Source organism: Camellia sinensis, unplaced genomic scaffold (assembly GCF_055761805.1).
Source record: "Camellia sinensis isolate YWXY unplaced genomic scaffold, ASM5576180v1 Unanchor10, whole genome shotgun sequence".
Taxonomy (NCBI): domain Eukaryota; kingdom Viridiplantae; phylum Streptophyta; class Magnoliopsida; order Ericales; family Theaceae; genus Camellia; species Camellia sinensis.
In genome coordinates this window covers 8,468,542-8,540,630 of record NW_028128988.1, presented here as the reverse complement: position 1 = coordinate 8,540,630, position 72,089 = coordinate 8,468,542, and the positions used below count along the sequence as shown (strand labels likewise).

General features: G+C 36.9%; 2 protein-coding genes across 3 annotated transcripts; both read left to right on the top strand.

Annotated features, from left to right (window-relative positions):
• Positions 1 to 24,683: 24,683 nt before the first annotated feature.
• Positions 24,684 to 29,615, top strand: LOC114285124 (kinesin-like protein KIN-4C). The gene is made up of 4 exons (XM_082911218.1): positions 24,684 to 24,980; positions 25,344 to 25,639; positions 29,248 to 29,268; positions 29,367 to 29,615. Exons 1-4 carry the CDS (start codon positions 24,684 to 24,686, stop codon positions 29,377 to 29,379), a joined length of 627 nt encoding a protein of 208 aa, XP_082767344.1. The 3' UTR covers positions 29,380 to 29,615.
• An 11,680-nt stretch (positions 29,616 to 41,295) lies between these two features.
• On the top strand, positions 41,296 to 56,452 carry LOC145814424 (receptor kinase-like protein Xa21). Of its 2 annotated transcripts, XM_082911234.1 has the most exons (3): positions 41,296 to 41,633; positions 55,688 to 55,902; positions 55,981 to 56,452. In XM_082911234.1, exons 2-3 carry the CDS (start codon positions 55,698 to 55,700, stop codon positions 56,334 to 56,336), a joined length of 561 nt encoding a protein of 186 aa, XP_082767360.1. In that variant the 5' UTR covers positions 41,296 to 41,633; positions 55,688 to 55,697; the 3' UTR covers positions 56,337 to 56,452. The 2 variants fall into 2 exon arrangements, with proteins under 2 accessions (XP_082767360.1, XP_082767359.1); XM_082911233.1 differs by lacking the exon at positions 41,296 to 41,633 and having other exon boundaries at positions 55,467 to 55,902.
• The last annotated feature ends 15,637 nt before the right edge of the window (positions 56,453 to 72,089 follow it).

Here is a 72,089-nt window from a genome sequence, read left to right as displayed (position 1 = left end):
TGGGGATTAATCTGCATACAGCCCATAACACAGCATTCGATTCATTCTGCACACAGCAAATTCTAAACAAACGGCCTAATCTGCTAAGACGGGCCTCAAAGATGGAACCGGTTGGAGTCGAAACACGTTCAAATGTAGAGAATGGCACAGCATTCCGAGTGTAAATGATTTTTGAAATCAAATGAGGGTTTTTCAAACCGGGATATCGAGCCTACAACTGAACACAGCGGAGAGGACTCAAATAAAAAGGTACACGACCTAACACAACGAGACGCGCTCGGAAAAGACCTAAAACAAAGGTTGAGGTAAACAAAACCAAAGACACGACATACAGACGCGTTAGCGAAGATGGGGGACCTCGGACCACGAGGAGCCAGTTCATCCTGGGTATTGTTTCCCGTCCTCTTCTCATTTGTGATTCTCACATCACTCGGCTCTCGAGCTCGGATTTTTCTCTCAAAACCCTTTTCCTCACTTTTCTCTCAACTTGTACCTCTCTATTCTTTATTCTCTCATTTTTCGTCCCTCCCCAAGGTGATTTGACGAATGAATAGGAAATTGCGGGTTCATGCCCAACGCCGTTAGCTCACAGCTGTTTCTTCTGGTGGGTAGAGTGCCCTCCTGGCAAGTATGTCAATGACGGGGGAAAGACAGAACGTCTGGCTCAACTGTGCCCCTAGTTCATCATTTTAACCATTTTTTATTTTTGCTTTCTACTAAAACAGTTTTGATCAAAATGAGAGTTGGATTAACGTAATTGTTCGATTTTTGATTTGAAAAGCATGCAAGTCAGGCTGCAAGCACTAAAAATTTTCCTTTTTGGGTCCAAGACAATGGTCCAGTTTTGGAAAACGGGATAGTTTTCGAGAAAATAGTCAACCTCAGTAAAAATTTTCAAAAACTATTTTTCAAACAGTCAATGCTCGACGGGCATGGAACTTACTCTTTGAGATGCGCAACCTCAGATCGGAGGCAATGGAAAATTGCCCCTGGTTTGAAGAGGGGGGAAGGCAACGGAAAGTTGCCCCTAGTTTGAGTGGGGGCTCACGGCGGCTCGCGGCAACGGAAAGTTGCCCCTTGTTTGGATGGTGCCGCAGCAGTCTGCAAACAGTCTTCATTGGCGGTGGTTGAACTTTCGGACACAGAGATGACGAAGACGGTCACAACACATATATGGACACAATCACCTTGAAAGGTGTTGGCAACTGGACTTTGGGATGAAATTGAAACCATTGCATGGACTGAGACGCTATGAAAGCGTTGGGGGCTGGACTTCATGGTGAAGTTGCCTACGTATCCCAAACATGGGAATCAAGCCTCACGTAGTTCCGGCTAAGGTACACTCGGGTATTTTAACCTTCACTTTGTTTGGCTCTCACTTTTGCCAAGGCGCCCAATGCGGGTTTTCGACCTTGCGAGCTTCTTTTTCATTTTCTATTTCTTTTTCTCTTTCCTTTTTTTTCTCTTCTTTTTCTTTTTTCATCCTTTCTTTTTTTCATTTTTTTCTTTTCTTTTCTTTTTTGCATTTTTTTTGCTTTTTTTTTTTTTGTATTTTTCTCTTGCTCTAACTTTTGCCTGGGTCGCCATTCCGGGTTTTCGGCCCAGCGAGCCTCTCAAAGGGTAAAAGTGTAGCAAGTCCATGCCAAATGGTTTTTTGAATTGAAGCCCCTTCTGTGTCTAGGAGAGCGGCTGTTGCAACGATTTATAGGAGAATCCATCCCGGTTACTCCACGAGCTTCTTCCGGCGAGATCTACTCCTTCTGATTCGGCTTTGGTGCCTCTTGCTCGAGGGCTGCTTCGAAACTGGCCATACAGACCTTTCATGGCGTTTGTCCGTTGAACTTTCTGAACATTCTGAACGGGTTCAAAGTCGGAAAACGAACGGGTTGGATCTTGAGGCTGAGAGCGATCCTAGGCTGCGCAATCTCAAGAGCGATTCCACACAGGTCTTTGCAGGGCCGCGTAAAACATTTGTTTTTGAAAGTTTTTAAGAAAGCGACAAATCGCTCGCGCCGAAGATAGTGTGGAACCAATCTGGATCAGGCCAGGATCCTTCTCAGTACTCACGCCGACAAGCATGATTTCATTCATAAAAAGGCTTAGCACGCCTCTCTTTCTCTCAAAATGATCAAAATTTTGCAAAACCCGAGGAATTCCTTCCTCTTCGTTTTCATCACCGCGGTGTTCAAAAAGTTTTTGAAAAACTTAGGTCAATGCAATGAGTTTGGTGCGCAGGAGAGCAGGCGAGATGTACTGTCAGCCCAATCAAATTCTCTGGCACTTATGCTGAAAGCAAGCATGAAGTTGAGATAGCAACAGCTGTTTCACTCGGATTTGTTGGTGCAACTGGCCCCTCGGCAAAAACAGATTCAAAACAAAAACAGATAATTACAAGACAAAACGGTGTTTGGGACAACAACCCCAGAATCACCTGGTATTATATACAAAGGGGACTGACTCGACACAACAAGACAGACCCTTAAGCAAAAGACTGACTCAAGACAAAGAGACTGACTCAAAACAAAAGACTAACTCGATATCCAAGCCAGAATTTACAAAACTCGGTTTCACCGATGCTCAAAAATGCGTGCCAGACGCTACATCCAAAATATACCAAATGTCGCCCACAGGCGGTTCATTTCACATACTCGCAGTATCTGAGACCTCGAAATCCAACAACTGGGTGGTGACGGACTTGCCTGAGGTGGGTGGAAGGATAACCTTGTTGTCGATCAAATCCTGCACTTCATGACGAAGGCGGGAACAACCATCGGTACTGTGACCGGACTGTTGGTGGTACGCGCAGTACAAGGTAGCATCATATGTGGCGGGGAGATTCTTCGGGAATGGCCGAGGCTCCAAAGGCTTAAGATGCCCATTCTTCGCCAATATTAGCAATGCCCTAGACAAAGGCATGTGGAGGTCGTGAAAGACCCTGCGCCCTCGGGGCAGGTACTTTGAAGTTTGAGGACTCTTGCTAGACGCGCTAGCGAAAGGGTCGGCTGGCGCTGCCTTGGCTTTTTGACCCTTTGCCGGTGCAGGGTTGGGAACTACAGGAATTGTCTGGGCATGACGGGGCCCATCCCGATTTTCTGCCTGGCTTGAACTGCCTTTGATCGGAGCGGGGAAAGCATAATCTAGAGCTTTGATCACGATCGTAGATGTTTGTTGCTTGTTCATCCCTCTGACTTTCAGAGCCTCGACTGCCCACAGCAGTTGTTCAATAGGGTCGGCGTCTACCTTTGCCTTGTCTTTTCCTCTAGCCTCAGCTTGATCAAGGGTCTGGGTCGGTGCTGGCATGTCGCGACTGTAGCTGGAAGCTACCTCTGGCTGGCTGAGTTCTATCACAATCCGCCCCAGTAGCGGGGGCTCTTGTGGTACGAAATTCCCGGCATACGGCGCCGCTGGCGGTGAAGCCGACATTCCATAGGCTAGATCGGCCACGGACCTCTGGAGGTCACCTATCATTCCCATCAATTCAAAGGTGGTGGGCTCACGAGCCTGATATAACTGGGGAGCCCAGACCGGGTGCACAACGGGCGACCTGGGTGGGTGTGACATACTGATGCTGGCCTCACTCTGCGGAGCGGTCCCCTGCTCCAATGCGGCCGTCATAACCACAATTTCTTCTGAATTTTGTGCTGTCATAAATCCTGCCTCAGCAAGAGGAGACACTGGCTATTCTGTATCAACTCTGCAACTCTCTGGACTGAAAGGGAAAAACAGACAGCATTTCAGCCCAAACTGATCAAACACGGGTGTAGCCAAACAACTGTACCCTACTGCCGATCACTGTTCCCAGATTTCTATTCCCAAAATACTGAATCTGATACCCGCGGATAACTGATTCCTGATAACTGATTCTCAACAATACTGATTCTGGTGCCCTTGGGCCCGATACTCAAACTCGCAAACTGGTATATGCGTTCCTGTAGAGATACACTCTAAAAGCACATAGCAAGTAAGAGAGAGCCAAAACACCCCTATATTGGGGTAGGGTTTCACTATGCACACAGCGGTTTTCAAACAACCTAACATCGGGTAAGCAACCTGTCCTAACTTGGAGTGGTCACTATGGATCCGAACATGTACTAGGTCGAATGGTCAAAAAGGGTGCCTCGGTAAAAACCGGGGTTTGTGTTCCCATGCTGTCAGAGCCCATAGCCAGTCAGCCTTATGGTCATGTCTTGACAAGACAAGCCTCCCGCAAACCGTTCAGGAATGGCAGATGGCAAACACTGTGTTCCTAGGCGCACCAATGCACATGCAATGCAAAGAGACACATAAATGAAATGAAAATAGGATATCACGAGTTCGAGTCAAGCTTTCTAAAATCCCCAGCAGAGTCGCCAGAAACTGTAGACGCGCCCACGTAGGGCCCTCGCCACAGTTCGGACTCGATTTGTGTCGCGGTTCTTAATCTTGAACCAAAGAGTCCAAATCTGGCAAATCGTTTTGAGAAACAGATTTTTGAAAAAGTAGTACCAAACATGGACTGCTTTGCCAGATACAGAGTCGCCACCTAAATATTTTAAAATGGGGGAATTTAGGAAACCCTGACTCGGTGCCGAAGGCCACATGTCCGTCATCACCGGAGTTGTCTCGGCTCGGGAGCTTGGGTACGATCAGGGAAGGTCAGCTATGAGCACCCCCTTTCGCCCGGTCCGAAGACCGGCCTCTACTAGCCATGATATCCGATTTTGAAAACGTTTATGTGTTCTTAATCCATTTATTAGCCTAGAATTACTATATTATGCGCGCAGCAAACAAGTATAGACTAGATTGCCTAATTTGGAAAGAAACATTGCATATTCGTTTGTTTTGAAAACGCTTTGAAATTTGCTACTCGCAAGTAGGCTAAAACACGGATTTCAATGAGTTTTTCCAACTCAAACATTCCAACCTTCACCCACAGGCATTCAAACAGTTTAACACATAAGCATTTAGCCGCATGGCAAGCATACTGTCGTGTTAACATTCACACACATGCGAGATGCTAAAGCATAAATACTTACATCGTACTCCGTGCCAAAACAGTAAACTAGTTAGCAAACATGCGTGTCCTAGTTCATGTTAAAAATGGCTAATGTATCACATGCAAAAATGCAATCTAGGCAGGCTCGGCTAACCCTAAACATGGCATGTGAAATGCGGTCAACTACCACATATTCAATTTGTGAATTAAAGTACAAATGCAGTTAGCGTGATGTACCGAGCCTAATGCATGCAATACAAATGCATGGATGCACACATGCATAGCATAAGGTATGCTAAATTAAACATGCCCTAATCTACCATCATAAGCAGGTAAATAAAAGGGAAGAAAGACGTGAGGTTGGAAGACATACACACACTCACACACACTTATTACAGATTTGCCCTCACTCGGAGGATCAAAATAAATATTACAGTCCCAAATAATAAACAAATAAAATTATTACAAAATTTCTAATTAATTAAAAGAAAGGATGCAAAAGAAAGAAGAGGGTGGCCACAGCCTCTGCCTCGGGGTGTGCAGATGATGCATGCTCGGAACTTGACTCGCCCGGAAAACCCGCACCGTACCCCTACCACCTCTGTTTGCACTGCCTTGTCTCTCTGAAAATTGCCAAAATCCAGGGGCAGGTTCCTTACACTCTGCAGAGCACCACCGGCCAGACAGAATTCCCACCGGCACTCTACAATTTCCACCGGCTGTTCTTGGGCTCATCGGCACTTCAATGGTTGCCGGTCGGCACTGAATTCTGCCGGTCGGCAGAAACTTCCTGCAGAAGACAGTTTGACAGCAAACAGAGAACAGACAGTGCATGGCATGGGGTTTTCAGGCATATGTAAGCATTGTCATATTTCCTATCATACTTTGAACTCAAGGAAACATGTCCCTCGATCCCCGAACCATCAATGGTGCATGGTGGCTCAAAGAATCAAATTTGCCATTTGATATAAAGATGCATGCAACAAACAAAATAAAGACCAAGGCATTATCATTTTGAAGTCAAAGGCCCCGGTGACCGAGGATTAAGGCACATTACATCACTTGAAGTATGAATGTCCCTTGACTCTCATATTTGGCTTGACACCCCAGGCCAAATGGTGCAATGCATGTTATGCTCACAAGGCTCAAAATGCGACACGATGCTAATTATGCAAGACATGCCAAATGTCATGCAACAAATATGACAAGTATGTAATGCTAGAATGTAAGATGCAAGTGTGATACAAAACATGGACCAATTTGACAATGGGATTAATATACTACAAAGCTTAATGGAGCAACCATACAATGAACATGAAGCAAGCATGCAATGGGACCTTGAAGTGATGAAGGTGCAGGCCTTGATTCACCTCAAAACAGCACCAAAAGTGCTCAAAATGATGGACAAATTCTCATGTCAACATGCAAGCCAATAGACCCAAAGCTAAGGCACCAAAAGGGCCACTTCATTTCCAAAAACAAGACCAAATCATGGCATGGTTTAGACAAGTAAAAACAGAGTTTTTACATGCAAAATGGGACTCCAAAACCTCCTAGTATGGCAGCTAAAAAGGACTCCAAAGGAGTGTATGCACCAAGGCTCAAATGTAGGCATAAAAGGGCACACCCTTAAGACACAAAAGAGATCATAAATGCAAGCATGCAAACATGATTTAGGGACTGAAATAGCATGGAAAACAACTTCAACTCATTAAAGTGGACCAACTAAGGCATGCTTGTGACTCATATACTTGAGGGCTCACAAGCCAAAATGCATAGCAACCATATCAAACATGTCAAACATGACCAAATGGATAACCAACAGACTTTAAGCATGGAAAAATAGTGCTAACATCTTCATGGAACTAAGCCAACACATGCAAAAATCATGGTCTAAACACAAGGGACATTTCTAGGCCAAATGGAGCAATACAAAGCAAGTGCTACAAGCATACAAGGAGGCACAAATCCAGCCAAAAACAGAGATCCCACATGACCTAAAAACACCCAAAAAGTTCTGAAATGAAGCAAAAAGCAAACAAGCATGCATGCCACCCTTTTGGGCCACAACTCAAGGAAACAAAACAATAAAGGGAGAGGGGTGTCCCTCCCCTATGCAAGACTTCAAACCGACATTTTCAACACTAAAAATACACTGATTTTCAGTGGTGAAGAGATCAAAATACAAAGATGACCAAAGCTTAACCAAAGAGGCAACAAAAGTGGCCAAACAAAGCCTAATAGAGTGAGTTTGCACTCAAAACACCAAACAACCTTAATGAAAGTTCTAAAGCATGAAAATATAAGCCTTTTTCATGTTATATACAAAAGCTAAATCAAAAAGCAAAATAGGTAAAAGATGATTGCAAGTTTGGGGAATATAAGGCAAGATGCTCACCCTTGAAGAACCTTTGAAGAACAAATGGTCTAGCCCTCTTCTTTTGATCAAAATCAGTCCAAAAACTCAAGAAACAACCCCCCAAGTCCCTCAATCTCGGAGCAAGGTGTAATAGTGTGTGTAATGGTGCAAAAGTAAGGTAAAAACACACTTTTGAGCTAAGAAACACACACAAAGGAGGAGAGAGAGGGAGATATAGAGATAATATGTATCTATATCTCTAAGCTCTGGTTTTTGGTCCCAACTTTCTAACCTAAATCAAAGAGGAAAGCCTTCCTCTTATAAGACTCCCTCTTGCAAAGCTTATACAACAAGCTTGCTTAGAGGGAGATCCCTCCATACACGTGTATAGAGGGAGGCAGAGTTGGTGCCAGCTATCACAGCTGGCACAAAATATCTCCATAAAGTGGATGAACAGTGGTCGGCTGCCCAAAAAAGTTGTTTCGACAAAAAAAGGTGCCGACCGGCAAAAAACTATGCCGACCGGCAATAAAATGTGCCGACCGGCAACAAATGGTGCCGATGGAAGCAAAAGACCAGCCGGTGGCCTCTAGCCACTGCCGGTGGTGTGTGGGGATGCCTCACAAGGCACTCCCTACCCTTCCAAGGCAAAACACAAGTGTTTGGTGTAAAACCAGACATTAAACAGTCAAGTTCGGAGATCCTGAGGCAAGGCGCGCGAGCCGAGACCTCCGGGAACTCCAATCGAACACAAACATGGATAATCACCGAGTGTTCAATCGGTGACGTCCAAGTCTTGAGGACGGCCAAAAATGGGGTGTCTACAAATACCCCAATTGAAATGAGCACCCAAGAGCTTGAAACAACCCAGTAGAATCCTGAAGAACCTTTTATGAAATTTGTTGCAAGGGGGAGAGCAAAGGCAGCACAAATGACAATCGACCTTCTGAGAGGGACCAAGTGCGAATAGTGGTGCAGAACCTCGAGCTTGATATGTTACAAAAGTTAATAGTCGCTCCGCTATTCACTTTCAAAAACTTGCATGAATTAGGGATTCAGATTAAGAGTGCATTCAACAAAGGGATTATTCCAGAATAAGCGAACCAACAAGGAAGGTTTTTTCCTGGAGTACCAATGCTAGTAGTAGCACTATTCCCATACCCATTGAAATCAATACCATTGCCACTGCCGACCCTTTTGCCAATACAAACCCACAAACAGCCAGCCCAACCTAAGCTCAAGGCAGAACTTTCACCCCACTCCATATAAGCCTAACTAGCGCACTAAAAGTCTTGGTGGAAAGAGGGTATCTCAAATCCCTTTATCCCCAACCTCTTCCAGACCCACTCCCTGCTAGACATAACCCCACCAAATATTGTGCGTACCATCAGCAGCGCGGTCATGGCACTGATCGTTGTTACCACCTTAGTCATGAGGTTTAGAATCTCATCGACAACCAGATAATAGCTCCTCCACAAGAACCCAATGTTTCCACCAACCTACTTCCCATCCATGACTAAGTGCCTTATCCTCACCTTAACCTTATCCATACACTACCCCTTACCTTCAACCCTAGTATATATATCGCTTTATCCCATCTACCTAAGCCAGGGGTGTTCATTGTTGAAAGTACCGATTTATGCATGATGGATACACCTACTTCGGTTCAAACATCCCAAGAGCGCCAAATGGACGAACCCACTACTGCTGAGATATTGAGAATGATTGAAGACCTTCAAGAAACGGTGGCAAATTTAACATTTGGGGTTTCAATCCCAGCAAAAAGCTCCCCAATCGTGGGGCCAGCTGCAGTTGGAAATGGCCAACCCGAAGTTCTCTCAAGTCCAGGTGATGACATATCAATAACAAGTGGGCCTCATTTCGATATAGCCACCCAATCCCTTGGCCAAGCTGAAGCAAGTGGCAAGAATAAAGCCGGGGTAAGTATTGATCCCTATGAACATCTTCGGTGGGCTATTAAGACTTTGAAAGTTAAAGGGTTGAACAAGCAGCAAGTGTTCGCAGTCGTTGCAAAGACTGTGGATGACACTTTTATCGCTCAGGTTGGGAGTATTTCGAATCAAGGGGCAAGCAATGAAAATGGATGCTTTACCAGAAACACCCCTCCTGATTCTAGTCCCAAGCCCATAAATACCCAGCCAACACCCGCCAACCCATTTGCCAATGTTTCTAAACCTGATGCTTCCTCCTCTAAAAAATGAACCTTCACCCATCTCCATATGAGCCCAACCCTTGCCTTGAAGGTATTGATGGAGAAAGGACATCTCAAACTGCTCAATCCTCGACCTCTCCCTAACCCTCTCCCACCTAGATATGACCCTACCCAACATTGCACATTCTATCAGCAGTACAGTCATCATACTGACTGTTGCTTTCGCCTTTGCCATGAAATTGAAGACTTGATTGACAATAAGGTCATCACCCCACCAAAACCCAAATTTGTTAATAAACCTTTCCCTAACTGCAATAGATTGCCACCCCAAAGCATAAATCCCATCCATGGCTTGCCAACAACCAACATTGACCCCAGCCAGCACGACTAAGGAGATATGTGGGGAAAACTAGAATAATTGTGAGGCTCAATTTGTGAGACTCAGTTTCAAAGTCTAAAATCAATCTTGCTAGGTGTGGATGTTAGTATTACTGAATGGAAGGTTGGTTTGAACCCTCTCGTGGGCTACTCAAAGTTGTTTTTGAATTCTATAGATGGACTTGTAGAGTGAAAACCTATTTTGTCTCAAGGGTGCTGATTTTGCTTTGAGTTGTTTCCTTGTAAATAGTTGAGTTGTGAGTTTTATTTTCTTTGTCTTTTCTTGCGTTGTTGTATCAGTTGAGTCTCTTCCTTTGAGTCACTCTCATGTACCCTTGGGTCTTTGTTTTGTTGTTTTAATAATACGAAAGCGGGAGTCAAGTTTCTGATCATTTTATTGTGCCTACAGTAATGCATGTGTGACCTTTTAAAAATAGAAAAAACTTTGAATTTTTGTTTTTGAATGAGATTTCGTTAATAAGCGCGAGTGTTAAGAAGGATCCCCTAAATGGTTTGAGTGAATTCTGACTTATTGGCGCAAAGTCCTTCATGATCTTAAAAGTTCAAGCTGCTTTTTTAGCTGTTTCTTCTACTAAACTTGCAAAGATATATTCAGAATTGTGTGCGGTATTTTACATTGTCCTGGGGATTCTCTTCGCCGTTAGGCGATCATTTTGGCAAGTACAAGGTGACTTTCAGACTTGTAAGTACAAGACGGCTTTCAAACCTCACAATCATAGAATTTCTCCCCTGGTGTTTTCATTATTTCAGAAAGAAATGGATAAGCGAAGCCAAAAAAGAAGAAAAAGAAAGAGAAGAAAAAGAAAAAAGAAAAAAGAAAAAAATAAGAAAAAAGAAAGGGAAAGAAAGAAGAAGAGAAAAGAAAAAAAAAAAGAAAGGGAAAAGAAGTCAACCATCAAGCCAGGGGTATTCATTAGAATGAAGTCCAATCAATTGTGAGAAAGGGAACTATTATCTGAATCCGGGGATGCTAATGCGAGGAAGTACCACATTACAAGAAGAATCAACTCTGAAAATGGAGCAAAAGAAAGGAAGAGAACATGCATAAGGGAATGGAGAACCAATCTCAAATCAAGGCGAAGCCAGTTCCCATGTCAGGGCAGGGATGACAATTGATCAAATTCATCGCAAGTATTGTAACGCTGTCCCTGAGAGGCTCGCTAGGCCGAAAACCCGAAAGGGCGATCTAGGCAAAAGTTAGAGCATGAAAAATGAGAAATCAAAAATATATAGCTCACAAGGTTGAAAACCCCGAAGGGGCGACTATGGCAAAAGTTAGAGCATAAAAGGAGAATGTCAACACCCGAGTAAACCTCAGCCATGAACTACGTTGACCTGATTTCCATTCTTAGGATACGTAGGCAACTTTATCCCAAAGTTCGGTCTCAACCATATCCATCTTGTTCGTTTCAACTTAATCATCTTGCCAGATTCACGTCGTCAGCTTCACATCAATCTATGAGCTACACCGACTATTATGCATATCACATACTTGCACTGGGTAAGAAAGAACTAGCTTGAATCAACAAGTGGAGAAATTTTCAATACTTGAACTTATCAGTAGAATCCCTATCTTGAGTAAAAAAAAAAAAAGGGAATCAAAATTAAGTTTTAAAAGGACCATAAGTAAAACTAAGGGCACTATGAATGATTAGTTACCTTGAGTCTTTTTTTGCTTTTGGGCCAATTGTGAGTTCTGTTGTGTCATGCCTGGTGTTTGTCTCAATCTATGCTCTTCATCGAGTCACTATAACGTGTCTATCACTCAAAAGTGCTCTTCATCGAGTCATCATAGCGTGTTTGTCGCTCAAAGTTCAACAAAGTGGCATCACCAAAATTCTATACACGAATGTTCACTCCAAACTCGAAAACAAGTCCATGTGTGGAATTCATAAACAAATTGAGAGTGCCCATACAAGGGGCATCGCATTCATGATCACTACAAAGTGTATATGAGGAATCCATCACTACTTTGGAGGGGACTGGAGTAAGTTCTCAACATGTCAGGAAAGACAGGAAAAAAGATGAGCATGAGTCTGATTGGTTGGCAATTGTTCCAGGATCTTATGATCCCTATTACACGTGCCTGCATAATGTTGAAAATGGCGGCCAATGACTGGACACTAAGGGAAAAATTCAGTACATCTGATCGGGTCATCAATTGAACAAGGGGCATCAACCCAACTGGTGGCCAATGACTGGACACTAGGGGCAATTATCTGTGCATTTGATTGGGTCATCAATTGAACAAGGGGCATGAACCCAACTAGTGGCCAATGACTGGACACTAGGGGCAATTTTCTGTGCATCTGATCGGGTCATCAATTGAACAAAGGGCATGAACCTAACATTTCTCTCAATCTGCTCAGAGCCATTTATCGAGCACTTTCCCCTAGATTAGGGTGACCCCATGATGATTCTGATATGATACAGCTTTCGAAAATTGTCTCCGACCATTTCAAAACTCTCTCGGGGTTGCCATCTTCCCTCTGATTAATATATGGGTTTTGGATTATGCATGCATGCTCATATACTCTGGTTGATTTGAACTGCTTGATTGGTTGCTCTTGTTCTTGACTTTGTTCTGCACAACGGAGTTTAGTTGAGTTGCCTCCCTTTGTGTTACATTTCAATGAGTTGTGGCAAGTTGCCTTCCACTCATTTCAGGTACATGATGCATTACTTTGGGTACTGTTCATTTCCTTCTACCTACCATACATCTTTGTCCTGTATCGGACTGTCGGGTGCACGAGCATCGCACTATTTTGTGCATTCTACCTACATTTACATAACACTATTTTATTCACCTTGTTCGCACTATTTTGTGCACCATGTATCGCACTGTTTTGTGCACCTTAAGTTCGCACTGTCTTGTGCATCTTGTATCACACTGTTTTGTGCACTTTGAGTTCGCACTGTTTTGTGCATTTATCTTGTATCACACCATTTTATGCACCTTGCATCGCATTGTTTTGTGCATTCATACATCTTCAACTTGCATCGCACTGTCTTGTGCATCTGTATCGCACTGTTTTGTGCACCTCCCTCCCACTGTCTTGTGTACTCATTGGGTCTAGGAGACCTTAAATCCTCTAAAGGTGCAATTCCTTTGGTGTTTGTCATGCCTGAACAGCTTCAAGCGGTCTGGTATAGCCACCTGGCTGTGTATAGTGAGTTCCTGGGAGACCAACTAGACGGTGGAAACTAGAGTTCGAATGGCGAGGCCTAGAACGCAAAGGTTTCGAATTTTCATGACTAAAGTCTGGTTTAAATACCCAGGGGTGTATTCTCGACTTGAAATCTGTATAGCAGCCCCATAGGTTGAGGTAGCTTGTATACACCTCAATTATAGATACTGAACCAACCTAGTCTGTCACCCTGTTGGAGAATAGGGAAAATTGCAAACATGGCCAGGAAAAAAAGTAGTACCCATGGTCTGGAAGTGCAAGATGAAGGAATAAGAAGAAGAAGAAGATCCCCAGCAACATAAGGCCAATCCTCGCCAATTACCCCTGTAAGGTACTTTCACTTCCCAGCTGCTACATCATATTTATTATTTATTACTTCCATCGCATTGCATATAACATCTATCACATGGATTTACCCCATTATCCATTACATCCATGACATCATACCATTTTATTGCCTGCATCTTTTCAATGTTAAGCTTAGTTTGGCATATGCTCATACCTTTCCCTCATTGAAACATGGTTTTGTCATGTGTAAGTACCCATGTTGCGTTGAGGCTACTATTGAGGGTGTCGACACCTTTTCTGTGTTAGACGTGGTTTGTTTTGTGTCCATGCCTTTTCTAGGTAAGATGTGGTTCGGCCTGCGCCCCTTATTCACTTCATCCATTGCATCCATTGCATCGTACTTTGTCTTGTTGCATTCAGCATTTAGGATCATTATATTTCCCCAGCAGATCATTCCTCACTTATACCATGCCACCCAATTACTTGTACTATTTCTCTTTCTACGAAAAACATAGTTTTGCAGGTGCTCGCACGCCTTTTATGTTAAAACATGGTTCTATTATGTGTAAGCATCCATGCTGCGCTGAGGACAATATTGAGGATGCAGGCACTTAGCCTGTGTTAGGCATCGTTTGGCTCGTGCCCACACTTCTTTTCTATATAAAACATAGTTTGATGTGCATCCCCATTCCTTTATGATATTTGTGTGTTTTGTACTGCTTGTGGTTTGATGATTTCGTTATATTCATACATTGTATATCATTTGTATTGTTTCGTTACATTATGTATCATTTTGTATCCTACCCCTGAACTACACTAGTTTGATTCCTTATAAAGGGATACGTAGGCAACCCTCGGGTTCAACCAATTGCATTTGCATTTTGTTTGTTTGCCTAAGTCTTACGGCCTTGTCAAAATGGGTCGTCTTTAGGCTTTGACATTCACTCATGTCATTTCATGACTTTAAGCTCTGTCAAAGAGGGGCAACTGTAGACACCCCATTTTTGACCACCTTTAAGACTTGGGTGCTTTATTCCAAATACCCGATGATGAAAGTTATACTGTGCAATCTTTTGAATTCTCAGCAAAAAAAATTTGGATTCAAGCTCTAATCCCCAGACCTTATACCCCATTTTGGCCAAACTATTTTAGACCTTAAAACTCTCTTTTCAAAATATTTTTCCAAATGCTTCTATGATGTTTTGAGGCTCGCATTTCGTTTAAAATATTGCACTTTTCGGTAAACCAAGTAAGGACAAAGTGGAAATAATGGAAGGGAGGTGAACTCTTTGAAAAATCTTTAAAACCTCTTATTTATTGGTTTGGAGGTGAAGAAAATAGGTGGAAAGGGAAGAAAACTAGTTGCGGAAGAAGTTGAGCATGAAATCATTGAGAAAGAACTGAGTAGCCTTCACTAAATCAGGCCTATCTCTTTGTACACTTAGACTTTAGTTGTGAGGCCACCACCAATGGAAAGTGGACTTTTAGGGCTTCAATTTAGACTCAAGAATCACCTAAAACTGAGTCTGGATGAGGGAGAAATGCCCATTTGAAGTTGGGCCAAAATGCAGATTTTTGAGACCCAGTTGGGTCCATTTAGAATCGATCGTGCTTCATTGAGGCCCGGCCGGGTCTTAATGCAAATTTCTCCCGAGTGGTTTTTTTAGACCTTGCCTTGTAATTTTAGGCCCAATCATGCATTATTGAGGCCCGGTCGGGTCTCAGTGGCGAGAAATAGACAGTTGGCAGGAATTCGACAGGTGGCTTTGTTTGAAGATATTTTGGACCAAATTGGCTCAAACTCTATAAATACAGCCCCTTCCTTCAGAATTCAAGGTTAGAAAATTTTCCAAAAGGCTTTGAGAGCTAAAACCATCTTCCTTACTCCTTTGATCTTCAAACCTTCTTTAGCTATACATACACAATATATACACCATTAGAGCTTATTCTTGAAGCTTTTTGCTAGAGTTTCAAACCATATTTCATAAACTTGAGGGTGTTTGGAATCAAGTTTGATCAACAACCAAAGCTTACTCTCTTCAAGAGGTATAAGTTTGTCATTTTTGTTTTGCTTTCATTTCAACCTATCTCTATCTATTTCTTGTGTTCTTGTGCTGTTTTAGGCGCATTTCAAGTGTTGAAACATGGGTTTGAATAAGCTTCCAAAGGTAGAGAGGGTTAACACCCTTTTTTGCACTTACTCCATAGCTCATCCCCTTTGTTTTATCACTATTTTTCTTAGCTTACAAACTGATTTTTAGAGGTTTAAAGGGCTGAAAAACATGGTTTAAAAGTCTAAAAAGTGGAGGGGGTAGCCACCCTTCCTTAGGCTTGCTTACTAGCTTTGTTCTCTTTAATCTTTGCTTACTTTTTCTAGCTTTTCAAACTATTTTTTTAGCTTGTTTTGGGGGCTATCTTGTCACTATTTTTTTTGGTTTTAGGGGTTGTTTGACTCGTTTAATTACTTTATGCTTTGAATATCATGCTTGTAGTGCAAGCTTGCTTGTCTAGCTTGTCCTCTCCCATTTGTGTTCACTTTCTTCCCCCTTTTGAAGTAGTTCTGTCACTGTTTTTTGTATATTAGGGGATGTTTTAGGGCTATCCTAATTTATTTAATTACTTCAAGCTTTGATTAGTTCATTTGTCGTATCATAAGTCCTTGTACATAGCTTGTTGCATGTTTTTCTAGCTTTTCTTCAACTCATTTCCATGTTTAAGAACCTTATTTTAATAATCAACTTGCCATTTATCTCTTTCATTTGAGGGTTGTTTTAATCGGTTGACGGTTATTCAAAACATGAACTAGCGATTTACGCTTAATGGCTTAATCTCTACGGAGGTTCGTTGCCAATGGTGTAGTCTCTTTTTCATGTTAAGAATTACTTCCCGTTTGACGCTTCTCTCGTTTTAGAGGACTTAATCATCACTTCGAACAAATGGACTAAAGAATGGAAAAGACTAAAAGAATTGGTTCAAAAGCAACCAACACACATAAAGAAAATGAGTCATCTTGCTTAGGCTTGGGCGGACGTTATGCCAAGTTTATCGAGTCAAGAGTGATCATGCGCTAATTCATGGCATTTTGATGATTCTTGAAGCGTCTCTACCTCCCTCTTTGAGTTCACTCTATGACAAGAGGGAGGAGTGGTCATATTCATTACATTCATTGATTTTTGTCCAAAATTGTATCCGAAATCATCAAGTAATCAATTTGCTCAGTCATGGCTTTGGAAGCAATTCCAACCTTCTCTCAAGGCTTTTCCGTGATAGAGAAGGAAAGTAGGGACAAACAGAGCTTGAACAACTCTGTCTGCACTGTTTTCACTTCAGAACACAAAAACAGAGTTTTGCACAAAATTGAAGCATGACCGGCCTTCTCTAGCTCGGCCGGGCTTCATTGAGGCCCGGCTGACCCTCAATGTTTGGTCAGCAGTGTATTTTTGCAGAAAACAGAGAGCAGTGGCTAATGGTGAAACAGAGCAAGCTTGGGGTAGACATAGCTATTCTTGAACATTGTACATGTGCATGCATGCAATTCTTGTGCATCCTCGTTTACATTATGATCATTGTAATTAATTAATTTACTATTGTTTGTTGTAATTAGTCTCGTTAATTATATTGTCCCTTGGTAGTCGTTGTACTTAATTAGTTTAAATAGTGAGTTTATTTATCTTGGTTATCCTTGTTGTAATAGCATGGTTAGCTACTTAATTAACCTTGCTTATTCATTCATTTGGTTTTGTAATAATTAGTTAAATTCAGACTTTTGGACTCTGATTCGCACCCTCTTGCGCTAGGGCAATGTTGTAATAATGTATATGTCTTCCAACCCCACGTCTTTCTCCCATTTACTTACTTGCTTATGATGGTTAGTTTAGAAAAATTACTTTTTTTAACATACTCCATGTTTCGCATCCATTTGTCTTGCATGCATCCAAGGTTCGGCTCATCATGCTAACCCGATATCAAATGTTCAAAATTCATTGCTTGACTACATGCTTTATCGCATGTCTTGAATGAAATCATATGCCATGTCCATAGTCGAGCCTATAAAATACATAATGCATGCATTGCATTAGTCATATTGCATGAATTAGGAACATGCATGTTTTTCTAATCCCTTTGCTTTGTTTTGGCTTGGAGTACTAGGTAAGTTATTTTGAGCATTAGCATATTGCATGAATGTTTGTGTTACCATGTCAAAACATACTCCCATAAGGCTACTTGCTTAAATGATATAACTGTTTGAATGTTTGTAGATGAAGGCTAGTTGCTTGAACTGGGATGGTTTGATCAAATGTCCATTTTAGGCCACTTCTTTAAGTGGCAAATTCACAAAACAATTTTGAAATAAAACATGAGATCAAGTGTTCCAATTCTTGGAAATTAGTCTATACCTCGTGTGCACACCACATAGTAAGTTAGCCTAATAAATCGGAACAAGAGTATATAATGTAAATAAAAAACACATCATGATTAGTAAAGGTCAATCTTTGATTGGGGCGAGTGGGGTGCTCAATCCATGTCCTTCCCCCCCCCCCCCTGGTACCTAAGTTTCCAAGTCGAGACACTTTGGTGATGACGGACTACTGGCCTTTGGTACGAGTCTCGGGTTTCCTAAATTTTCTAAAAATATTTAGGTGGTGACTCTGAAATCTAGCAAGCAGTCCATCTTTGGCATTTTTATTCAAAACATCAATTTTCCAAAAAGAATTACCAGATTTGGATTCTTTATTTCCAAAAAATATTTCGGTGGTAACCCTGAAATCTGGCAAAGCAGTCCATCCTTTGCATTTTTATTCAAAACATCGATTTTTCAAAAAGAATTGTTGGATTTGGACTCTTTTTGTGTTTTCACTATTTCACATTGCACTTGTGAAATCAGATTCAAAACCACAAGTAGAGTCCAAATTGTAGGGCTTCTCCTCTTCCGAAAAGAGCGCGAAAATTCGAGCTACACATGGGCATTGGCAGGCCTCACTTTGTTTTCACCTTCATCATATAGATCAAAACTATCAATGTTCAAACCAGTTAGATCTTCAAAATTTCAGAATACAAATGGTTTGAAACTAATGGGTCTTACTTCTTAGTTCGAATCTCATTAAATACAAAAGGCCAAAGGTGCAAGCCAAAAGATCGTAGAGTTAGTTGATCATAAAGATCGCGTTTAAGGAGTTGTGATCACAAGAGAAGAGCAACCGCCAAAAGTTATGTTCACTAGTGTAACTAGTATGCTTAAACTAGTGTGGAGGGTATTATTGGTGCCCCATTTAAACCTTCCAGTGTGAGGGCGACATGTGGCAAGCAAAGGGTATTCAGATACCGAAGAGTCCCACCTTCGAAGTTGCCCACATGAGCTATGAATGCAATTTTTCAACCAGCAAATACGATTAGCAACATATGAGAGGAGTTAATAAAGAGTAATTGTTAGCAGTTACACACACAAAGAGAGGATTATGGCCCTAAGAAGTTGTGATAAAGGAGGAGATTATGGTAAAAGATAGCAACCTAGCTGTTTCGAAAGTGCTAAGAGAAGGCTATAAATAGATGAAAGCAAATATTGAAGAGACCTTCGACCAAATCCAGGCTTTACGTCTTTGCTAGTTTAATTTATTTTTAAAATTTTGGACTTTACTTTTATGCACCGTAATTATATTTCATAGGAGTAGATTAGCCTTGTGATTCCAAAATCAAGTCGGTTTAAAAGCATTGAAGTTGTCCTTACTAAAGGTAATATTTTGTAATTATTTATTCAGTTAATCAATTGCAATTTCTACTCCAGTCTCTCCTTGTATTCTATTACTAATTTGAGTTAAAGTTTTGGTTTATTTCTTCAACCAAACACAATAAAGTCCTCTTCATTGAGGTTAAGAGAACCTTAACACAATCGTTTGATAAAAAATGACATTTATTATCTATAAGGACATTTCAGATCCTTCCTAGCATGCTTAAATAATATTTTTTTAATTTTGAAGCGTGAAAAATAACCAACAATTACGAGTTATAATTATTATTTTTTTCAAAACTTTGAATTTAGAAAATATTGAAATATACACAATTTGTAGAGCAAGATACGACGATGAAGGTAGAAAGGACTCAAGGGTAAGGGGCTGTAAAAATATAGGGTAAACTACCAATAGGTCCTAATAGTTGGACTTCATTCTTATCAAGTCCTATTGAAAATAAGTCTTGGTAAAATTGTCGTTAAAAATAATTTTTTTTGTGACAATTTTTTATATATGTCGCTAAAAATTGGCAATTAGTAACTTTTTTTGTCATGATTTTTATAAATTGTCGCTAAAACTTACAATTAGTGATGTTTTTTAGTAACAAATTTTTCTCATAGGACCTATTAGACAATAAATTCACTTATTAGGACCTACACGTAAGCATCCCTAAAATATACGCGATTTATCTCAGGGTTTGCTTTGTACATTGAATTTTCATCAATAAAATTTTACATTTTGCTAATAAAAAAATAAAAACAAAGCAAGCAGTAGAAGACAGTGGTGATGGGTAAGTGGTGATGGGCTAATTAAATATAGGGTGACACTATCAGAAAAGTTAGATTTAACGACGTTTTTCTAAATGCCATCTTTTTTTTATATTTAACGGCGTTTGATAAACGCCACATTTTTAAAAAATAAAACGACACTGTTTTCATTGGAGGCGGCATTTTAAAACGCCTCCAAATGTCCAACTATCCCACGCTCTCTTTCTCTTTTTTTCAAATGTCTTATATTTTTAGTCCTAGGACCCAAAACACTCGCTTACTCTCTCCCAACCTCTCTATTCCCTAATCTCTCTCAACCGATCGAATCAACCTTCTTCAGCCCCGTTTGATCCAATCTCAGAGCGATTGGTGATTCATCTCAGATCTAATCTCAAAGCGATTGGCGATTTCAATTTTGATTTCGAAGTTCTCTCTCTCTTTCTCTCTCGATTTCGAAGCTCCACCGCCTTCACCATCTACACCAGTGAGGGAAGCGAGCACCATCGTCTACTAAGGTGAGCATCACTATCTCTCTCTCTCTCTCAAACTCTTCTTTCCCGTCGAGTTTGGACAAATAACGGAAGATCTTGACGTTTCGATTGAACGTACAGAGAAATTTCCCATGGTTACGAAAGATCTGTATGTGTTTTCTTTCCTAAAAGTTATTTTGATGGAAAACGGATCTAGAAAAATTGGTGAGTTTTTTGCATTTCAAGTTGATGACGTTGAGAGTTTTTGAGAGAGAGAGAGAGGGGGGGATATAGAGATGACTCCTTCTTCTTCCTGATTCCCGCATTAGGGCTTTGGCGATGCATTGATTGAAGCCTCGATCATCATCACTTTTACATTTATTGGTAATTATTCCCAGAATATTTAAAAATAATAATTTATTTTCTATATTTTTAGTGTTGTGTTTGGGTTTACAATCAGTGTTTTGAAGGAGTTTTTAGAAAAAAAAAAACCTGAAAAATCTAGTTGTAGTGATAGACAAATTTTCTTCTAAAAATCCGGTTCATTTTCAGCATTTTCATTATTAAAGTACAATGTTGATTTGGTTGTTGAGACTTCCTCATTTATAAGAGAAAAGTAAGTGTTATTTTCTCACATGTTAGTGGCTGAAACAAATTGTTGGAACAGTTATATGGTGTCCTGGTGTCATATGCTATTATAGTATTGTTAATCTAATGTCTACATGATCATATATAAATAATAAAAAAAAGAAGCATTTATAACAATCGCTTTTCTAGGGTTCATATTAGGCCTATTGAATTTCTTATTTCACTTGTCTATCTTCATTTGAAACTAGTGGATGACATGTAAAGGGGCAGAACAGATGAATGGAGATTGGAAAGGGCTCCACTTGAAACTTGTAAACAAGATTTTATTGAATTATTATGTAAAATGTGATAGACCAACTGAGCTTTGTAGGACAGCTAAGGCAGTTCATCTTTGATTGTTAAGGTTTTTAAGCCTTGTGGTTTTGTTGAATCCTGTTGTTCTAGAAGATACCAAACATTTTTATGTTTTGTAGGATGATATGAAGTGTGCAGAGGCATACATGAAGTTCATGTGTCAATGGTTGCTTGATAATTGCCTTGATGATATGGAATTTATGGTTGAAAGTTTTGATAAAAGTGCAAATGATCGTCTACGATTGGTTGCTTCGACCGACTTTGTCTGCCTTTCTTACACGGAAGCAATTGCAATTCTTGAGGAATCATCGACTATGTCATGCTTGATCTAGTGATAAACTTATCAAGGGTAGCACTAGAAATGCAACTTACTAACTCAATTAAACTAGGTATTGTTAATTAATGTTTGCTAAGCGTGAATAATGAAACTTATGATTGATATGCTTCTATAGGTTGTCTGGTACGTAGAAACAAGGATGGCATGGCATCTAAAAACCCTCATGTTTGAAGAGAATATTAAACCTGTCAATATTTTAAAGTTAGACTTGCAATTGGCTTTGCAAGTATCGTATTATTATTTTGTGAGCCATTTGCTGGTTTTCGTTCTTATGATTGTTACATTCATAACATTTTGTTTTATATTTATCTTCAGTTCATAGCTTACTATCTATTTCTCTAACAAACAGTTACTTACCAAAAAAAAATAATAATAATTCTAAATTCAGGTCTCTTAAGCTTGGTATAGTGCCCGGCCCAATTGCATCACCTGGATCCTCTCAACCACTAGTCTATACTATCAGGAACTCTATGGTTGCATTTGGCTTTTCATAGAATGATAAGAGATCTAGACAAGGAAAGGAGTCATCTATTCTCACTAGGTCTTGTTTGAGCTCTTTGAGTGGGGCCATCGATACTCCTGGATATGGTTCTAAGGAAATTTCTTATATAGTACCATTAGTATATTTTTGGTGGGTCAATACAAGGGGTTGGATGATTCCTTGGTCAAGGTCCTGAGTTTCCAACCTACCCCACTCTGGGCTGCCGCATGGCACGGCGCGGCACCTAAGCACAATGAGCCTTTTTTGGGCTGATCTAAATTTCCTTATTGGTGCATGTGCCCATGTCCAGGGAAATTCTCGCCATATATATATATATATATATATTATATTGACTTTGTTTCTTTGTCTTGGAATTTGAAGGGTTCTTTCGAGGAGGTTGCACCTTTACAATATTGAAAGAATGGATAACGTAGCACTTTGTACAGCTTTGTCAGCCTGCCCATCTCTCCTTGATCTGGAGATTGTTGGCCTGTAAGTTTTATTTAGTTGGTTTCGAATTCTGTTACATATTGGTATGCTATTCTTGTGGTAATTCGTGGTGGTAGCTCATATATTTTCTCTGCAGCGGAAGATTTCTGGTTTTTACTTTTGTTCCTTGGAATTCAAAATTTGTCTTCATTTGGATCAATTTGAGAAGTATGCATTCATAAAGTGGTTCCGTTATTCTAAAAATTGAATGAATTACAAATTATGCAGGGCGTTTTCCCCTGCAAGAGCTGTGTAATAAACTGCTCTCCTCTGTCACACGCATACTGTTTTGTTTAAAGAATTGGAGATCATCTTCTATGGATTTTGATTTTTTTTTCTATTTCTTTTTTCTTTATTTATTTGGAGTAGCAGATTTATCATCAATAAACTAAAACATAAGTTGTGGCCTTGGTGCCTTTTTTTGGATTATCTGCACCAATTTTCTGTCATTCTGCATGATTTTATTATATTGTTTTGTTCATTCCTTCTTGTAAGATAAATTGATAGAGAGAGAATTACAGAGAGAATAAATTGTATGTATTAAGATTGATGTATTGAATGTTGTACACGGTCTCCTTTATATAGGAGAAAATGGCCTAAGTGGTATACACACTATACAAAACAACATCATGGCCTAAAGGGAAAGTGGTCACCAAAAGGGGAAAGCATACACTAAGGAGACAACATTATTAAAGCTAGTTGGTATTTTACAGCTAATATATATATGCACTAACATATAATACATTAACAGCCCCCCTCAAACTCAAGGAGGATAAACATAAACCAACTTGAGTTTGGAGAGAGTAACAAACAGGAAAATAAAATGACAATAAAATAAAATAAGATAGGAGACACGGTATGGTCGTGTCACACCGTTGGAGAAGACACTGTATGGTCGTGTCGGACCGTTGTAGCAGATAATGTCTGGACAGTTTACGAGGTCATGCCGGACCGATGTAGAAGCTAACCGGAATCAATGTCGGGACAGTTTATGGGGTCATGCCGGACCGTTGTAGAAGCTGACCGGAATCAATGTCGGGACAGTTTACGGGGTCATGCCGGACCGATGTAGAAGCTAACCGGAATCAATGTCGGGACAGTTTACGGGGTCATTCCGGACCGTTGTAAAAGCTTTTGGTGGTGCACTATGGGGGCGACGTGCTCATCAGCTTGGGTGGTTCGCATGGTGTGTAACCATGCTCACCATGATATATGTATAACCCCCCTCAAACTCAAATAGGTTTAAAGATAGAAACCTATTGGAGGTTGAAATGAAGGGATTGATAAAGTGGAGCAAAACGGCTCAACACAAAATGGAGATGTTAAAAAATATAAAAAATATAAAAAAAATTGGTAGAAAGGTTTTTTTTTTTTTTTTTTTTTTGGGCGTAGAACGGTGAGCGGGTGGATCCCTGATATAAATAAAGGACAAGTTTGTGGAATGAAAACGAGGTGGTTGTGAATGGATTTTTTTTTTTTTAATGGAAAAAGAAAGATAAAATAAAATAAAGAAAGTGGAGCAACGTGGGTGGTGTGCAAAAGGTGAAGATTGACTCAGTTGTTGTAGATGAAAAAGAAAAAAAAAAAAAGGCATGGGTTTGTGCAAAAGTTGACATAGTCTGTGCAAAAGTTGACATAGTGGGAGGTTTGGGTAATATATTATAATAAACAATACATATATACATATATTAAAATAAAAGAAAGTTGAGTGGGGTTGGTGGGTGATAAAAAAAAGGAAAAGCTGGGTGTGGTTGTGTTGTTCTGTGTGCGTGTGTGCATGGCTGAGCGTGTGCTGTGTAGCCAATGTGTCTGTTGTGTTGTGTATGGGTATGTGTGTGTGTGTGGAGGTGTAAAGAGCTGAGTGTGTGTTGTGTGTTCTGTGTGCGTGTGTCTATGGAGAGAGAGACCCAGCTAGAGAGAGATGAGAGTGAGCCGTGTGTGTATGTGCTGGGTATGGTGTGTTAATGGCTTCTCTTCTCAAAATGCAACCCGAGAGGGAGAGAGATATCGCTAGCGAGAGAGAGCTGAGGCCGTGTGTCATTTCCTAGACAAAGAACAGCCTCGGAATGTCTAGAGAGAGAAGAGAGAGATGGGTTTGGTCTGTGAGATGATCAACTTCATGGAAAAGTTGGTCCTCGGCGCCACTCCAGCCAGCGAGCTCATCGGCGGCGGCTGCGTCAGTGGTGAGCTACCAGGAACCTGTGTCACGGCGTCTGCAGCAGTGGTGATAGGTGGCGTGGTCGGCGTTGGCCAGATCACGGCGTCGGTGGCTGTCGTGTGGGCCGACGGAGTGCTCGACGACGTGGGTAAGATCTATGTTGTAACAAAGCTGCAGCAAGAAATAGTGATGGTTCACGGCAGCAAGAAATGTGGCAGCGGAGTGAAGGTATGTGTAGAGGTCCAGCGGGCGGCCAAGGTGAGGTTGCCGCCCGCCGGTGAAGCAGAATTACTAAGTTAAGAACCGAGCTTTGATACCATGTAAGATAAATTGATAGAGAGAGAATTACAGAGAGAATAAATTGTATGTATTAAGATTGATGTATTGAATGTTGTACACGGTCTCCTTTATATAGGAGAAAATGGCCTAAGTGGTATACACACTATACAAAACAACATCATGGCCTAAAGGGAAAGTGGTCACCAAAAGGGGAAAGCATACACTACGGAGACAACATTATTAAAGCTAGTTGGTATTTTACAGCTAATATATATATGCACTAACATATAATACATTAACACTTCTGATAAGAATGTTGACTTGCTTCCCAATGAATTTGTGCTATTGCAGATATTTAAGGAAGAGGAATTTGATCTACTGGATCAAAGCCCACCAGCTCTTTCCCGAGGAGATGGGGTGTCTCTAGCAAAGCCTGCTGGTGGACCTGCAAGAGTTCCTATCCAAATCAGAGAAACTAAGAATGGGGGGATAACACTTGCTGGTGTGATGGAGGCAGAGGTCAGGACAAAAGAAGAGATGGCTTCATTTCTATTGCGTGGTTCATTAGCTTGTGCTACTGGGAGCACTAACATGAATAGCCAATCAAGGTATGTAGTTTGTATAATGTACGTATCACAACTGGTTGGATGCAAATGTAGCTCTACTCTTTAGCTATTTTGCGGTGTATCTGTTATTGTTCCGTGTCATTTTTCAGTTTATTTAGTTCTCATGTACACATGTTTAGCATAGAAAGAAAGTATCTTTTTGGTCATGTGCTGCATTTATATCTTTTGAAAGAATTGTTGCTTATAGGGTTATTATGCTAGTGCCTTTTTTATAATCGCACCAATATTAAATGCAATTAATCTTCTCTCTCATATTTCTTTTTTTTTCCATTTGACACAATTGCTTATAGCAATGTTTCATATTGAACTGGTTAATCAAGCATTGGCTGTATAATTAGTATATACTTTTCTGATTCGGGCTTATTTTATATTGTTCATTTTTCTATTTGACAGATTGAACTGACTACTTCCCTTTTTTAAAGTTTTTTAATTACTCAAATACTTATTTCTTAATATTATTGCCAAATATGAGTAGGGTAAATTATACGGATCAATTCTCAGTTTAGAAAAAACAGATGGCTTCTCTTCAATTCATAAAGAGGATCGTGGATTAGAGATGTTTGGCTCTTGCAAGACTCACTATGAATTTTGTAAATCGTTTATTTTGTTTGATTATGCATGAAGATCATCTATGAAAGAATCCATATTAGTTCATTAAACATAACTCATTATTTTATTAGATTTATCTAAAAAAGAGGATAGTTAATTTTTAAAATTATCTTGGTTGTCTATCTTTTACAGACAAATATCATCAAAACATGTGAAGAAAAAATATGATTTAATATTTAAGTAATATTTTATCCTATCCTATTATTAAAATATATGATAAATGAACATTTATTTGATAATGAACATTTATTTGATCTTGAATTTGACTTGTTTATTAAATGAGCTTAAAAGTTTAATTCAAACTCGTTCATTTATTTAAAAAATCAATTCAAACTGAGCTGAGCTCGTGAATAGTTGGATTCATTTGTAATCCTAATAACTGACAACTCATCATTTTCCTTGGCCCACTATAATCATCAGAGAGACCAGGCCCATGAATCACACTTCAATTTTAACCTATATATCATAGTTTTTTTAAGCACGCGGCAACTTTTGTGGCTCACATATGGGACCGCATCACATAACTTTGTTTCAAATTGAAGCATCGAAATATCAATTAACTAAATTCTAATGCCACATAGTAATAATGAACTTTTGTTAAAAATTTACTTTAATTTTTTTGTAGCACCTCATTCTAAGGGGAGTGTTTAGAATAAACTGGTTTGTTCGGAGATTCCATTACCTCAAAAGTGACAACAAAGGAAAGCTTTGACCAATATATGACTTTGTTTTGAATTGAAACTTATAACCCTTTTGCTGTATAGGAATTTGGCTCAAGTTTCAAATATATAAAATAGCTTTACACATGATGCTGGAAAGTTATCTCTATGATCATTCAAATTAGAACCTCAATTCAGAACTAATCTATAGCAGCATAAGTTAAATAGATGAGGTGAATATAAATTGATTGTGAATTGGCCAGACCCAAGGTTTACATTCATTCTTAGATTCAGTAAATGCTTATATACAGAGAATTCATCATGGTTCAGCAGTTGTTTGCAGCATCTCTATTTCTGAAGTTTGATTTTCTTCACTCTTCTGCTGTTGCTTGCAATATAGAAGTAGGGAACCCCTTTCTCTGCTTAAAATATATTTTTCTATATTTTTTCGTGTAACCCAGATGAATTATATATATATATATATATGCATTTATGTGATGTTTGTTGTTTGAACCCATTCAAAACACAGTAACAGTTTTTACTAATATTCATTCATATTTATAATGTGGGTCTGAGCTTGGTTTTGGCTATAGATGATGTTGCTAGATTTGTTTCTTCAAGTTTTATTTTATTTTTTCTGAAAAAACAAAGAGTGGAATTTTTGTTTATGTAATAGTAATCTTGATTGTGAAATATTTCATCAAGCTTCTTTGATCTGGCATAAACCCTTTTTCACTTTGATTTTCCTTTATACCATTCTATATATGGTTTGTTCCTAATCTTTAAAAAAATGCTCCATTTCAAATTTGTCATTGATTTATAGAACTTATGAATCGCTTTTACTAGACATTCAAAACTGGTTATGAACATTTTAATAGGGTTCTTTTCTTTGGCACATGGACTCTGTTTTGTTGCTCTTTGATGCTTGATCTGTATAAAATGTCATCCAAGTACATTTGGTGCCAATCTGTTGGAAATTCATAGCTTTCTTATAAATTAACAGTTAATGATTGTTTTATGGAGTAGTTGTTTATACAGGGTTGTTAGATTGAAAATTATAGCCCTCTAATTGTTTGTTCTAAAGCCTGAATAAAGGTAACTTGGTGCAAAAGATGTTTCTCATTGTTTCTACCAACAGCTAATGAGTAAAGCTAAAGTTTGTTTTGTTTACTAGTCCCTTGGTATCTAAGCCATGTCCTTTGGACTAGAGCTTGAACTGTCCTAAACTACTCTCTTTATAGAGCTGTCTTTCTTTTGCAACTTTTCAAATTTATGTAGCCCATTCAAATCATATAATAACCATTTCAGTGCAAATTCAGTCCAATCAACCGAGTTGGATTTTTTTCAAAGAGGTCCCAAGGGTAGTATCAGCCCTTGCTCAAAGAACCGATACTTACTGATATGGCATTAGCAAGGTTTGCAAGGACTGGCTTGAGACGGTCTGGAGGTGCCATTGGTAATTACACAAACGAGAGAGATATCATCAGTGTCGGCAAGCAAGTGTTCCTCACCTTCGGTTGAAAATGTCACAGCATGTGGCAATCGTCTCGCCTTTCGAGCATCAAAAAGACAGGTCACATGAATTTCTAGAGCAGGGGCATAAGGGTAACCCCACAATATCAGTTTCCTCAGGCACAAAAGGTTATAGTGGAATCTGATTCAGAGTGTGAGACTATGAAGTATCCTACTTTAGCAGCTACAAGACTGGGTAAAAAGCCCGGGGTTGACGTCCTAGGTACTGGATGGGCAGCTTGTCAATTCCTTAAAGGACTCAACACCAAATTATATGATGTTTGCATATCGCCAAGGAATCATATGGTTTTCACTCCTTTGCTTGCTTCAACTTGTGTTGGAACTTTGGAGTTCTAGTCTGTAGCTGAGCCTGTTGGTCAGATACAGTCTGCACTAGCAAAGGACCCGAATTCCTACTTTTACTTGGCTTTCTTGCAATGGTATTGACACAGATAAACATGAAGTGAGTACATCTTTTACCTCTGTTTAAGGACATCATTCAAACAAATTATAAATTTTCTTGCCCAGATTGATGAAAGGAATCATGAGTATTTGTGCTTTAATATTCGTGTTGAACTAGAATCAAATTTGTCATTCCTTATTGGAATATGAATTCATTTCAATATGTGGGTTGTCCATTAGTATACAGAAAGCACGGGCGCGCACACAGAGAATCATGCTAATTTGTGAAGTCACAATTATTATAAACTTATTACTATTTGATAGAAGCATGTTAAAATATTTTTTCTGCCTTTTTTCTATAGTTTCAAAGCCTGAGAAATGACTGATTTATTTAAATTGTTTTTCCAGGTACAAAACGTCCTTCAACAAGTGAGTTGTAATGTAGATCTTATGTTTTATAGCTGTAACACTTCTACTATTATTGATTTATGCATTTTACCTAATTTGGCTTCCATATTTTGATGCAGGCATCCAGACTAGTGAAGATTACATATTCTATGCTATATAGCTGAGTTCAGTGAATTTAGTAACAAGGACAAGACATTAAATTAAATCAAAACTCATGGGGTTTGTCTTGATGTTTTTCCTATTATTTTTTGGCAAATGTTAAAATATGATTTGTGGATATGTTATTTTGTAGTTAATGGTGATTATATATTAAATTGAATGTGAAAGTAAATTAATGTTGTATTTGCTACTTGACAACTTTTCAAATAATCGGCCTGTCTTTTGACAAATGTTCATTTGAATGGGAATAGGAGTTATTGTTTCATATTGGTGCTATTTTTCAATTTTATTACATGTATTTTTTTTTTTTTGTTCAACCACATAAAATTAGCACAATTTCAAAAAAATAATTAAAAAAATAAAGATATAATGGCGTTTTTGAAAACGTCACTATACAGCCAACGGTTATATTTTTAAAATCCAAAAAAAGCTATGACGACGTCTTTGAAACGTCGCTAAAAGTTGTCATGACGTCAATTTAACGTTATGTATTACATTTAGCGGCGTTTTTTAAAACACCACCTATAACCATTTAATGACGTTTCTAAAACATCACAACTCTATAGCGACGGCCGCATCTTCGGCATTGGGTGCTAAGCGTCACAAAAACAATTAACGGCGTTTTTTAAACACCACTAAAAGCTGAATTTCCTGCAGTGTGAAGAACTAATAAATCTCAAAATGTGATCTTGTGAATTGTTTATTTCTCTTTTTTTTCTTATGAATTTAAAAGTCCCGTTAAAGTGAAAATTACATAAAAGGGTAGTCACTTACACGTTTGGGTTTAATTTTTTAGGAATAAAAATGGGTTTCTCTAAATGTAAAGTTGCATATTTAGGCAAATTGCGCCATAAAAGTTTTGGATTTTTCCTCATTCGAAAACAAATCCTACATTACGAACAAAAACGTAACACTCTAATGTTGTAATAACCCACATTCATGTCTTAGTCATGTTCATGTACATTTGCATGATTTTGTCTTGTTAAGCTTGCATTTGCAGATTTTGACTTGTTTTGCCTAATTAAAGATCCATGTCTTGTTTTGTGCCTATGTGATTTGCCTAAGTGTTGTATGCATGTTTTGTTCCTTCCTTGCTGTCTCAAGCCTAGGTCATGCCAAGCATAGGTCATGTTAAGCCTAGGTCATGTTAAGCCTAGATCATGCCAAGCCTAGGTCATGCCAAGCCTAGGTCATGCCATGCCTAGGTCATGCCAAGCCTAGGTCATGCCAAGCCTAGGTCATGTTAAGCCTAGGTCATGATAAGCCTAGGTTATGTTAAGCTTAGGTCATGCCAAGCCTAGGTCATGTCAAGCCGAGGTCATTTTAAGCCTAGGTCACACCTTTGAACCTCTTACACCTTGGACCATCTTGGAACCACTTTGGTGACCTCCACCATCACCTAGGCATATTGGCCGAGGTGTCTAGGCATCCGAGATCCTTAATCCTTGCACCTAGTGATCTTGTTCTGGGACTGGAATGACCTTGACCGAGGTGTGGCACAGCTAGGTCAAGTGTTATCCTTCCTAGCCGAGGTCATTGGAACCTTACTTGCCGAAACCTATGTCCTAAGCCGAGATCATTACTTGCCGGAGTTCCCTTGCCATCTAGCTTGTTGAGTACACTTTGTCATAGTCTTGTCTTGTCTTTCAATCACCTTTTTGAAGAGAACCAACCCGGTAGCGCCACATGTCTGAGCTGAGTGTTTAGTCAGCCGGCAGAGAGGGAAATGTATCATTTGTTATGTTTTTGTTCTTGAGGAGAGAGAAGCTCTAGGAAGAGAGGAAGAGAGTTCTTGAGAGAGGAGTAGACTTTCAAGCTTGATCCCTAGAGATCGAACCGTTAGATCCGTGTTTTAAGGTTAGATTCTTGATCTGCTCATGTTGTTCTTATTGTTCATCTAGCTGCATTGCATGATCGAGCATGATTTGTAAGCCATGCATTGCTTTGAAGTTCGGTTTTAGAAAGAGAAAATGATATTCATGTGTTCTTGAGGAAAAGCCATGTTTTTATTCGAAAGTTTGTATCAAGATGCATGTTTTCGTGTTTGTTTTCATATGATCTTCAAGTATGGGTATCAAGGTCCATGTTTTCGAACTAATAGCATGAAATCCTAGATTTTGTAATAACAAGTTATGATTTTAGCATTCATGTTCTTCATGTCTGTCAAGGAGGAAACCCAGATTTCCAGACCTCATTTCCCTAGGTGTGATCACCGAGACCACTCTTGCCTAGATCCCACACATAGGCCAAGCATCGTATCTCACCTTGGCCTACCTTGCATGATCACTTGCACCTTAGTCTATCTTGCATGCACACCTAGGCTAACCACTGCATCACCTAGGCCGAGATGTTCATTATCTTGGCCGACCATAGTACAACCTTGCCGGCATCTTGTAACACCTCGGCAGAGAGCTGCACACCGAAGCCTAGGTAACCACACCACGGCCAAGTGGTGTGGGACCTCGGCCAAGACCTCCTGCGTTCACCCAGCTAGGTCATTTTAGTTTAGATCATCTCTGTGCATCCATTCCAGGACCTGGTTGGTACCCAGCATGTTTTCCCTAAATGTTTCCAGCATGTTTTCCCTAGATGTTTTCCAGCATGTTTTCCCTAGATGTTTCCAGCATGTTTTCCTTTGATGTACCCAACATGTTTTCCCTAGATGTTTTCCAGCATGTGTTTACCTAGATGTTTCCAGCATGTTTTCCCTAGATGTTTCCAGCATGTTTTCCCTAGATCATTTGCATTCATGTAAAGCTTGTTTTTCAGAGTGCATTCAATAGACTTTGCCATGTGTTTGTAGGACTTGGACTTTTGCCTTGATCCCGACGTCCCAAGAACTATGTGAGTGGTATTTTTAATAAAGTTATGTTATAAAGTTTTGATAAAGCCTTGCTTTGTTTCAGAAAAGTATTTAATCAAGCATGAATGATTATCTCTATTTTGTGTATCAAGCATAAGCTTTGTTTTGATGACATTCTTGGAAAGTCCTCCCATGCTAGGGGACTCTAAGCCCATGTAGCACCATGTTTGAGAGATCTCTGCCATCGACGGTCTGTTAACGGATGGCCCCACCGACGGTCTATGAATGGGTGGATTTGTCTAATCGATTCCGGATCGATTATTCCCTTGCTTTGTCTTGTTTGGCCACCGACGGTCTATGAACGGGTGGGTTTGTTTTGTCAGGAATGTCATCACCCCAAGTATTATGTAGATGTTATTAAACATCCCAAGAAGATTTGAAAGGCCAAGATTTGATTGATGAACTTGATTCATCCCTTGGTTTGAACAAGCTATGATATATGTATTGTTTTGACAAGGACTTCGGAAATCATTCATTTACCCCTTTATTACTTATACCATTCACTGAGTATCCAAGCTCACCCTCTCTATGTATATATGTAGGTGTTTAGCATGAAGGCGGTGACGCCGAGATGTGTGTTTTGCAAGATGTTTTGGAATGCATGTTATGTCGGCAATCTTGAAGCTTATGTATTTTGAACCTGTCGGCTTGAGAAGCCTTTGAGTCAAGATGTAATATGTATTTTATTTTGCTTATATTCAAGTTGTAAAGCAATGTAAAGATGTATGCCATTTCATTTGACTTATGCACAGCTCTTATGGACTAATTAGATTTGTATATATTGCTTCCGCACATGTTAGCCCCATATGTAATACTCTGATTGTGTGTGAATTTTGAAAGTTGGCCTTCGGTAATCTCGGATTACTGGCCATCACGGCACCATTCTACTAGGGGCGGAATGGGGTCGTGACAAATGTAACACTCCAATAACGTAACACTTCAATATAACACACTAAAAAACTCTTTGGTATATTTTTTCTCAAACGTAAAGCTTCAATGTAACACAAAAAAATAAAAAAATAAAAAAATCCTTAGTGTACTTTTCCAAACGTAACACTCCAATTAGTGTAATCCCTAACGTAATACTCCAATGTAACACACTCCAATGTAACATATGAAAATACTAAAAAAACGCTTTAGTCTACCTTTTCCAAACATAACACTCATAGTTTGAAATTATACATTTGTCCAAAACTTACTAAGGAATATTTGTACTCATTTTGGAATGATTTGAAGAATCTCACATTATTATTATTATTTTTTTAGTATTACATTGGAGCGTTACGTTTAGGAAAAGTATACTAAGTTTTATTATTATTATTATTATTATTATTATTATTATTATTATTATTATTATTATTATTATTATTATTATTATTACGTTGGAGTATTAAGTTTAGCAAAAGTACGCCAAATAGTTTTTTTGGTGTGTTACACTAAAGAATTTTTTTCAGTGTTATACTGAAGTGCTATGTCTAGAAAAAGTAGCTAAGGAGTTTTTTCGTGTCACTACAAGAAAAATCACTTTTGGCGACTAAAAATTGAATTTTCGTCGCTGAAAGTAGGACAATTGGCGACTAAAATGGTATTAGTCGCCAAAAGTGTTCACTTTTGGCGACTAAAACAGTTTAGTAGCCAAATGCATAGTTATTGGAGACTAAAATCAATTTCGTAGCCAAAAGTAAGGGTTTTGGCGACAAAAATTCAGTTTAGTCGCCAAAAGTGGAGATTTTTGGCTACTAAAAAAAATTAGTAGCTAAAAGGAGGGGTTTTGCCGACAAAAAATCACTTTAGTCGCCAAAAATGGATGTTTTTGGCTACTAAAAAAATTTAGTAGCTAAAAGGAGGGGTTTTGGCGACAAAAACTCACTTTAGTCGCCAAAAGTGGATGTTTTTGGCTACTAAAAAAATTAGTAGCTAAAAGGAGGGGTTTTGCCGACTAAAACTCACTTTAGTCGCCAAAAGTAGATGTTTTTGGCTACTAAAAAAAATTAGTAGCTAAAATGAGGGGTTTTGCCGACTAAAACTCACTTTAGTCGCCAAAAGTGGCCTAAAATTTTTTTTAGTAAATAATTTATTTTTTACATAAATTATATTGAATTAAAATAATTATATTTATATATATTATTTTGTATTAATACCGGTTAATATACTATATAAATAATATATATTGCATATATATTCATGTGAAGTTGTAGAGGTATAGTGGAGGGAGTGTGTTGCAACAAGGCTTGGAATGTGGGATGGTTGGAGTTTGAAACTCAGGAAAAGCAAAAAAAAAGTGGGTTTTTTTTTTTCGCCGCCAAAACTCTTTATTTTGGCGACTAAACCATTTAGTCGGCGATTGAGTGACTATTGGCGACTAAATTATTAGTCGCTAAAGACCTGATTTCCAAAAGTGTAAAACACTATTGGCGACTAAATTATTGGTCGCTAAATACCTGTATTTTGGCGACTAAACAAGTTTTAGTCGCCAATACCTCCGCCGACCACAAATACGCGACAAATGTGGCGACTAAAAAATTTTGTCGAGGAAGGTAAAATTTGGACTTTCGGTGACTAAAAACAAATTTAGTCGCCAAAAGTGATTTTTCTTGTAGTGTATGTTACATTAGAATGTTACACTAAGGAGTTTTTGTGTGTTACATTAGAATGTTACTATAACGAGTTTTTTTAGAGTGTTATATTTGAAAAAAAATACATTAAGAAATTTTTTTATGTGTTATATTAGAGTGTTACACTAAAGAATTTTTTTGGAGTGTTATATTAAAGTGTTACGTTTTGGAAAAATACAATAAGAAATTTGTTTGTGTGTTACATTAGAGTGTTACAATAAAGAATTTTTTTGTGTTACATTGTAGTGTTAGGCTAAGGAGTTTTTTTGGAGTATCATATTGGAGTATTATGTTTGGAAAATGTACAATAAATGGTTTTTTTTTATGCATTACATTAGGGTATTACACTAAGAATTGTTTTTTTTTTTTAGTATTATCTTGGAGTATTACGTTTGAGTGTTACATTGAAGTATTACAGTTTAAAATTATATATTTGGCCAAAACTTACCCAGTAGTTTTTGTACTCCTTTTGAAATATTTGAAAAATTCCACATCCTTTTAGAATGTTTGAAGAATCTCATATTTTAAGTCATTTTTATATTCCTTTTGAAATTTTTTTCCAAATAAAAAATATTTTTATAAAAAAATTCATCCCAAATTTAATTCTCATATATTGTGTACCTTACCTTTCTAGCACAAAAAAAAAAAAAAAAAAAAAAAAAAAAAAAAAATGAGAAGGAATATAATAGAAATAAAATATAATTGAATCTAATTTTTAAATAATATATTAAATCTACCTTTTCAAAATCAATGGGACTAATTGGTCTATAAGAAAATCTTTAGAACTAAATGGATCACCATTCCTCTGGATATGATTTCATAGGTAAATTTTCCTTAAATATAAGGGTAAATTACTTTTTGTCCTCTTTATATTTGGTTATTTTCTTACTTTAGAATTTAAAATTTATTTTTTCTCACTTTGGGTATGTTTCAAGTTTTTTTTAGTGTACTTTCAAAACTAATTTTTGTTCAAAATTAAATAATAATGTCACGTTAACTATCATATAATATAAATAATAGATTATATTAGAGTTTCATTTTATGTCAAATATGTGAGTTATATATAATAAATCTATAAAATAAAGTAGGAGAATTTTTGAATATTCAATATATTTTTGTCCTACTAAGACATTTGAACGGCTCAGATTTGTTCAAATTACAAAATAACGGCTGTGATGTATCTTACATGTACATTTTCTACTTTTTCGCTTTTTTCTCTTCTCACCCACCCGCCCATGATCCTATGAATGATTCCATGATCTCACATTTCTCCTCTTATTTTTATTTTTATTTTATTTCCCCCTTCTTTATTTTCCTCCCTATATATATATATATATATATATATATATTTTGTTTTCTTCTTTTTGTTCACTTATTTTTATTTATACCGTGCATTCAAGTACGGACATATACTAATTTTTTTTTATCACACGACTATTAATGTTATATTTTTCATCTAATTTTGAACCAAATTAACTTTAAAAAGTATACCGAGAAGAACTTAAAACTTGAAGGGCGAAAATGGGCAACGTGTAATTTACTATAAATATAATATGGTGATGGTTGGGAGGGACTGTGATTATGTGTGGTTAAGGTAAAATCGGGGATTGATATAAAGTTAGATGAGCCAATGAATGACTGATAGGGGTGACTGGGATTATGTGTGGTTAAGGTAAAATTGAGAATGATAGAAAGTTAGATGGGCCAATGAAATAATGCCACATGTTGTAAAATAAAAAACCGAGGAATGAATAAATTTATAAATACTAAATATAAATATCAATATACATTATTATAATCTCACTATAAGCACCACCGCTACCATCACCACCACCACCATTACAATATAAAAATTGAAATATACAATTTAAAAATAATAAATTTCAATTTGATCTTATACATATCAAATAATTTATTTTTAATTTAGCACTTAAATTTTTATCAAACTGCTTTTCAGTTTAAAAAATTCATCACTCAGTTTTCAATACTTATTTTTTAGTTTCTAATTTTCAATTTTCCAACACCACGGTAAACCCTTTCTTAATAATTGAGTTTTTTTTATTTTTTTGTGTTTTTTAGTAAATGTTTTTTAATATTTTAAGTTTTTTTTTTAAATTTTTTTTAAGATGCATCTAATTTAGATGCACATAAAAAGTAAAAATTTGTGAAAAAATATATCAAAAAAATCAATAAGTACATAAAAATACAAAAGTTTTCATTTTTTTTGTACTTAGTGAATTTTGTAAATATTTTTTTCATAAATATTATACCTTTTAAATGTATTTAAATTAGATGTATTTAAAAAAAAATTACATAAAATATTTAAAATTGTTCACTAAAAGTAAAAAAAAATACAAAAAAAAATAAAAACTTAATTTTCAGAAGAAAAAATAAAAAAAACAAGGTATCATTCCCTTCCAATGGTATGTACGGTAAGTTCCATCAAGGCATCTTTAGTGCTTGATAGACTTTATTATATTGGGACTTTTTTTTTTATTTTTTTTTATTTTATGTGTGTGTGTGTGTGTGGTGTGGAAGCCCTTATCTCAAAGGAGTGAGGAGAGGTAGGATCATGATTCATGAATGAATCGAATTAAATTGAACTGTGGAATAGTGTTTGAGCTCAACTCATTTAAATAATTGGATTTATTTAAACTTGAGCTTGAGTTCACGTTTGAAATTAAATATATTGAAAAAACTTGAACTCAATTGGTTAAATTTAAATATTAATCAAGTTCAAAGAAACTTGAATTTATAACGAAAATGAAATTGTCATATAAATTATAAATATTATTTTATATTAATATATACATATATAAGACATTTTATATGTGCATAAAATACTAATTTATATTATTATTTATACATATATATAATAGTCAAGCCAAGTTTTATAGGCTTGAAGATATTTTAACTCGAGCTTAAAACATTTATTAATTAAACTTGAATTGATGATTGAGTTTGGCTTAAATATACAATCAATCGAGCTCAAATGAATTGTAATGCACCAAATTTGAATTGACGATCGTTTCATTTGTAACCATAAGTTAGAAGTCGTATGAAGATTGTGGAGTCAATTCCAACTCTTTATTTCCTTGAAAGTTGACGGCATGACCCGTTTGGCATTTGTGAAGTCATTGAAGTGAATTACAAGCCAATGCCAAGGGTTAGTGTGGAAAAACTATTCAATATTCTTGAATCATTAGGGGATTTATATTTTAGGACTAATCATTATATATTATATATATTTTTAATATTCTTCACTTACTGATATAAAATCATGAATTTATTTTCTCCACTAATCATAACACATTAAAAATGACATGTGACCATCTATGAAGCATGGGTACGGTCACGAGTACTGGTACTAGTACGATACAGATACGTCGATATGGTAAAATCTATAAAAAAAAGGTACAGGTACAACTTGGTATGCTCGTAAAAAAATATTTATTTTTAATTTAAAGCAATGTAAAAATTAATTAAATGGTTTAATTTATTAAGATCCAATTTATAATTAACATTTAACATCAAAAGTAAATGTATAATTCAAAATTAGATATCAATATATTAAATAACTTACAAATCATAATTTAATTATAAAATCATGCTAAGTAATAAAATTAAAAATAAAAACGAAATCTAGTTAAATGAGTTTTATCTCTGTAGTAGAAGAAAATATTGTTTTAACTGAGGTACAGTACGGCTTGAGTATGTACTACGTACATCTGGGTATGCCAAAAATTAAGAGAAAAAAAATTTGGATATGTGTTTCGTATATCCGGTACATATGTAAAAGTATCATATAAGGTACCATATGTCGGTAAGTACCCAATCCAGATATGACATGTTTTTCAAAGTACTCATACTTCATAAGTGACCGTAAAAACAGCTAATAATCATTCTGTGATGGGGTGAGATCTCAAGTTCAAAAAATAATTTCTTGACATCAATTTATACAGAATTTCATCCCACCTTTAATTAAGTCCTTGCTAATGAACCGTAAGTCTCGATCATATTTATTTTACTCGTCAACCCCACAAATTTTCGATCAAGAAATTCTGTGTACGTATCTTTCCTCCAAGCCGTGGCATTGACGTTGTCATTTATGAAGTTTTTGATTGAAAATGATGGCTTGGTGTCCCGTCTTGCACAATTTTCCTTTTTCTTCTTCATTTTCTATGATTTTTATTGGATGTAGTTGCACTGTGCACTCTTCAAAAAGGTACAACGTATGTATCTTATCACAAGGTTTTATAACAAATATCAACATAAATCTTAATATTTTTCCATTAAAACATTTTATGATATTTCTCTTCACAAACATTAGGCAACATTAACTCCACCTCATTCATAATATAATAATTACATTCATCACATATTGCAATAATTAATAACTTTCATTTTAGTTTTTTTATTTCTCATTTTTTCCTTCCATTTTTCTTTCAGTCTACAAATTCCTACACAAATAGGAGATCCAAAACTTCCACATTATGGAGACGATCAAACTACAAAGGGAAATTCAATGGTACACATATGCACATTTAGCTACAATCTTTGTGGTATGTGATTATAACAATTATGATTCATTGTGATTAAGTTATGACATTATGTAGTTATGATCTAGGAGCACTTTAATTATACCAGTGTTTGGTTATAATTATTATTTTTTTTTTTTCTTTTAGTTATGACTCTCATGTGATTGAGTTATGATATTTATAAAAATCAAATTCAAGGTACACTCTCTTTTAAGGGTGTGTACCAAAACATTACCCATAAAACAAAACACATCATATATTAATATATATATATATATATATATATATATATGTACATTTTTCCCCCTTATAGACTTTTTCTTGTATTATGTAGTATAGATTGTGATTATCTCCATTGCATATTGCTAGATTTTTAAATGATTGGTTATCCATTTTGACTTAATTATTTAAAATTTAAAAAGAGTATTGCTATTCAAAACAAAACATTAGACTCAAATTTCAAGCCTAGTGATATGACAATCAATTAGGATATTAAATGTAACACTCTCTCTTATATCTTCTATAATCATCAATCAATCATATCACTTACACATTATTAGGTCTATAAAATGGGTCTAAAAAGTGAGTTTATATATCATTTTCTATTTATAAAATATAGGAGAAATTAGAAGGAAAAAAAAAAAACTCCAGGTTTAACCCTTATAACAAAATAAATTTTGAGTTTTTTATTTTATAAATTTAAACCCTAAGTTTTTTATTTATTTTCAATCTAAACTATTTGTCTGTTTCTGTTAAATAAAATCGATAAATTTTTTTTTGACATTTTAGTCATTAAATTCAATGAAAAATGTATTTTAAACATTTTTTTGTATATCTACATTAAGTTTAATAACTACAATACTGTTTTTCAATCGGTTTTACTTAACAAAAATAGGCGAATGGTTTTGATTGAAAATAAATCAAAAGATTAAGATTTAAATTAACAAAATTAAAAACTCATGATTTATTTTGTTAGAAGCTCTAACCATGGGGTTTTATATTTTATATTTTGTAATTGTCCCTAAAATATAATATTCTTCAACTGATTAACTTGCACAAAAAATATATATATTCAAAGCAATGGTCTTGTGAGACCCCTAACTTTTACGAACCCTATTAAGTCTCTAAATTTTGAGTTATTATAATGAAGCCCTTACGTTTTTATTCGCAAATTTAACCCTAGAATCGAAGACGCGTCGCGAATAAACCTGTATAAACCCTAATTGACCCCGATAGCTTAGTAAACATTTCTACACACTAATATTAATTATTTAACTATGAGGCCCCTAACCTTTGTAATTTTATTTTAACCCTTACTTTTGAACTATTTCAATAGAGACCCTCGATTCCTTATTTTTTTTCAATTTTACCTATAGAGCAGGAAATGCGCGCCAACCGAAAACTCGCAAATCCTAAATTGAACCCGGGAACTTAGGAACCATTTCTAAAATCCTAATAATAATTAAATTAATTTTCTAAGTATATTTTCTACATAGAAACCCTAGGTTTCCAGTTCTTAGTACAATTCGCCGTTTAATTCAAAACAAAAAAACTTTAACCAAATTAAAATTTTAGATTCTAAATAAATTAAATACTACACTTAATTAAATGTTCAAATTCATAATTTAAGGCATTGGCCCTCATATTTTTCTTAAATCACATTTTGACCCCAAACTAGTACTAATATATATATACACACACTTGTACCTTTAAACCTATATTATATACGATATTTTGAAATTTCCAACAATTGTACATAAGAAAAAAGTAAAATAATTTCCTCAAAATCCCGCACATGGCCAGCCACCCTAGAGAATAGAAAATTATACATCTTTTCAAACATAATCCATGAATTCATGGAAAAAGCTTGCTAGTACCCCCAAAACATGGAACTATGCTTCCACCCTAGGTTCAATCCTAACCAAGGCCTAACTAGATCATGATTAATTGCATAATTAAGACCTCTAATCATTCACTATTCCATTAAGTTCCAAGTAAATCCAAAAAAACCAATCCATTTTCAACCAATGCGTACTTTAGACCTTTTACACCAATTTTAGTATATATACAACCTCTCCCTTAGCATTTTGCACACAAGAAAACATACACAAACACCTCTTTTGGCTGAGAGGAAGAGAGGGCAAGAGAGTGAGCTTGGTGGAGGAAAGGAAAGGAATAGAAAGTCTTGTTAGCTAACCAACCAAGCCTCAAGTAAGCCATATACCTTTCCTTCTATTTCCTTTTTCAAATACATGTTATTGGAAGTTTAAAATAATATTTTTAGATATGTTGTAATGGTATTCTTGTGTTCAAAGTTGATGAATTGGGTTTTGATCCTTCTTCTACTCATATTTCCTATTAATAGATGCAAAATTACCTTTTGCTTCCCATATACCATATCATTTCCAAAGGCATACCATCTCTCAAAAAATATGATTTATTGATAAATTATTTAGTATGTTTTCATCACAAAAGAAGTGAAAAATTTCCCTTAGTTGGCATTTTTTCTCATCAACCTTCTTATTTTAAGTATTGTGCATCAAAAATCTGTTTTATAGCCAACTTTCAAAAATTCTATAAAAATGTAGAAAAATATTCTAAACCTAAGTTTTATGTGAAAACCTTCCTTAAATAGTTAAATTTCAAGGAAAATTGGTTTCATTGAAAAATAGTGAGCGGTTTGCAAGAAAATCCAATTTTCATAACAGTCGACGAGTCTAGACAGCGCTGGAGTATTTATTAAATAACTAAAAATCTAGGAAAACTATGAACTTCTAAAATATGTTTTGAAAACTAGATAAAATTCTCTACAAACCATAGGAAATCCAAGTTTAGGAAAAATCTGAAAATGCCTTTTTGTCTACAATCTTTATTACAATGCAAATCTAGAAAATTATATTCTTGTGTGATATTATTCCCTTAACTACATGAATATAGCTAGAACTACTTGTGCATATTTTGATATGTTAATCACATGTGTTGTAACTTTATTTCCTTCCATTTATGCTATGTAGTTGTTCATACTTGTGCAATAGATGTTGTTTCAAGAGCATGTTCTAACTTTGACTTAAATTATCTAACTTAAATGGGAAACTTAATAGGCGGTAATGGGTTTGCAAACTTTTGGACAAGTTACTAGGTTATTGATTGGTTGACGGAAGGGGTTCCCTATTCGGAAGCAAAGTCTTGTGCAAGCGGTTATTGCGTAAACCCTATAACGGAACAAACGTATTTGGACTCTTTGCGATGATTTGATTTGGTGAGATAAGGCTGGGTCCAGATAGGACATTCAGGAGGATAAAACTTTTTTTTGGAAGGATGAGGTTGGATTCAAGGTGATAAAACCTTTTTATTTTCGCTGTCCCTTTTGAGGCCCTACGGTTGGCGCTACGCGGTATATGACTGTTGATAAGCATCCGAGGTAAGTTATGCAACAAGGCAGCAAAAATGAGGAGTTCCGAATAGTCTAGTATCCAATTTTAGTGGTTGGGAGGATGAAATATCTTTGGGGGATTTCTAGAATACTAACATCTAACCTTGTAATTCTTTGTTATTGACTTGAATATCATGCTTCACTACTTGTTTGTTATAAATATGATGGTGTAAAGGGACGGGGTGTGTTTGCATTTACTAGGCATTCAAAGCTCATAGCGTTTCTTGTGAGGTATTGAAGACTATTAGACCGGTCAAAGACAAAGCCGAAGCATTTGAGAACGTACGGCTACCCTAGGAGAGGATTAGAAACTAGTTTGTAAATGTGTTTTAAGATTGTAAGTGATGGATCCCATGTTGTATTTAAGACATGATTTTGTAATTATTATATATTTATACATATCTTTTTTATTACCTATTCCTTATTTTCTCGTCGACTCATGTAAACCTTATGTTAATATCTTGTTAAGATCTGTCAAAAGGGCAACTTTATTATCTAAAGTGGTTGGACTTTGAAGATAAGCTATATTGACTCTTTCGACTTTCGTGGGATCTTACTTGATTATTTATCAAATGACTCATTAGTGACGTTTCCTATTTTATAATCTTAGATAAACCTTGTATTTATTTGTTAATATATTCTCTGATGTTCCCGCTTTTTGACGCGTCACAGGTATCGTGAAAAATGTTCTTGTATTAGAGATCATACACTTTCACTTGCTAAACGCCCCCTACTCCACCTAATAGTCATGTCCATGAAGAGGCTTTGCATTGCTTCCCTATTAGGAGCTCTGGTAGTGCACTCATGCATGTTTGAGTTGGCCAATTGTGCCTCAAACTACACTGATCAATTGGCTCTCCTAGCCTTCAAGTCCTCAATCAACTTTGATCCTAACAATGTTTTGAGCAATTGGACCAAAGAAACCAACTTCTGTGATTGGGTTGGGATCTTATGTAGCCGACGAAGGTAAAGAGTCACAAGTTTGCGCCTTCTCAACATGGGTCTCCAAGGCACCATATCTCCTCAGATTGGAAACCTTTCCTTCCTTCAAGTGTTCATTATTCACAACAACAGCTTTCATGGTCATCTGCCAAATGAATTTGAATGTTTGCGTCGGTTGAAAAAACTCATAGTACAACACAACATGTTGGAAGGAAGCATCCCTGTGGGGTTACACCGGTGTCAGAATCTTCAAGTTATATCTCTTTCAGCAAATAATTTTAGTGGCGACATACCAAAAGAGTTGAGTACACTACCCTTTCTGCATATTCTGTTTCTTGGGCGAAACAATAACCTACAAGGTACCATTCCACCTTTCTTTGGCAACACTACTAGCTTAGAATACTTTGGAGTAGAATTTAACAACATTTATGGAAACATTCCAATAGAACTATCACTACTTCCAAATCTAAGTGGATTATACTGTCAAGCCAATAATCTCACGGGTTCAATACCTCGTGCAATTTTTAACAAGTCTTCAATGACTGAAATTAACTTGAATATGAATGCCTTTTCGGGAAATCTTCCAACCACTACAAGGATATGGCTTCCTAATCTTGAAACCCTTGAATTAGAATACAATCAATTAGTTGGAGAAATCCCTTTATATTTGTCCAATTCTTCTAAGCTTACTTGGTTATTTCTAGATGGTAACTTATTTACTGGACCAATACCCAAAAGTTTAGGCAATCTAAAACTCATTGAAAAGCTGGACTTGGGAGACAATCAACTGACAATTGAACCAGGAAGTACCCAACTTAGTTTTATCACAGCTTTGACAAACTGCACTTCCTTGCAACAACTGGTCGTAGGAGAAAATAAATTTAGTGGCACAATACCCAATTCTATTGGAAATTTTTCGATGTCCTTGCAAGTGCTTGATGTATCCGAATGCCAATTAATGGGTCAAATTCCTAAAGAGATTGGTTCTTTGAGAAATTTGTATGAACTTTTGTTAGCGGGAAGCAATCTGAATGGGAACATCCCTTCAACTATTGGAGGAATAGAGGGACTTCAAAGTTTAGATTTGAGTGCTAACAACTTTCATGGATCGATTCCAAGTGAGATTTGCCTTTTGAGAAACTTGTTTGAAATTTATCTCCAGGCGAATAAGCTTTCTGGATCGATTCCGAGTTGCATAACAAAGCTTAGTAGTTTGCAAGTGATGGACATTAGTTCCAATAGACTAACTTTAATACCGTCAAGTTTATGGAACTTTGAAAATCTAAGGCTCTTGAATTTATCATTCAATTCATTAAATGGAAGCCTAGAACCACACAATGCCCTTAAAGCATTGGAAAGCATGGATTTATCTTGGAATCGAATGTCGGGAAACATTCCAAGAATTATTGGGGCCTTCAAAAGACTAACTTCTCTAAACCTTTCAAGGAATTCATTCTCAGGACCCATTCCGAACTCAATAGGAAATTTGGTAGCATTAGATTTTTTGGATCTTTCTCTCAATAATTTGTCTGGACCAATACCCAAGTCTCTCGAGGCACTTTCACATCTCAAATTCTTAAATTTATCTTGCAATAAGCTATCAGGGGAGATTCCAAGCAAAGGACCATTCACAAATCTCACAGTACTTTCTTTCATAGGGAAAGAAGAACTTTGTGGCAACCCGATTTTGCAAGTACGACCTTGCCCACACCAAAGTTCCCAAAGGTTGAGGACAAAAGATGTTCTGCTTCGATACATTGTTCCCGCCATTGCATTGCTGGTAATATTTTCTTCTCTTCTATGGATTGTGAAAGGGCATCGCAGAAAGAATGTTCGTGGTCAGCATTCAAATGATTTATTGGCAACAATAGAGCACAAAAAGATTTCATATCAGGAGCTCCAAAGAGCAACGACTAACTTCTGTGAAGCCAACTTGCTTGGAGTAGGAAGCTATGGTTCTATATACAAAGGCATACTGTCATATGGGACTGTCACGACCCAAACCCGGCCCTATGGGTTTAGCACCGTAACCGGCCAGTAATCCGAGATTACCGAAGGCCTGCTTAACAGTAATACAGTAAAACAGAGTACAGGGCCTGGCGGAAGCCAATACAGTAATTAAACAATGTCCAATGAGCTGTGACAGTCTGTATGCCAAAAAGATTTTTCATGCATTAATACATAAACAGTACAGAACAGTATGCACAATATTTACATTCATTCAAACTAGGGACTCTACCCTAGATAGCGGTACAGTGGACAGTCAGTCTATACAAAACAGTTCGGTCTATACAGAATTTACAGTCACTCAGTACAGGGACCTAATCCCTTTATAACAGTACAGTAGTCCAAACAGTATGGAAACAGACGGGGGAAAACGAACAAAACACCCCCAAGCCATAGCATGGCAACTCGGAACCTCGCAGTGAGGCACATAGGCTGGCTTGACAAAACTGGAGTTACCCTGACGCTCCTAGCTCCGATCTGGTGCCTGTACACCTACATATATATATAAGCAGTGAGCTAAAGCCCAGTGAATAACATAATGCGTAAAGGGGTTTAGAATGAATGTCCTTACAGTGATGAAAACAGTTCAATTCAATCAGTATTTCAGTTGTTCAGTACAGTAAACAGTCATATGTGGTACATCCATTAGCATAACAGTAACAGTAGGTCTTAAAAGACCGAACAGTAATGATGGCCATCAGTCAGTAAACAGTAGTGGTTCCACGAGGGAACCGACAGAGAATTCTGTCGCAGTAACAGTAACAGTAAACAGTAGGTACTAAGGATGCCACAGTACAGTTCAGAAATAAAGGACATACATTCATTCAGTAAATAATACCAGTTCAGTAAACAGTTCAGTTCAGTATTCAAAAGATATCAGTTGAACATATCTTTACACAATTGTTACTCACAGAGTTTGGGCTACGGTATGCTAGAGCGTGTCTCCCCAGTTGCCAACCCTACACAGTTCACAGGTTGAGCACACACTAAGCTACACAGTTGGGAAATATCATAACTTAATCCCTAATTTGCCTTGGTGTGTTCTACAATGATATCCTCATCTAAATGCCTTAAACTAGGCCTAAGAATACCCAGGATGGGATGAGGATGCAAAAATGCACATTTAAAAGCATTTTCAGGATTTTCAGAAAAACAGAGTCCCGCTCGAGCTCAGGTTTCCCCGCTCGAGCGTACAGGCAAACAAAGGTACTCGCTCGAGCGCAAACTTTCCCGCTCGAGCGTACTGTAAAGGTACTGGGTGGGTGAAATCCCCGCTCGACGCCCGCTCGAGCGGACTGTAAAACAGTGCAAGATGCTGGAAGCTCGATTTTCCCACTCGAGCGGCACTTCCCCCGCTCGAGCGAACGACGGAAATCTGGAAACCCCAGATTCGAGCTCCAGGTCCAAAACCAAGCTCAAAAGCATCAAAACCAATCCTCTTGGGCCCATTTTCTGGAAAACATTTATAAACACATAGGATATCATGTTTCAAAGCTCAATTTTAAGAAATCAAAGCCCAAGGGTGTTTAATTCAAACCCAATTTAAACCATTTTTCAAGCACAAGATGAACATGCAAACATGCATGAATTCAAACCATTTTGAAGCTTCAATTTGATGCTCTCAGGAGCCAATTCTTTTCAAAACATGGTGAAATCATGGACTTAAACATGATTATGAACATGCATGTAACCCTTTGCCATGAAAACAACTCAAACATCTACAATACAAACATGCATGCATGAAATGAGCTTCAAATCAACAACAATGAACCAAAATATGACTTAGTTTTACAATGAAGCATGACTCATGCAAGAACTAGCTCAAACACATCAATAAAGGTTGAGTTCCCTTACCTAGAGCCTTAATTCCAAGTGTAGGACCACAAAGCAACAATCAACCTTCAATTCTCTTCAAATTCTAAGCAATATTGAAATGAACTCAAGACTCTCACTTCCTCTCTCTCTAAATCCGGCTAGAACAAGAAGAAATGGCTGAGCAAATGTGTTTGGCTCAAGTATAATGAGCTCAAAGTGTAGAGGTAGTGGCCCACTCAAGGGCAAAACGGTAATTAAGTCCAACTCTTTAATTAGCATATTTAATCTAATTTAATCATACCTAATCAATTTTTCAGATAATTGTACAATAAAATCACATAAATTACGAGGGTCACAGAACACTAATCGGTTTCAGATTCGGCCGCCGATAAGGCCTTCAATTAGCAGTTTAAACACTAAAATACGAACAGATCAAATAAACAATCAACAGATAGAATGCAATTTAACTAACATATACTCAATCAATTCGGTTTCCAGTTTCAGTCAGTCAGTTCAGTACTTTTAATCAGTTCAATTATCAGTCAGTTATCAGTCATTATCAGTCTCGTTTAACAGTAATCGGTGATCAATCGGTCATTAATCAGTAAACAGTATGAGGGTTGTTACAGTCTCCCCTCCTTATAAAGAGTTTAGTCCTCTAAACTCGAGTTACCTTCATTCTGGAAGAAAACAGGATTCAGTGGAAACAGTTCAGGATATCTTTTGGCCATGTCCTCTTCCCTTTCCCAAGTGGCATACACGCCACCATGGTTCTGCCAGTCAACTTTCACTAACGGGATCTCTTTGTTTCTCAGTTTCTTGATCCGTCTGTTAACAATCTGTATAGGTCGTTCCTCGTAAGTGTAGTCATCACTGAGCACTACACGAGTAGGCTCTATTACATGGAAAGGATCCCGAAGATAGTCTCTCAACATAGAGATGTGGAAGACGTTATGCATATGCTCCATTTCAGGAGGAAGCGCAACTTGATACGCCACCGGATTGATTTTCTCAATGATCTCATATGGTCCGACGTATCTCGGTGCTAGCTTGCCTTTGACTCCAAAACGAGTCTGGCCTTTCATTGGTGTCACTTTCACAAAAACGTGATCACCCACTTCATACTCTCTGTCCCGTCTTCTGACATCTGCATAACTTTTCTGTCTACTCTGCGCAGTTTTCAGTCTTTGCTGTATCAGTTTCACTTTTTCAGTTGTTTCATACACAATCTCGGGCCCAAGCAAAGGCCCATCTCCAACTTCTGCCCAGCAAATTGGAGATCTACATTTTCTGCCATACAATGCCTCAAAAGGCGCCATACCAATACTCGAATGGTAGCTGTTGTTGTAGGCGAATTCAGCTAAGGGCAAATGACTTTCCCAGTCTCCCTGAAAATCAAGGACACACATTCTCAGTAAATCCTCCAGAGTTTGGATGGTCCTTTCTGACTGGCCATCTGTCTGAGGATGATAGGCACTACTCAGCCTCAATTCAGTACCCAATGCAGTCTGTAGACTTTGCCAAAACCTCGATGTAAACTTCGAATCCCTGTCAGAAACAATAGACACGGGCACTCCGTGCAGTCTCACAATTTCATCAATATAGATAACAGCCAATTTATCCGCATTATAGATTGTCTTGACAGGTAAGAAGTGAGCAGATTTGGTTAGTCTATCAACAATAACCCAAATTGAATCCATACCTTTTCCGGAGCGAGGTAATCCAACGATAAAATCCATCGTGATATGCTCCCATTTCCACTCTGGTATGGGTAGGGGTTGCAATAATCCGGCAGGTCGTTGATGTTCCGCTTTGACCTGTTGGCAATGAAGACATTTGGACACAAAGTCGGCAATTTCTTTCTTCATTCCCGGCCACCAGAAATTCTGTTTCAGATCTTGGTACATTTTCGTATTCCCCGGATGGATAGACAATTTCGAATTGTGGCCTTCTTGCAGAACTCTTCTTTTCAGTTCAGTATCATTTGGTACACACAGTCTTTCTTGAAATTTCAGTACATTATTCTCAAACTTGAATCCCGGACTCGGTTTGGATTCTCTTTCCTCGATGATCTTCTTCAAGAAATCATCCAGTTGCTGTTTTTCTTTGACCTCTTCAATCAGTGCCGGTTGAGCAGAAATAGCAGCTAAGATTCCACCTTGTTCTCTCAAAACAATTTCAATTTCAGATTTTTCAAGGTCACAAAGCAACTCTTTCTGTCCTGTAAGCAAACAGGCTAAGTTTCCAATCGATTTCCGGCTCAATGCATCGGCAACGGTATTGGCTTTTCCCGGATGGTACAGTATATGTAGGTCATAATCTTTAATCAGTTCGAGCCATCTCCGTTGTCTCATGTTCAGTTCTTTCTGTGTGAAGAAATACTTTAAACTCTTGTGGTCGGTGTATACTTCACATGTCACCCCGTACAGATAGTGACGCCAGATTTTCAGTGCAAATACTACTGCAGCAAGTTCCAGATCATGGGTTGGGTAGTTCTTTTCATGTGGTCTCAGTTGTCGGGAAGCATAAGCAATAACCTTCCCATTCTGCATTAAAACACATCCCAAACCCTTATGAGAAGCATCACTAAATACAGTATAACCATCCGTACCTGATGGTAAAGTTAAAACTGGTGCAGTCACAAGTCGAGTTTTCAACTCCTGGAACGCAGATTCTCTTTGGTCAGTCCAGTCAAATGATGTCCCCTTTTGTGTTAACTGTGTCAGTGGTAGGGCAATTTTGGAGAAATCTTTGACAAATCTTCTGTAATATCCAGCCAATCCCAAAAAGCTTCGGACTTCAGTCACATTTGTTGGTCTAGGCCAGTTCACCACAGCTTCAATTTTCTGCGGATCAACAGAAATCCCGTCTTTGCTAACAACATGCCCCAAAAACATAACATGGTCAAGCCAGAATTCACATTTAGACAGTTTAGCATACAGTTTCTGTTCTCTTAAGGTTTGCAGGGCAAGTCTCAGATGATGTTCATGTTGTTCTATACTTTTGGAGTAAATCAATATGTCATCGATAAATACAACAATAAAGTCATCAAGGTATGGTTTAAAAATTCTGTTCATGAGGTCCATAAAAGCAGTTGGTGCATTCGTGACTCCAAAAGGCATAACTAAAAATTCGTAATGTCCATACCTCGTTCTAAAAGCAGTTTTATCAATGTCTTCCGGTTTAACCTTCAGTTGATGATATCCGGATCTAAGATCAATCTTGGAAAATACTTTAGCACCCTGTAACTGATCAAACAGGTCATCAATACGCGGTAATGGGTATTTATTCTTTACAGTTACCTTGTTCAATTCACGGTAGTCAATGCACAGTCTCAGTGAGCCATCTTTTTTCTTTACAAACAAAACAGGAGCACCCCATGGCGAAGTGCTAGGTCTGATAAACTTCTTATCCAGTAGTTCCTGTAGTTGCACTTTCAACTCCTTCAGTTCAGTTGGGGCCATTCGGTACGGAGCTTTAGAAACTGGTTGTGTTCCGGGAATCACATCAACGGTAAATTCAATCTCCCTATCAGTCAAATCTCCTGGAAGATTATCTGGAAAAACATATGGAAATTCTCTGACTATAGGAATACAATTCACATCAGTTTTAATACTATCATCAGTCGACACAGTCAGTACAGAACACAGATATCCTTTACACCCCTTTCTAATTAATTTAACAGCTTTCACTGACGAAATCAAATACGGAGGAGGTACTACTCCACTCCCATTAAACACGAATTCAGGCAAACCAGGTGGACGGAAAACAACTTGCTTGGTCACACAATCAATAGTGGCATGATATTTTTGTAACCAATCCATCCCCAATATTACATCAAAATGATCAATGTTCAATGGTAGTAAATCAATAAACAGATGCATATCCCCAACAATGATTTCACAAGCGGGATACATATATGCACAGGTCATAGATCCTCCTACGGGTGATGATACGGCTAGCAAATAGTTCATAGGTTCTAAGGGTCTATTCAATTTCCGTGAGAAAGCATGCGATACATAAGAATGTGTAGACCCCGAATCAATTAATACATATGCATTTTGTGCACAAATAGAAAGAATACCTGACACAACGGTCTCGGTATTCTGCACATCTCCCGGTACTAGTGCGAACACTCGGCCTTGCCTCACAGGCTCTTTCCCGGTAGCTTTAGGGTTAGGCTTTGGTGGAGCATTTGATGCTGCGCCGCTGGCTGCAGCTTTGCTATTGCCTTGAGGAGCAGAAGGGCAATCTTTAACCATGTGGCCCACCTTGCCACACCTGTAACAGGCTCCAGATAATTTGTGACAAACCCCTTTATGCTTGTTACCACATACAGAGCAGGGTGGAATGAACCCACTCCCTTGGCTGGGGCTAGTCATTGATCCCGTGTTCTGTTTCTTATTGGCTGGGTTGTGCTTGCCTTTCTTGAATTTGAAACCCTGCCTTTTACCATGCCATTCAGTTGTTGGTGTTTCAGATTGTTTCACTGCTGCAATGTTCGACTCGGCCATCAATGCCCGGTCGAGAACACCCACAAAAGTCGGTAATTTCAAAACATTTATCCGGTCAAGTATTGCCACATTAAGGCCACCTTCAAATTTTCTGGCCTTCTTATATTCAGTATCCACCATGTGCGGTGCATAACGGGCAAGTTCAGTAAATTTCGTTTCATATTCGGCAACCGACGTGGTGCCCTGTTTCAGTTGCTCAAATTCAGTCACTTTCCTATCCCTGACACACTGAGGGAAGTACTTTTCAAAGAAGGACTCCTTGAACTGAGCCCAAGTCATAACAGTGCTTGTATCGCGGATCAACATCCACCACCTTCTAGCTTCTTCTTGTAGGGTGAAGGTAGCTAGCAATACCTTATTCGCTTCCGAGCACGGAAACACTTCAAATAATTTTTCTGTTTCAAGCACCCAAGCTTCAGCCTTTAACGGTTCGAGGCCTCCCTGAAAGGATAGCGGTTTCATCTTGCTGAATTTATGGGTGAGGGCAATAATATCCCCATCATCCACATTCGCATTAGGTTCCGGCTGTACCGGAGGAGGAGGAGGTGGGGGCTGTTGGTTCTGTTGTTGCTCAAGTCTAGCAGTTATTAGTTCTATCATTCTTTCCATTCTTTCCATTCTTGCCTCAGTAGATGAGGACTCAGGTTCATTTGCATTGTCCATTTCACTATAAGCAGTTATAACAGTTTTAAACATAAGCAGTCATTTGTTTAACAGTTTACCACATTAGTGTGTATTCAGTCATAACATAACCACACACTTATCATGCTCATGAGATGCCCTAATAACTTTTCTAGGACACCCTATAGCTCATTTGGACACGTGTGTGCGGTATAACTCGTGGTAAGTATCGCTCTGATACCACTCTGTCACGACCCAAACCCGGCCCTATGGGTTTAGCACCGTAACCGGCCAGTAATCCGAGATTACCGAAGGCCTGCTTAACAGTAATACAGTAAAACAGAGTACAGGGCCTGGCGGAAGCCAATACAGTAATTAAACAATGTCCAATGAGCTGTGACAGTCTGTATGCCAAAAAGATTTTTCATGCATTAATACATAAACAGTACAGAACAGTATGCACAATATTTACATTCATTCAAACTAGGGACTCTACCCTAGATAGCGGTACAGTGGACAGTCAGTCTATACAAAACAGTTCGGTCTATACAGAATTTACAGTCACTCAGTACAGGGACCTAATCCCTTTATAACAGTACAGTAGTCCAAACAGTATGGAAACAGACGGGGGAAAACGAACAAAACACCCCCAAGCCATAGCATGGCAACTCGGAACCTCGCAGTGAGGCACATAGGCTGGCTTGACAAAACTGGAGTTACCCTGACGCTCCTAGCTCCGATCTGGTGCCTGTACACCTACATATATATATAAGCAGTGAGCTAAAGCCCAGTGAATAACATAATGCGTAAAGGGGTTTAGAATGAATGTCCTTACAGTGATGAAAACAGTTCAATTCAATCAGTATTTCAGTTGTTCAGTACAGTAAACAGTCATATGTGGTACATCCATTAGCATAACAGTAACAGTAGGTCTTAAAAGACCGAACAGTAATGATGGCCATCAGTCAGTAAACAGTAGTGGTTCCACGAGGGAACCGACAGAGAATTCTATCGCAGTAACAGTAACAGTAAACAGTAGGTACTAAGGATGCCACAGTACAGTTCAGAAATAAAGGACATACATTCATTCAGTAAATAATACCAGTTCAGTAAACAGTTCAGTTCAGTATTCAAAAGATATCAGTTGAACATATCTTTACACAATTGTTACTCACAGAGTTTGGGCTACGGTATGCTAGAGCGTGTCTCCCCAGTTGCCAACCCTACACAGTTCACAGGTTGAACACACACTAAGCTACACAGTTGGGAAATATCATAACTTAATCCCTAATTTGCCTTGGTGTGTTCTACAACGATATCCTCATCTAAATGCCTTAAACTAGGCCTAAGAATACCCAGGATGGGATGAGGATGCAAAAATGCACATTTAAAAGCATTTTCAGGATTTTCAGAAAAACAGAGTCCCACTCGAGCTCAGGTTTCCCCGCTCGAGCGTACAGGCAAACAAAGGTACTCGCTCGAGCGCAAACTTTCCCGCTCGAGCGTACTGTAAAGGTACTGGGTGGGTGAAATCCCCGTTCGACGCCCGCTCGAGCGGACTGTAAAACAGTGCAAGATGCTGGAAGCTCGATTTTCCCGCTCGAGCGGCACTTCCCCCGCTCGAGCGGACGACGGAAATCTGGAAACCCCAGATTCGAGCTCCAGGTCCAAAACCAAGCTCAAAAGCATCAAAACCAATCCTCTTGGGCCCATTTTCTGGAAAACATTTATAAACACATAGGATATCATGTTTCAAAGCTCAATTTTAAGAAATCAAAGCCCAAGGGTGTTTAATTCAAACCCAATTTAAACCATTTTTCAAGCACAAGATGAACATGCAAACATGCATGAATTCAAACCATTTTGAAGCTTCAATTTGATGCTCTCAGGAGCCAATTCTTTTCAAAACATGGTGAAATCATGGACTTAAACATGATTATGAACATGCATGTAACCCTTTGCCATGAAAACAACTCAAACATCTACAATACAAACATGCATGCATGAAATGAGCTTCAAATCAACAACAATGAACCAAAATATGACTTAGTTTTACAATGAAGCATGACTCATGCAAGAACTAGCTCAAACACATCAATAAAGGTTGAGTTCCCTTACCTAGAGCCTCAATTCCAAGTGTAGGACCACAAAGCAACAATCAACCTTCAATTCTCTTCAAATTCTAAGCAATATTGAAATGAACTCAAGACTCTCACTTCCTCTCTCTCTAAATCCGGCTAGAACAAGAAGAAATGGCTGAGCAAATGTGTTTGGCTCAAGTATAATGAGCTCAAAGTGTAGAGGTAGTGGCCCACTCAAGGGCAAAACGGTAATTAAGTCCAACTCTTTAATTAGCATATTTAATCTAATTTAATCATACCTAATCAATTTTCAGATAATTGTACAATAAAATCACATAAATTACGAGGGTCACAGAACACTAATCGGTTTCAGATTCGGCCGCCGATAAGGCCTTCAATTAGCAGTTTAAACACTAAAATACGAACAGATCAAATAAACAATCAACAGATAGAATGCAATTTAACTAACATATACTCAATCAATTCGGTTTCCAGTTTCAGTCAGTCAGTTCAGTACTTTTAATCAGTTCAATTATCAGTCAGTTATCAGTCATTATCAGTCTCGTTTAACAGTAAGCGGTGATCAATCGGTCATTAATCAGTAAACAGTATGAGGGTTGTTACAGGGACAATCGTCGCTATTAAAATTCTAAACTTGCAAGTTGAGGGAGCTTTTAGAAGTTTTGATACAGAGTGTGAAGTACTGCGAACAACGCGTCATAGAAATCTTGTTAGAGTCATAACTACATGCTCAAACCCTGAGTTAAGAGCTTTGGTTTTGCAATACATGTCTAATGGAAGCCTTGATAAGTGCTTATATTCTCATAACTGTTGTCTTAATCTCTTTCAAAGGGTAAGTATCATGATCGATGTGGCATTAGCTTTGGAATATCTCCATGATGGTCAATCAGAGCCTGTGGTTCACTGTGATTTGAAACCTAGCAATGTCCTTCTAGACGAAGATATGATTGCACATGTTGCTGACTTCGGTATTGCAAAAATTTTAGCCGAAAACAAGACTGCAACACAAACCAACACTTTAGGCACACTTGGCTACATTGCACCAGGTAAATGTTTTAATCAATTTTGTTGTACTTTTCCTTCGGTACATATGTAGATATGTTTCTTTAAATTTTTTTTGACAGAGTACGGCTCTGAAGGAAGAGTGTCGACAAGTAGTGATATATATAGTTATGGGATAATGCTTTTGGAGACATTTACAAGAAAGAAACCGACAGATGAAATGTTCACCGAAGAGAGGAGTTTAAGGCAATGGGTGAGCACACGGCTTCCTGATGAAGTTATGGAAGTAGTGGATAGTGGATTATTGAGGACACATAATAAAGGAGACATGGTTGCTACCCAAAGCAATCTTATTGCTATTTTGGAGTTGGGTTTGGGGTGTAGCAGAGAATTAGCAGCAGAGAGAATTCAAATTCAAGAAGTACTTGGCAAGTTGAACAAGATCAAAAGGCAACTCCTTCAAAACCAAAGTGTTTGACAGGTGTGTTTTTGGCTGCACACAGGTGTCTCTATGTATGTGTCATCTTCAATTGTTCTATCTCACTCTTGTACCGGTTGGCATTTTCAAGGATCTTGTGCTATTTGGCTCTTGCATCTCTCTATGTATGTGTATCACATATTTTTGCTGTAATGCCATACAATTTTGCTTTTGTCTCTTATTATACTAAGAATAACATAATCTTGACAAATTCACCCAAAAAAACCATAATCTTAACAAATTTGCAATCACTTTGGACCTCCCAAAATTAGTACAAAATCAGGACCCCCAAATATTTTCAACACATATACATGACCCAAAATTAAAATATTCATAGATTGGCTGAAAGACCCAAACTGCAAATGCCCCCTCCCCCTCAAAAAAATAAAAATAAAAAAAATTAATAAAAATAAAAAAAGAAAAACATCTCAACAACCAAAGAAAGAAATGAGGGCCTACTATCAATACATCAACAGCACTACATAATACTATCTTGTTTGTCAGTTTGTGCTTTGCCCCTAAACAACATAAAGAAATCCCCTTAGAGCTATGGCTGTTAAATGAGACAAGTTATTTCAACTTGACTCATTAAAAGATCATTTGAGATTGATTTGGTAGGTAAATAAATTAAGTTTATAAATAATTTTTAACTGATTAAGTTTTTAAGATAAATTTAAACAATCTACTATTTGACTTGATAAACTTACATACGCTATAAACAATCAAGCTATTCGAGCTCGACGCGTGTTCGGCTCGTTAAAAGCTCGCTTGAGATCAACTCATTATAGAAACAAGTCAAACTTGAATATATTTTGGAACTCGTTAAGTTTTCAAACCAAATTTAAACAACTTACTAGTGTGCTTGACTCAACTCATTTACAACTCTAGTTGGAACCCTAACCTTTTTGTAACTCAACTTTCTGATTCTTGGTCAAGGCCGGCTTTGGGTACAAGTTGGGAAAGCCACTGCTTTGGGTCTTGAAAAATTAACTAAAACAAAGGCCCAAAAAATTTGTTATGATTTGAAATTAATTGATGTTTTGAATTGTTTGAAATTATTGAATGATTATTTTTCAAATGTGTGGATTATATATAGAATATGATTAATTATACTACTTGCAGTTAATCTTTTCAAATTAGAGTTGATTAAATCTTACCTTTACTCAACGATGCCAAATGAAAAATTAAATGAACTAGCAATTTTATCCATCGAAAATGATTTAGCTTATAAGTTTGATTATGCGAACTAGATTAGTAATTTATAGCTAAAAATGCATGTTTAAGTGATTTTTGTTACACCCTCTTTACTTTTTATTTGATACTTCATTTTAAATTATTTTGGTCATTTTTCTTATTGTAAACTTTAATATATATTTAAGTAAATTTCAATAGATATATATACCGGAAGTAACCTTTTTACGAATTTTGTCAAATACCCCCCAAAAAAATTAGACATATAATCATTTTTAAAAAAAAAATATGTATAAAGGTCTCGTGTTAAAAATTCATTTGGGTCTTGAAAAAGTCAGAGTCGGCCCTGTTCTTAGTCCTTAAAAAATTTTCATTTATGGTAAATAAAATATATTTAGTCCTTAGATTAAGATTTTTTATTTGAGATTTGTGACTTTCAGATTTTATTTTCTGATGTACAATTTGCAATTTGATCTTGTTTGTAATTTCATATTTGATGATTAGATTTCATCTTGATTTTGAAGAATTCGAAGAATTTGTCTTCTTTTTTTTTTTTTTGGGGGGGGGGGGGGGGGTGTTGGGTTGTTATGGAGTAACAAAACTAGATTTAATCATTTTTATTATTTTTTCAGATTTTAGTCTATGTACCTACATTTAGTAATCATATTCAACAAAATTGAGTACTTGTTTCATTAACAAATTTCATTTATTTATTTATTTTTGGTATGAGATATAAAAGGCCCTAACTTGAAAATTCACTTTTGGCTCCAAAAAGTCGAGGATACTGTTCTTTTAAATTAGAGATAATATTTGTCTTATTTTCGGGTATTAAGATATTAGGATAAAATAACAAATAGGAGATATTTAAGTAGTCTTATTTTTATCTGTATGATCTATAAATATTCATTGGTACATGTACAGGGCTGGCCTTGAGGTTTGCCCCTATGTAAGAATATTGGATCTGTCCTTGATTATGATTCAACTTACAAGCATTGTCATGAGTTCAAACGATTGTTCTTAAGGATGCAATTGCCATTTATGTCACATGTTTTACAAGGAGCTTCAACCTGCAAGTGATTTATTTATTCATTTTAATCGGTAAAAAAATGAAAATTTTATTGATCTAAAATAGAGCTTGAGGAGTACATGCACAATTAGGGTTGTGCAAAAATATCGTTTAATCCGTTAAAATCGTATTAATATACACCGATTTATCCGCTAACCGCAGATTAAACTTTAAAATTTATAATCTTCTTTCGAAACGGCTCCGCTCTATTATAATTAACACGTATTTTTTTAATTTTTAATGAAATATCAAAATAAAAATGAATGTGAGAGATTTTTAAGATATGAAATTTGTTACAAATTAGTAATTATATATGAAAAATATTATATAAAATTAGTTGTGTTATATATATATATAAAGAAAAATATTATACAAATTAGTATTATATACTATGCAAATGTTTGATAATTGCTTAAGAATATTAATTGTTCAATCAACTAGTGAACTAAATCACTCTAACCGCAGTTTAGTTATTTATCAATCCACCATTTACGATTTGGTTTATCATTTTACTTTCAAACCATTCAAAGTGCACTACACACACCCTATACACAACATATCAAAAAGTTGACACAAAGGCAAAACAACATCAAAGCTTAAAAACATATCCCAATTAAATTGGTACATGTATTAATAAGAGCACTTTTTCATAAATATTTTTTTACTTATTATATTTCATTTAGCCCACATTATTTTCTTATGTTCTAATAAATTTTATAAGTGACATAGTTATCAAAATACCCCTAATAATATTCACATTTACAGTGTGAATGTGCTGTGATGTGAATGTTCACATTTGTAAATAAAAACAAACAATTATGCAGCGGATAAAATAATCATATCATACCTTTCGATGATAGAACCTCGTGGATAAATCACGTACTTCCAGAGTCTGATAAATCAATCCCAGCAGTGGGGTGATATTACAATGGTGAATATCACCCACACAAACCACAGTGCAATTGACTTGATCGTTGTTTCTTGGGAGAGAGTCAGTTTATGGGTAGAAAACAAAACCTACGTTGTTTTCTCTCTTGGTTACCCATAACCATATATCAGATATATATTATATTTATCTCATTTATCCATTGGTTAAATGAGATAATATCTGATATCTATATCATCTATCCATATCATGATATGATAGATATATATCCTGAGTGGCTCATCCAAATAGGTTTGAATTTAAATTCAAAACCCATTTGGATGAGGTTCAAAAGGTTCTAAGGGTCATGCCACATGGGCGCCCAATTTCTAACATCTCCCACTCGGACATGAGTTGGCATGACACTGCCACGTCTCAATCTCAATCTCCCCAAAAATAAACAATCTCATACTAGCCACTGCACCGTGCGACTGCTGAGAACACCTGCATGTGGGAGCTCTATACTAGAAACTCAAAATGAGCCAGCATAGAGACATCAACCCAAAAAGAACAGAAATAGTGTCTCATATACCCCAGACCCATCTAATTACACCGGTCCAAAAAACATCTCTAATCCCTCAAAAAAGAGCATGTTTGACCCTCTCAATTCTTGCAATATATTCACACTCAATTCGCCTCTCATACAGAGCGATGTGAGTTGCCGGCAGTGAATATACAACAGTGGTGTAATACTAGATGATCTTCCCTTTGCACTCATGCCATTTAGTTTAGGATTGACCGCTTTCCCAGTGATGTCCCTTAAGGCCGAATCATGCATGACCGCAGGCAACATACCAAAGTAGCAGAACATCAACCCCTTACCTTATGACATAGTCAAAAGTCACAAAAGGGTACATCAATGAAAGTCATATCAATAATGACACGTAAGACTCACACGGTGAGGAAGCAGGGATCCATTCTCTCACCTCATTACTCGGTCGCCAAGCACATATAGTATGAATACATGTTACGGTGGAGTAACTCTTCCATAAAGAGTGATGTCATACTCGATACACCGTACAGATATTAGTCTAGTCGCTTTCTAGCGCCTAACTCGAATTCTCTATTTGCTCGCCTTCTAGGCGCCAAATGAGATCTCGTATCTGGCTAATCATAACAGGCACAACATGAAAAGTGGGTACTAACATCCATGTTTGGTCCTTAACACGACCTCATCTTGGTTATAACCAAGGCGACATACATAGTGGATGATTTAAGCCTCTCTTGGCTCCAAATAAAATAAACCACCAGTCTCATCCTTGCTCGCTCCCAAGCGCCAAGGGCGATTGCTCGTGTGAGTGAGCCAATCTTGCCTGCTGACATCATCATTTGCTAATCATTATGACACAAACCATAATAGTGTCAACATCCCATCATCTCAAAATAAGTGATCAATTTAAAAAAAATGACCACAGCTTGCGCAATTATAGATTCCAAACATAAGCCTTATCAGCACCTCTTGCGATAAGTATATACAACGGAATCTACCATGTGCGCCTCACATGAAATGATTTAAGATCACTACCTCTTGCGCAACAACCTCTCTAAAGATATTTTTGGTGACCAATTTGCGTTCATTCTTAATGCGCCCAACTAGCGCAGATGCGCCCAACCAGCGCATTGAATTTTACAATGAGCAAATTAATATGCTTCTAATAAAGCATTTTATCCACAGTCTAATGAGCAAGGTCAAAGTCTGAACAACTCAGTTAACCATTTATCAAAGATAACACTTATCATGCCGAATACGCCCACATAGCGTACTTTAGGCTCCCACAACAAAGAAAAGATCAAGGAATATAGGTCATCTGTTTCTCCCAAAGACAATCTGAGGATTCACTCAATAGCTAAGGCTCTGGCTTTTACCGATAGGTAAGTCAATGGGTTTGCAATTTTGCATCTAGAATCGTTCTAGGATATTCCTTATGTAAGTCATCGAAGACAAACCGAGAATTTTCCTAAAACAATCCCTAAGGATCGTACATCCGAGCATATGAATTACATCACCCATGTCCATCATATCTAAAATGGAGGACTGCCCACCCTAGGTGGCGACAACCTTATAAATTCCTGGCTCATAATGACTAAGTAAGGAAAAACTTCTTTTGGACCATTGATCATGCCTCAGTGGTCTTCATCGATCATCATTGCCCTATCATGGCTTGACGAAATCTAAGAACCACTGTTTGGATAACTGCTTTAGGCTGTAAAAGATTTATTGGAACTAGCAACCTTTTTGCGCTCCTAACTTTTCACCATAAAAGCAGAAGGTAAATCCCTACGGATCTACTTATCCAATTCTCTAATGAGAAATCGGGTCACAATGTCCACAAATCAATGTTCCGAACTTATGTCAATTATAGCCTAAGTCAAAATAACCTCACTCCCCAGGAGGAAGTCTTCTCATGGTCTACACTTTCCTCAATGGTGCGACCATTCGGTATCTAGCGAGCCTTATGCCTCAAAAATGACTATCCAAATTACGCATAACTTTATAACAGTTTTGCGTCATAATGGAAAGTCAACCAAATTATAAAAAATGGTTAATCCTCAAAGACTTTGTCTTAAACTGCGCAACATTGATCCACTTTCTAAAAACAGGAGACTAGAGCCTTTGGCATTATCCTAGGCTCTTTATCATCTTGCGGAGCAATCATGAATGTTTCCCTCTCAATCACCCAGTGATGACGTGGAAAATTTTCACATTTGCTACCACGCAACTAAGAATGTAGAGTATTCTGCTCTAATGGAGTAATCCATTAGTAGACACATCGCTCCCACTGTCCCTAGGATATTGGAAATTTCTTTCCATTCTCAACTAGGCTACATAGAGCGCTATGCTTGGAATTCTCCATCTTATAGAGTTTCGAAAACTCTATTCACGTCACCTTTACTAATAAAACTTTATGTGACTTAGTTACACTACCACAAAGCTGCTTACCTATATACACATGACCCGGAGGGTTTGCATGACCGCATACAATAATGCGCCACACGACCCTTTGTGTTTACAAGACAGCATACAATAATGCGCTATAGAACCCTAGGTCTTAACTTCGCAATCTTATGAGAAGTAGAATAAAGATAAGCTGCTTAATGGTTACAGATCGCCCATAGATGGCTCTCTGCTAACCCATTACTCAAAATGGAGTGTAAAAACTGATATGGAGGGCACTTAGTTAGGGATATAGGCAACAAACTAGTGCAATTCCCAATTGGGAAACATTTTGCGCCATTATCTACCTAACATTAACAATATTTAATTCCTTATCTCTACTACACCAGTGTGTTGTTGAGTACTAGGAATAATCAATGTTCTAAGCATCCATCTCTCTTCACAGAGTTTTTCTGAAAAAATAACTCAAATAGATACTCGCCACCTTGGTCAAAACTAAAAGCACAAAAAACTCTTATCTAATTGATCTCGACCTCATATGTGCAATGTCAAAAATCATCTCAAAACTTTTGACTTATGGGAGATCAAATAGTCTTGACTCAGATGCGTATCGTAATCTATAAATGTGTCGAGATTGAGGCTTAGCTATTGTACCCTCACACATATCTAGTCACAAAATATCATAGTGGACTAAATGCGCCAAAACAAATGACCTTCTGCGGCTTTCCTACTTACTTGTGCGCACCCATTGCGAACAAAGTTACACATTCACATGAGAGCAGGATGTCATAAGCGAGTGGGCCCGAGAAGGCCTACTCAAACCATCGTGTCATCATCTCATTAATGTGATTAAGTATAATAAGCCACTGGTTCATGACCAATGTCATAAACTAATTCCAATCATCTTAATGTGTGAGTTCTCGAAGACAAGTTTTAAAAGTTTAGGCCCAACTAGGTAATGACTCACGACTAAGTCATATTCACTAGATCATAAAAAGGATGTCATGGAGATATCAACTGCGCCTAAGTCGCAAATTTAACTAGTAAGTGCTAATCCCCTGCACCTTCAATTCAATTTTATTCTCCATACACTTTAATACATCTAGTTGAAAGATGACGATACTCCTGTTGCCATCTCTATTTCTCGCTTCATAGTTACTTGCAATTAATTCTACTATCCACAAGAAGGAGAGAATAAGCTATCAACTATGATAGCTCCTGAAGTAACTTAAGCGCGAATTAGGCTAAAGAGTCTAATTCAACACAATGCTCTTACAAGCGATGCGTTAAATTCTTAGAGTCATAACAACCTTGTCAGCCTTAACCTTTTCATTACTATGCTGCAACGTTTGCGCTTAGTGGTAAATGTTATTCAAAACGTTAGCCTAGTAAAGGAATCACACAAAGAAGCACCTCATCCATGTTTCACACTCAAGTGTGGAAACAGTAAGTGTCCACACTTAGACAAGTTGGCAATGCTAATAGATTTTGCAGCCACTAAGCGCTAATCTTTTCACTCAGTGTTAATAGATTTTGCAGCTTCTAAACGCTAATCTTTTAACTTCACGTGATATTTCAACGCACACTATTATAGTGCATGAAATTTCGCTCAATCTACTCCCAATAATTGGGTAGAGAGCAAAACACTGCTCGTACTGGCTACTCGTCTTACACTTAATGACTAATTTATTTAAGCTCGCATTTCTTGGATGACGTGACTCTTGAATGTTACTTCATCCAATGATGTAACATTATTTACAAGTCAAATTACAAAGTCAATCCGCGCAGCTCATTAGTCAAGATCATATACAGATCTATTGAGGGCTTACTAATCATAACTCCAAAACTCGCCAACCAAAACTATGTAGCGTGCCGCTAACTATAGCGCACACATTAGTTTTTATTGTGCCAAACAAGGCAACAAAAAACACGGCGACTTTGAGTCATGTTTCCTTACTTTGGCTCAATTAAGATTTGACCTAAAGTCTCCAAGACTTTTGCTCATCTAAAGAATGGGATTAGTTTGTTCACATTTGAACATCTCTACTAAGTTTAGGTCAACCAAATTAACTTCCATAAGCTAAATCAATTTAGAGAGAAATTCGCATTGAGATTAATTTGATTAGCATAATATAATTTTGCCGCAAAAATCTAAATTAAATAGTGACAATATTACACAAGTCGCAAGATCGAAAATCCGCTATGCTCGTAATCATCTCTTGCGCCACAAGTGACAATTATCCAAAATTTAGTTTAATTTATGCGCAAAATATTGGTTTTCGGGAGTTAATCTACAAAGATTTCTCTCAACCGAATAACCTCCCACTGACTATGGCATATACAAAGCATGATAAATTCCATACAATAGCATTTTAATGTAAATCTACAAATAACTCATGCTATATTTATTTAATAATGGAATTCTAATAAATAAATAAATAATCATGCTCTTCTAATTACAACATATTACAAACCCAAAAAAAAATGCTGTATTCAATATTTAAATTATGCCATAACAGAAAGTACATCATCCTGAAATTTTTTGGAATTTTCTGGAATTTTAAATAACTAATTAAACACACATAAAATTAGAAATAAAAAATCCAGAAACTAGTAAACAGAAACAATATTCAGATTATGCCATAATTAAAATGTACATTGTTCTGAAATATTCTGAAATTTTTCTGAAATATTCTGGAATTTTAAATGACTAATAAATACACATAAAATTAGAAATAAAAAATCCAGAAACTGATAAAATGAGACAATATTACCAGTAGATATTAAAATATTTCAGAAGTCCACAATAAAAATTTCAACCCCAGAAAATTATTTATGCAATACCAGCATCATTTTAAAGCATAAAAAATGAATTATTAACACAGAAAAAATATTACATATTTTCATAAAATTTTTAAAATTTTACAGAATGTAGAAAAATTAATTCTGAGTCTAAGGGTACCAACCATGCTTAAAACAAAGCTATAACGAATAAATTATGGCCAATTAACGCAATTCAGAATTAAAAAACAAACAAACAGAGCCTTAGAGCCAAGCCAGGGGGAAAAACGGCTCGGCTCGCGGCTCAGCGCAACTCGGCGCGAGTCGGCGCGGCGCGGCGCATGGCGCGCGTGTGTCGCACACGTGGCGCGGCTGGAAGCGGCGCGGCTAACGCGCGCGTGTGGAAGGAAGCTGACAGATCGCGCGTGTGGCGCGTGGGGGGCGCGTGCCTAACGCGCTCAGCGCGTGGAGGCGCGTGGTGGCGCGTGGGGGTGCTGCTCGGCGTCATACAGCGCGTGAATCACACGCGCCGCCTTCCCGGGTGTTTTCCGGTCCGATTTTTGTACTGACGGACTCCATTTTTCACAATAAAAACATTTATGGCATAAAAAATAACATTTAAGCAACATAAAATTGAGATATATCACTCTCTCAATCTAAATGGAGTTAAAATGCAAAAAAGAAAACCGTGCACTTCATCTTCCTCCTCCATTAATATTCATGCATATACATGTATATATACGCATGTAAAAATAGAAACACGAAAATATCCATCAATGGCTCTGATACCAATGTAAATAAAAACAAACAATTATGCAGCGGATAAAATAATCATATCATACCTTTCGATGATAGAACCTCGTGGATAAATCACGTGCTTCCAGAGTCTGATAAATCAATCCCAGCAGTGGGGTGATATTACAATGGTGAATATCACCCACACAAACCACAGTGCAATTGACTTGATCGTTGTTTCTTGGGAGAGAGTCAGTTTATGGGTAGAAAACAAAACCTACGTTGTTTTCTCTCTTGGTTACCCATAACCATATATCAGATATATATTATATTTATCTCATTTATCCATTGGTTAAATGAGATAATATCTGATATCTATATCATCTATCCATATCATGATATGATAGATATATATCCTGAGTGGCTCATCCAAATAGGTTTGAATTTAAATTCAAAACCCATTTGGATGAGGTTCAAAAGGTTCTAAGGGTCATGCCACATGGGCGCCCAATTTCTAACAACATTGTTAATGTGAATATTTACACCATCAATGTGAATGTTAATATGTCAATGTTAATGTTCACACTGTCAATGTGAATATTCACATTGTAAAATATGAATGTTCATATCACTAAATTGCTAACAGTTCAAAAAATATTTGTAAGGATAGAATTGTCCATAAAATACCTTAAATATAAAAATTAAGATTTTGTAGATCAAATGTTCAAATAATAGGATTTATTGATGAAAAATCTAGAAATCTCCTAGATATTGATTTGTGATTATGTATCAATTTTAACTAGTAAATAACAATTTCAATCAAACAATCAGACAAATCAACACAACGATTTTAAAGTGGAAAAACCACAATTGGAGCGCCTCCCATTGTGATAAAAAAAACCATGGGAAAAAGTCACAAAACAATCTACTATGAAGACATAAAGGAATTACACAAGTATATTCTCAATTACCTAGCAAATCCACACCCAAATCGAACCGATCCCTATGTGTCTCTTCCAGCCCTTTGTTCACCTCGGAATTGTATTGCCCAACGTTGAATCCACAATGCTGATTTCGAATCATGACGATGAGTCACTCCAGAAGCCACCAAAGTTTCAGGCCCGAATTCCACAGAATCTACCGAAGAACAATACTCTTTTTTGTATTGAACGAAACAAACAATCCTTTAATATATACTTTTCAAATCATATTTAAACTCAAACAAACATCAAAGAAACTCCAGATATAAACCCTAATATCCAAGAAGAAGATCTAGAAGCCATAATCCTAAAATCTTACTGAAACTCATATTTATAGAAAATCGAGCCACGAAGGTCGCTCGAGTAAAGGATTTGTCGCTTGAGAGAGGAGACTAAAACGCGTGTTTTTTCAATTGTCTTCGCTCGAGCCACAAAAGTGTCGCTCAAGCAAGAAACATCTCTCTGCAAGGCACAATTCAGGTTAGATTCGCATCTAAAACTCAAAGTTTCACTGAAATAAAAGATCGAATATAATTACAATTGAAAAGACTTTTGTCAAACGTGATTGCCAAGAATAAAACCTAACAATTGAAATATAAAAATATCTTATGAATTAATTAAGATACAAACACTTAAAAAATAATTTCCTAATAAATCTCCCCATTAAATACTGAGCGAAAACTCCACAATCACTACGCTTATAAAAAATAAAAATAAGCACCTAATAATCAATCCAAGAAAAAGGTTGGAAAGAAAATATATAAAATATATAAGCGCAATAATCAATCCGAGAAAAAGGTTGGAAAGAAAATAAACAATACAACAAAGCTCCTTAATAAAATATAATATGAAAAAAATTATAACGAACCATCATAATCCACAGCCTAAGAAAAAGGTTGGGAAGAAAATAAACAATACAACAAAAGTAACTATTAATCTTTGCCTTTAATAAGAACGTATTGACCGTTATCTTCCAAAATAGAAGTGTGCGTGGCCAATTAAACTAAAACCCAACAAATGAAACTTATATCAATTAGCTAGCACATATTTTGAGCCTTTTGTTCCATTTTTTCTGCCCCATCTTTGTATTTCTTAAGTTTATTTAACCTTAAAATGCAATAAATTCCTGTATTCATAATTAAAAAATCGTTTGTGAATGTTTCCATATCATAAATATCACTATGCACTAATATTTTAACAAAGTAGCTATTGTTCTTCGAATTTTAGAAAATATTCTGCTTGTTTTTAGTTTCTTCAAAACACTTTTCAGAAAATTCTACTTTCTTATTTTCTGTATTTTTTTATTTATACCGATTTTTTTTTAATATTTTAAGAATTTTTTTTTTAAAATTTTTAGACACACTAACATTACACTTAAAAAGTATAATTTTTATGAAAAAAAATCTTTAAAAAATTCATTAAAAACCAAAAATATTTTTAAAAATTATGAAAATTCAGTATATTTTTTTATATTTTTGTGTATTTATTAATTTTGAAATTTTTTTTTTCACAAATACTTTACTTTTTAAATACATCTAAGTAAGGTGGATCTAAAAAAGTTAAAAAAAAAGCTCAAAATTTTAAAAATATTCACTAAAAACAAAGAAAAAAAAACACAAAAAATAAAAAACTCAATTTTCAAAAAATTTAATTCAGAAACTAAAACCAAACACACGTTTTCCCAATTTGATTTTTGCACATTGGTGATTTTGTAATCGGGTTAAAGTTATTTGTAAGGGTTTGTTTGGAATGTGGGTTGGCTTTTTAGATTTTTGGATTTTTTAACCCAAGGCTAAAAAACCTATTTACTACTCACTCCGTCCCAAAATAATAGTCCATTTTGGAAAATTCAACGTTTTTTCGTAGTACAATTAATGAACTTTAAAACTATTAATTTTTCAAAATTATCCTTTGAAAGAACATTTTTTGCGAAATATCAATTGTCATAATTGTAATTTTTTTATTGTTAATGAATTTAAAAGAAGAACAAAATAGAAAATTCATATTATTTTAGTCATTGATTTTTGAAAAGGGACTAATATTTTGGGACAATAAAAAATGGAATAAGAAACTAATATTTTGGGATGGATGGAGTATAAATTTTGTAATATCAACTACAAAATAAGCCATCTCGCCACAAATCGGTGTAATAAATTTTTTTAAAATTTCATGATTAATGTTGTAAAAGTTTGTAACTCAGTTATGATATTTTTTGTTTGAAAGATCTTGTCAATAGAATTTTAAAAATATTTTTCTTGAGAATTTTATATTACTCATAAATTTTGTTTGAAAGATCTTGTCAATGGATTTCTAATAATATAAATTTTATAAAAAAAATTAAAATATAAATCAAAATTTATTAAATTTAAAAATTTTAAAATTACTTAAACAATTTAAAAGGTTATGAGAGAAACAATGACAAAGATTAGAATTTTTAAGATTATGAGGGCATTTTGGATTATATATGTTAAAGTTTGTTGGGTTAATTATAAAAAAAAATCCTAGGATTTTGCGTATTTTTCAATTTAAACTCCAGAGTTTCAATTTCAACAAATAAACCCTGGAGTTTCATTTGTGTTTCAATGTGAACCCTCCATCCATTTCCGTCTTTTTCCTTATTTTAGATTCAAACCCATCTGTTCAAACCCTTATATCTCCTTCGTTATAACTCTGTTTCACCTCATTTTTGCGTCATTGGATTTAGCTCATAGCCTAATTTTCATTCTAGCCCTCATACACCTTATTCTAACTCTTTATGCGTGTTGTCAGAGCTCCGAAAGTTGATAAAAAATAAGATTTTGCTTTCTTTAGGCAAAATTTTCATATTCAAACCCATATATTCAAGTCTTTATATCTCTCTCGTCATAATTCTGTTTCGCTTCAGATTCACCTCATGACCTAATTTTCATTCCACCCATCATATGCCTTGTTCTACCTCTTTGTCCGTGCCATCAGAGCTCCGAAAGTTGGCCAAAAATAAGATTTTCTCTCTTTGAGCAAAATTTTCAAATTCAAACTCACATATTCAAACTCTTGTATCTCCTTCGTCGTAACTCTGTTTTGTCTCATTTTTATGTCATTGGGATTCATCTCATGGCCTAGTTTTCATTCCACACCTCATAAGCCTTGTTTCACCTCTTTTTGCGTGTTGTTAGAGCTTCGAAAATTGGCTAAAAATAAGAATTCTCTCTCTCTCTCTCTCTCTCTCTCTCTCTCTTGCTATTATCATAACAATATTCTTGGCAGTAGAGATGCAATGGATGATGCTTAATTGGAAACCAAGACACCCTGACATGTTCGCCGACCCGTTTGATTTTTGATTTTTGATTTTTATGGGTAGTTGTATACCTATCACCCCTCGATGATACCGTCACCATTACCACCACCACCTTATCTTGCAAATAATGATGATGAAGCAGCAACAACAGCATCAGTAGTAACAGTAGCAACAAGCCAACCACAGAGGAGGAAGAAGACAAAAAAGAGAAAAAGCTTGCTTTTGTCAACTTTCGGAGCTCTAACGGCATGTAAAAAGAGATAGAATAAAGCGTATGAGGGGTGAAATAAAAACTAAGCTATGAGTTGAATCTAGCGAGGTGAAAATGAGGTGAAACGAAATTACGAAGAGGGAGATACAAGGGCTTGAACATGTGAATTTGAATATGAAAATTTTTCCTAAAGAGAGAAAAATCTTATTTTTGCTAACTTTTAGAGCTCCAACAACACGTAAAAAGAGTTGGAACAAAGCGTATGAGGGGTGGAATGAAAACTAAGACATGAGGTGAATTCAATGATGCAAAAATGAGGCGAAACAAAGTTACGACGAGGGAGATATAAGGGTTTGAACAAATGGATTTGAATTTGAAAGAAGGAAGTAGAGGGAAATGGACAGAGATAGACGGAGGGTTTACATTGAAACATGGATGAAACTCCAGGGTTTAATTTGTCGAAATTGAAATTGTTGGATTTAATTAAAAACACGCGAAATCTTGGATTTTTTTTTTTTTTTGTAATTAACCCAAGTTTGTTTTTATCACTTTGAGTTTTCAAATCTCAAGGATTTTAATAGTAAGAAAATTATTGTTGTCTTTAAATTCTTATACAAACTTGTAGAGGAATATCTCCCTAATTTCTCCTATTTAAAAAAATTGACTAAATTATGAAAAAAAACATCAGAAGACAACAAAACGTAAAAAATAAATACTCAAACTATTTTAAAAAATGTAAAATCAAACAAGATGCATGTTGTTTAGTGCAATTTTTTTTTTCTTATAAGATTTGTGAAATTTAAATTTGTGAAGTCACTTTATTTATAAAATTTTGTTGTTGTCATTGGGAGTCAAGTCTACCGCTTTTAATTCTAAGGTCTCATTTAGGAAGTTGGCTATTTTAATAAGTTATTTTAATTTTTAACTATAGTATAATAAAATTTTTTGTATTTGAAAAGAGAGTTGGATATTTTTGTAGCTGGATGTGATGTTTTTGAGAGAAAAAGTGAAACGATTGTAGATTTGATGTGATATGTTATTTTATTGATTATTTCAACCTATTTTATTTTTTATAAATTTTAACTAAAAAAAAACTATTTTCTTTTTTTTTTTAATATAAATTTAACTTAAAAAAAAGAGAGCAAACTTTTAGCTTTCCAAACACTGCAAAAATTGAAAGTTTGAACCCATTTGGCAATTTTATGAAGTCATTGATTGCAGGGATGGCAACGGGCTGAGGCGGGGTTGGGGATCACACTCCCTGTCCTCGATCCTCGATGGTGAAAATTTTTCCGTCCTCGGCCCCTATCCCCGACGGGGAACCTATCACCGTCCTCGCCCCCGTCTCCTAACACGGATTGGGTTTCTCTGACCCCGAAAATTCTTCGGCCAAAAAACAAAAAAAAAAAAACAAAACAGCAGCAATAGAGGATTGTTTAGTGTAGAACAAAGATGAAGGCTTGAGGGAGAGGGGAAGAGAGAGAGAGAGAAAGAGAGAGAGATGATATCAACATTGATCGATTGTCCATTTTTCTAGATTTGGAAGGATGGTGATGCTACCCAAGCTGGTGGGGGCACAATGTTGGAGTGTGGCAGTTGTAGATCTAGACTTCCTCAATTGAGGCAGCGATAGTGTTCCAATCATTTCTCAAACAGTACAGATCTTGATCACATACAAATCAAACAGATAA

Coding starts and splice junctions, on each gene's coding strand:
- LOC114285124 (XM_082911218.1), top strand. CDS start 24,684: ATGGGTTTGGTCTGTGAGATGATCAACTTCATGGAAAAGTTGGTCCTC. Junction 24,981..25,343: donor AATGTGGCAGCGGAGTGAAG/GTATGTGTAGAG, acceptor ACTTCTGATAAG/AATGTTGACTTGCTTCCCAA. Junction 25,640..29,247: donor AACATGAATAGCCAATCAAG/GTATGTAGTTTG, acceptor TTGTTTTTCCAG/GTACAAAACGTCCTTCAACA.
- LOC145814424 (XM_082911233.1), top strand. CDS start 55,623: ATGTCTAATGGAAGCCTTGATAAGTGCTTATATTCTCATAACTGTTGT. Junction 55,903..55,980: donor ACTTGGCTACATTGCACCAG/GTAAATGTTTTA, acceptor TTTTTTTGACAG/AGTACGGCTCTGAAGGAAGA.